Source organism: Bos indicus x Bos taurus, chromosome 20, assembly GCF_003369695.1.
Source record: "Bos indicus x Bos taurus breed Angus x Brahman F1 hybrid chromosome 20, Bos_hybrid_MaternalHap_v2.0, whole genome shotgun sequence".
NCBI classification, from domain to species: Eukaryota; Metazoa; Chordata; class Mammalia; order Artiodactyla; family Bovidae; genus Bos; species Bos indicus x Bos taurus.
The window spans coordinates 54,959,306-55,021,065 of NC_040095.1; the positions used below are offsets into that span (position 1 = coordinate 54,959,306).

Consider the following 61,760-nt stretch of genomic DNA (forward strand, 5'->3'; position numbering starts at 1 on the left):
AAAGAGCCTCTTGATGAAAGTGAAAGAGGAGAGTGAAAAAGCTGGCTTAAAGCTCAACATTCAGAAAACTAAGATCATGGCATCTGGTCCCATCACTTCATGGCAAATAAATGGGGAAACAATGGAAACAGTGACGGACTTTATTTTGGGGGGCTCCAAAATCACTGCAGATGGTGACTGCAGCCATAAAATTAAGAGACACTTGCTCCTTGGAAGAAAAGCTGTGACCTGCCAACAGGTCACAGGTTGGTAATGTCTCTGCCAACAAAGTTGCGTCTAGTCAAAGCTATGTTTTTTCCAGTAGTCATGTATGGATGTGAGTTGGACTATAAAGAAAGCTGAGCACCAAAGAATTGATGTTTTTGAACTGTGGTGTTGGAGAAGACTCTTGAGAGTCCCTTGAACTGCAAGGAGATCAAACCAGTCAATCCTAAAGGAAATCAGTTCTGAATATTCATTGGAAGGACTGATGCTGAAGCTGAAACTCCAATACTTTGGCCACCTGATGTGATGAATTTATTCATTGGAAAAGACCCTGAAAGATTGGGAGGGAAAGACTGGGAAAGATCGAAGGCAGGAGGAGAAGGGGACGATAGAGGATGAGATGGTTGGAGGGCACCACTGAGTCGATGGACATGAGTAGGCTCCGGGAGTTGATGAGGGACAGGGAAGCCCAGTGTGCTGCAGTACATGGGGTTGCAAAGAATCAGACACAACTGAGCGACTGAACTGAACTAAACTTGAAAATGCAATGGTGGAAAAAGCCCCACCTGCAATCAACTATTTTTCTGAGTTTTTTTAAGCAGGTTATTCAGTTCAGTTCAGTTCAGTCGCTCAGTCGTGTGTCTGACATTTTGCAACCCCATGAATCGCACGCAGCACGCCAGGCCTCCCTGTCCATCACCAACTCCCGGAGTTTACCCAAACTCATGTCCATAGAATCGGTGATGCCATCCAACCATCTCATCCTCTGTCGTCCCCTTCTCTTCCTGCCCTCAATCTTTCCCAGCATCAGGGTCTTTTCCAGTGAGTCAGCTTTTCTCATCAGGTGGCCAAAGTACTGGAGTTTCAGCTTCAGCATCAGTCCTTCCAATGAACACCCAGGACTGGTCTCCTTGTAGTCCAAGGGACTCTCAAGAGTCTTCTCGAACACCACAGTTCAAAAGCATCAGTTCTTTGGCACTCAGCTTTATTCACAGTCCAACTCTCACATCCATACATGACCACTGGAAAAACCATAGCCTTGACTAGATGGACCTTTGTTGGCAAAGTAATGTCTCTGCTTTTTAATAAGCAGGTTATTGGTGTCTACTAAAACTTAGTCACAATCTGAAAGTAGAGTTATTTTATTTGGTGGGAATATTTAGGACTCTGAGCCTGGGAGGTAACATCTCAGTAGCTCTGAGAAAACTGCTCCAAGGAGGCTGGAGGGGGAGTCAGACTATATTTGAGTTTGCAACAAATGAAGAAGGCAGTCTGAACATCAAAATCATTACCACGTTAAAGAATTTAGCTTTCTGTGTATGGGAAGATGCAAACCTCTGGGCTCACTGAGCTATTCCTTTCATGTGCACCTAAGCTATTTTCTGTTCCCTTTTCCAACTTAAGGAGTGGCAGCTGGGGTAGAAGGCTTCCTTCCCTCCACTGCTGCCCTGGGCTTCTCAGCAGTCATCGTGGGGGTTGGTGGCATTTTCAGGATTGCAGTTTGGAGAGTCCTCATTCATATTTGCAGGCCAGAATCACTGATGGTTGTGACATTTCTTGTGTACTGATATGACAAGAGATCTTTTCATTTCACACTGGGATGTCTAGTTATATTATTTGTGTCTGATACTAGACCACATATTGGAGCTTCTCTTAGCTCTTAGCTTCATTTACTTTATAAGGAAAGTCAGAGTCAATTGTCTTAAAGCATCATCTGAAAAAGGAATACATATGTTCAACCACTCCAGTCTGTAACAAGGGCTCAGCTTCGGTATTGCATTAAAAGAAATAGAGGTTTATTTCTCACTGATTTGTTGTTCTGAAAGTTCTTGCCACAAAAGTGAGTTCTCCTCGCATTCTAGTAAAATTGACTCTGGTAATGCTAGGCACTAATACATGTTACAGACAATATTGTGCACAAATAAGAAAATTATTTTCCTAGGAGAGTACTTGGGGTTCCCCAGTGGCTCAGTGGTAAAGAATCTGCCTGCAATGCAGGAGATGCACACAGGAGATGCTAGTTCAGTCCCTGGGCCAGGAAGATCCCCTGGAGGAGGGCATGAAATCCAATCCAGTATTTTTGCCTGGAGAATCCCATGGACAGAGAAGCCTGGTGGGTTTCAGAGCATAGGGTCTCAAAGAGTCAGACATGACTGAAGCAACTGAGCATGCAAAAGAGTACTTAGAGGAATGATGTTTATTCTTTAGCTTATTTCTAAGGAAGGATGATCGCATAAAGAAATCTCTCTATATTTTTTCACTTGCAAATGTCCTAATTTGAAAAATCTCTAAGAGCATGGATAGCAGTTGGCATACATATTTTCAGGTCCTCTCTGTAACAAAGAATATAGTCAATCTTGGACAGTAGAACAAATTAAGTTCTCCAACAATCTCTTCAAGTCTTCCATGCTTTGGCTCAGAGTAAGCAATATAGAAACATCCTTTTAAAATCTGAAAATTCTCTTCCTTCAGAAAGAAGAGGAAGGACAATATGAACTAAAGATTTCCTTTCTCTCAAGTGGAATGTCATACTATTGGTTTGGATCATCCATTTGCAGAGCAGGAGTAGAGATGCAAACATAGAGAATGTACTTGTGGACACGGAGGAGGGCAGGAAAGAATGGGGCAAATTGGGAGAGTAGCACTGACATATATACACTGTCACATGTAAAACAGGTAGTGGGAAGCTGCTGTATAGCACAGGGAACTCAGCTTGATGTTCTGTGATGACCTAGAGGGGTGGGGAGAGGAGAGAGGATCAAGGGGGAGGCCATATATATAATTATGGCTGATTCGCTTTATTATATGTCAGAAACCAACACAACATTGTCAAGCAATTATGCTGTGTGGTGCTGTGTTCAGTCGTGTCCAATTCTCCACGACCCCCTGGCCGGCAGCCCGCCAGACTACCCTGCCCATGGGATTCTCCAGGCAAAAACACAGGAGCAGGTTGCCATTTCATACTCCTGAAGCAATTATATTCCAATTTGAAAAATCCTTTAAAATCATTTTTTTTGCAGCAGCAGCAGCCTTTCAAACTCTTTTTCACCCCAAGTAATTTTTAAAATGTCAGATCACTTTAAAATATAGTGTTTCTAAAACAATTTTATAGATACATACCATGATATTATTTGGTTTGCAGTCCAACTTTTTATATTATAGAAGGAATAATCTGACTATGAATTAGTTTATCTCAGTCCTTGGAAGCTTTCTGGAGACTCCTCTCCCATCTCGGTGAACTTTTCACTCCTAAATTGTCACCATAAACTGTAATGATTCTAACCCCTTCCAGGGAATGAATCCTGACAGTCTGCCCCGGGCGGAGACTGTAAACACTATTAGTCAATATTTCATTTGAAATGTTCTGTTATGCTATGCATTCACCAAAAAAAAAAAAAAAGTGTCATTTGGGAAAGACAATAAAAAAAGTAATCATTATTGTAAATTATATAACCAAAATAGTTGTTTGAAAAATAATTGTTTTTAAACTTTGCATACACTTGGTTTGTTTTTTATTACATACTCTAGCCTCTTTGCATGGTTACAGATATAGTCTTGTAAATTATACTATAAACTCAGAGAGTCACCTTGACAGAGTTGAGCATTTAGCTTTGATGTAATTCAATGAAACATTTTGATATGAGAATTTCTGATTTAATTATAAGCCCTATTCTTTGCTTACCTGTCTGCAAGCAATAGAGTTCTCTGAACTTTATTTTCTTTATTCATGAAACATACCTCATAATGTATCCACAAAAATAGAAATAAATACTTTTAAGTATCCCTGTGTCTTTTCTACGTTTGACTTCACTTAACAATTAGTTTTCCCTTTTTTTTCCTTTCCTTATACATTTAAGAATTGACTAAATAAAGTTCATTATTTAAGGCAAAGTAAGAGAAAATGAAGCATAATTTTTTTCTTTGCTCCTTTGGGCCTCTTCCTTCCCCTGCAGGGTGCATTGTACATCTGCATTATGTATTAACCAAATCCCTCAATGGCCTGCTCAACCAGAAAGATCAATTTTTCTTCCTCTGACATCAGCATGTAACTCCTTAAAAGATAACATTCCTTTCTCAATCTTGTAAGGGGTCATGATGACCCACCACTCACCTTCTACATGCAGACATCTTTGGTGAACTTTATGTACAATGCCAATAAATCCTTTCCCTTAAAGACAGTGATTAGTATGCAGCAGATTAGCTTAAATATTTACTTATGATCTTATCAATGTCACTAGCTGTATTACTTGTAATCTGCCTGTTTTACATGATTATTGTTTCTTGCATTACTACATGTGTGACTGGGCCTCCAATAAAAATAATTATGTCGTAGCAACTTGAAACAATTGACCACGTGAAATATGATTGAAATATTAACAGTGTAACCCTAGAAATGGGAAGAAGCAATAAGAGGGAATCATTTCCCGCACCATAACTGACTAGTAAAACAGGTGGTCCAGTGGTTACTGTTAACAGGACCTAGTCCAGTAATGATCCACTGTAGTGTCTGTCCATCAACAAAATCTGCCTGACCTGGGGAATGAGCATTTCTAGGGCCATGGGTCAAATGCGTCACAAAATGCCTCCCAAATTTTGGTCAAGATTAAAACCAAAAGAGAGGTGACTGTGAAATAAAGTGTCTCCCGCCATCCAGTTGTATAAGAATCAAGTCAATAGGCACTGCAGTTTCCGACCTACAATACACGCTGAGAGAAATTCAGCATGAAGATCAAGGCGAGGCACTTGGTTCTCTGGGAAAACTGACAGAACTGACCTTCAGATAGTTAGATCTTTTCAGGAGAAAATTTTATGAGCCCAGTTTCTTACAGTTTCCTATAGCTAGAAGAGCACCAAAGCCATTAAATAAGATATACCCCTTGAAAATAGCCATAAACATCTACCAGGATATGTGCTCAATCTTTGTGTACCCCTTTGTTAAAATGACACATGCGCTGGCCTCCCCTTCCTTCTGTGAGATAGTCCCCCAGATTTTCTAAGAGACTGTCTCCTGGGTTATAATCCTCAGATTTGTTCAAATAAAATTTTCCGCTTTTTTCTTAAATCGACAATTGGTTAAATTCTTCATAGGCAAAAACATCCTGTCAATCTACACACACACACACACAAAGTAATCTTGAGTGGTTGCAAGTTCAATTGGGTTGAACCAATAGATCAGTCCAGTTTCTAAAAATTGACATTTAACAGTTTTGAGCTTCCATATTAAACCTTTCCAGCTTAGTGTGGTACCTCGCCATTTATTGTTTCTTCTCTGATTTATTTCAACTTTGTTTTATTATTTTCATCATGTATACACATTTTGTATATACTTTGGAAGATTTCTTTCCTTTTCATGTATTCATACTTTTGGCAATTGCTCTTTTTAATTTCTAAGTATTCATTGCTAGCATATCAAAGGGGACCTGCCTCAGCCCTCCCTGCCACCCCTGCAGCACGCTGGTTTGAGCTCCAACACTGGGCCATCCTCACTGCAGGTGGGGCGAGCCATAGAGCTCAGTGTGCACCTTCCCCTCCTTCTTAGCTTCTTAGGTCACCCCACCACCATGAGCCCAGACAGGGTGTTCTGGGCTCCATGTGCTTGCTTCCTAGGGGCTTCCCTGGTGGCTCAGTCAGTAAAGAATCCACCTGCAATTCAAGAGACATGGGTTTGATCCCTGGGTCTGAAAGATCGATCCCCTGAAAGGAAATGGCAACCCACTCAAGTGTTCTTGCCTGGGAAATTCCATGGACAGAGGAGCCTGGCAGGCTACAGTACATGGAGTAGCAAAAGCCAGACACAACTTAGCAAATAAACCACCACCAGCAGCATATAAAAATATAATTGGCTTTAAATATTAACTTGTAACTGGACTTCTTGCTAAGGTCACTTTATAGTTTTAGTATCTTTTGGTATATTTTTAGGATTATCTGTATAGACTTCTTAAAAGTCTCAGCAGTTATCCCTGTCTTTCTAAGTTTCCAATGGCAAATATTTTAGGTGATTTAATTTTGTACCACATTTATTCAATGTTCTTTTTTGTTTGTTTTTAACAATGTTCTATATGTGTTTCAGTTTGTATAATTTCAAGCTGACCCGTTTTCAGGTTCACTGATATTTCCTCTGGTACGTCAAATCTACTCATTAGACTGTCAAAGTTATTTTTCATCTTTGTAAATGTGTTTTTACATTTGATTCTTTCTTACAGTTTCTGTGTATCTGCTGAAGTTAACCAGTGGCATGCATATGAAAAGTCTCTTTTGCTCAAGAGACTTTCTTCTCTTTTGCTCAAGAGAATTGTTTTAAGATTCATATCTAATGTTATATCTGTCCCTATTTTTTGCTGGTTTCTTGAAATGTGCTGCTTTTGCTTAATTTTTTCTATCTCAGAAGTTTCTGGTGGAAAGTAGGTACATTGTCTTGAGCAGTAGATACTGAAGCAAATTAATTGTTATGACTACAATGTGTATAGCTACACTTTCCTCCTGCTGCAATTTTAATGTGGAAGATTGAGTCAGTGAAGTCAGAAGTTAAGGTGGGTTTCTGATTTCATCTTGTTGTGACACCCTCTGGAACCAAATGTCTCAAATTCCTCTGATACTACCTTATCTTTAGAGGCGAGGCTGGTTGGAGGATTCCTCCCTTACAAGGTCCATTCCGCACTTGATTTAGGTCTTCTCTGCACCCTAACCCTCGGAGTGTCCTTCTCCGTGCACTTTCCCTTCTGCAAGCAATGTTACTACTTCGCTCTAGTTGATAGTGATGTTTGTTACACTGGAGGTGGTTTTGAAGGAGAAGGAAAAGAAGTACTTCCCATTATTTTGCTTACTCTTCGGTCTTAGGCAGACACTGAGTCCCTGGGTCATATGAGACTGTCATCTACAAATTGGCACTTGTCATGGGCACTTGCCATCTACCTATCTACCTCTATGAGGATTAAATCATGTGCTGCTGCAGCTGCTGACCTTCAACACCCCCTGAAAGGAGTTCAGGGTGGAGAGCAGAAATGAGGCGCTCTGTGCTCAGGGAAAAGCTGGCAGGACAGATCTTCAGATGGTTAGATATTTTCAGGAGCCAATTTTATGAGCCCAATTCTGGTATCTTCTCATATGTAGAAAAGCAGTAAAATCCTTCATGGCGATGACTGTTCTTCATGACTAGCAAAGCTTCAGGAGACTAGTAGAAAGCTTCTAGGAAAAATATAGGGTTGATTGCATATATACTCCCTTCTCCAAAATCACATATACACTGTTTCCCCCTGCCTCTCTGGAGCAGTTTCTCAGACCTACATGAGGTGCCATCTCCCAGGCTGCAACCCTCATTTTGCCTCCAATAAAACTTAACTCCAACTCTCATATTGTGTTTTTTTTTTGTTTTTTTTTTTTTGAGTGTGAAGACCTTCCCAATTATCAGACCCAGCCCTTGGTGTTCCTCTGAGCCAATCCCTTTGCCTGCTCCTTCCCACTGAATGGGCTTTTTTTTTTTTTTTTTTAATTTCCCAAGATGCAATTGATATTCACCTGTGCTGTAAAAGCACTAGGTTCTATTTTTCTTCCCAAAATGCTTTAGAACTCTATTCTGTAAAAGAGAGAGAAGGACCCAAACAATGCTCCATGCTTTTCCAAGAGTTACAAGTATTCTCCTCCCTCATCCTTTACTGATAGGAAAGGGATTCTTTTAGAGGACCCTCATACTGCCCCCAATCTTATTAAGAAGAACCTACAGTTAATAATTAATTCATTTTGTTTCTCTGGACCACATGTGGTTCTATATCTTCTTACTACTGTTAGTCATTCAGTTGTATCTGACTCTTTGCAATCCCATGGACTTTAGCCCACCAGACTCCTCTGTTCATGGAATTCTCCAAAGCAAGAATACTGTAGTAGGTAGCCATTCCCTTCTCCGGGGGATCTTTCTGACCCAGGGATCAGATCTGGGTCTCCTGCATTGCAGGCAGATTCTTTAACATCTGAGGTACCAGGGAAGCCCATTTTCTTACTATATCACACTCAATTCTTTGAAATTAATTAAAAAGTCTTGTTGAATTTTTCTTATCGGTGTGTGGTAGCATCTTCCCCAAGTAAGCAAATGCTCACATCAACTCTCTTCTTGTAGGTGACTGTCTCCCTTTAGGTTTTGGGCTAATTGGTGGCTCAGTATCCTCAACTCTCTGAGAGGTTCAAGAAAAAGTTGGTTTTGTGAATCTACTGACTGTCCATATTGAGCTTGTTGTGTTGTTGTTAGGCTGGTAGTATTGTTTTCTTCAGCTTTCTACTCCTTAAATTAAAGCTGGAAGTCACCTTGAACTGGAGTATTGCCACCCTTAAGCAAGTTCACTCCAAAAACCTAACAAAATAAGCAAAAAAAAAAAAAAAAAGTGAACAGTGTATTTTTTATCTAATAATCCTCCAAGATGCAGGTTCATTTCTTTCCTCTCCTTTACAGCCAAGTATTTTACGAGAGTTAACTATGCTCATTGCCTCCATATCATGTCACAGACAGACATCAATACAATTTCATTTGTTATCTGTGCAGTTTTGTCATTTAAATAATTGACACTGTTGCTATTAAATTCACTACATTCTGTGAACATTTTTTGTTCTCATTTTACTTGATGTCTTAGCAACATATGACACTTTTTAATGAGTTTCTTCTTTATAAAACTCTTTTTCCCCTTAGCTCCATGACCCTAGTCTCCAGCTTTTTCACCTAGGTGTCTGCTTGCTATTTCTGAGTCTCTTTTGCAAGCTAATCTTCCTCTCTAAGACATTCAACTTTGAAGTCCCCCAAGACTGGAATCAAAGTCCTGTTATTCTCATTCATTTACTCCTATAGATTCAATTACTCTCTGTACACAAAAGGATTTCCAAATTTACATATTCAATATAGGCTTCTATTTATAACTCTGATTCAGTTTCTCCCCATCTCTATTGAGGTATAATTGACAAAATTGTGAGTTGTTATATATTTGAAATTTATGCCATAATAATTTATGTGCACCTTGTGAAAGGATCCCCCCCATGAATTTAAATTAACATCCTTCACCTTACACGTTGTTGTTGTTGTTTTTGGTAAGAATATTTAAATCCTACTCTCATAGCAAATTTCAACTATATAATACAGTGTTACCAACTATAATCACTATATTATACATTAGAGCCTCAGATCTTACCTGTCTTATAACGGAAAGTTTGCTTTCTTTTGCCAGCCTCTCCCTGTCTTCTCCACCACAGCCATCTCCCCTCACTGCAGCCCCTGTAACAAGTTTTCTATTGTCTGTTCTTTTGTAACTCTCATTCTCAATGTATTTACAGTATTTGCAACTTGAAGCGTTCTTAACTGAACTCATGCTTCTGTATCCTCGTTCACTAATGAGTCCCTACTGAGCTGTCTCTCCAATCTAATCTCCTTGAGGTTACCCTTAGCACATTGATGGATGATCAGATAGAGTTCTGGGCCACCTATCTGATAGTTTACTCATGCTTCTGGTCCTGCTTATGCTCAGCCCCAAATGTGGTGCTTTCACTTGCAGTGATCTTTTGGTAGGGCTACCCATGTTGAGAATTTAGTGGGTCTGACAGAATCTATCTTTGGCCACAAAATCACCTGCTATCACATAGTCGAATAAGCCATCTCTACTCCACCCACTAAGACACCAAGAGCTACTTTACAGATAGCGTGTTTTTTATATGTTGCTGATTATATGATTTGTTTGAGAATCCTAGGCATTCTATGTTGTGATCCTCTTTTGGGTGGGGCTGGCTTAAAATTCACACAAGCATCTTTATCCACCATGGCTATCTCTAATACTAGAATGTCCTCCTGATTTCATGGCTCAAGCAGCCGTTCTTACTGTTCCCATAGCCTGGAAATGCTGCAGAATTATTTCCCTACCTGGATCCAATTCACAGCTGGCAGACTTTTATGTTAAGAAGGCAATGGCACCCCACTCCAGTACTCTTGCTTGGAAAATCCCATGGATGGAGAAGCCTGGTAGTCTGCAGTCCATGGCATTGCTAGGAGTTGGACACGACTAAGCAACTTCACTTTGACTTTTCACTTACATGCATTGGAGAAGGAAATGGCAACCCACTCCAGTGTTCTTGCCTGGAGAATCCCAGGGACAGGGGAGCCTAGTGGCCTGCCGTCTCTGGAGTCTCACAGAGTCAGACACAACTGAAGCGACTTAGCAGCGGCAGCAGCAGCAGCAGACTTTTATTCACGCAGTGACTGGGCTGAAGGAGTGTAGAGTATGATGCCTCCTGCAGGCCTGCTTACCAAGTATCAATCTTTTTCCTTGGTAGTAAGAGGGTTGTAATACAATGACGTGTCCTTTATTAGGAGAGGATGTCCCATCATACCTCAGCCCACTGGACCCCAGGCTTCTTATATGGTAGGCTATAAATCTTGCTATGATTTACTTCTCACCTTCTCAAATGTCTTCACTGAGGATTCTTGTACATTGGTCACATCTTGCTCATTTGGTGCAATTCACATGATGAAAGCAGTAGAGGGGATCAATGTGTTGTTCTGCAGAATAACCAGATGGTTCAGGTCCCTTTGAACTACAATATGACAGAGGGCAGGAGAGTAACATAGTCCGTGTGTGTGTGTGTGTGTGTGTTGAGTTACTTCACTTGTGTCTGACTCTTTATGATCCTATGGATTGCAGCCTGCCAGGCTCCTCTGTCCATGGGATTCTCCAGACAAGAATACTAAAGTGGGTTGCTGTGCCCTCCTCCAGGGGATCTTCCTGAGCCAGGGATCAAACCCATGTCTCTTATGACACATCTCCTGCATTGGCAGGCAGGTTCTTACTGCTAGCACCACCTGGGAAGCCCAACATAGTCCATAGTCCATGCCAATTCAGAACCAGTGTTTAGTAGTTCTTTCCTTGAGAAATTTTTTCTCCAATGCATAATTACATGACTAAAAGGCAATAGAATCCTTGAGGGCTGGACTGGGGAAGATCACTCCATAGAATGTCACATTGAAAGATCCTTTCTCATAGACTTTCAGCCTCTTCTTCAATAAGTGGGTGAGTTCTGAGTCTGAAAACTTATTTAGAATCATGTATGAAAAGCTGATTTTTGGCTTGACTGTATATGTTACCTGTAAAAGGAATGTCTTCTGAATCTGCTCTGGGAACAAGGTCAACTGGTGAATCTTCCATCTCTGCATAGGATATACATTCTGGCATGCCCATTTTGACCCATTTCTCTATGATATGGCACTTATACTTAGTATGAGCAATTGCTTTTGCTAAATTTCAAAGAGACATCCAAATAGCACAGCAACGTGTGGTTGAACCACACCAACTTCATTTTGTCATCTCCTGTAAGACCCATAGTCATACTCCCTCCTCTCTCTGCATGATCAAGCTTCAGCCTACTCACAAAGAAGGCACCCAAGTCAGATAAGCTATCAAGTTTAACCCTTGCCTTCATCAGATAAGAAAACTATAAGAATGCCTTTTCGTGATACAGATGGTTAATGGTTATGAAACTGCTGGGAGAGGAAATAGTCCCAGTTCCAGTCTGTGCAGACATGCAACTCACGTGGTAGTCAGATTCTATTTTTAACTTTGACCCCTTAAATTCCCCCCTGTACTCCTTTCAGTGGTGTGAGTGCAGCTGTGAATGCCTCTGGATCATCCATCTGCCTGACCCTTTCTTCCTGTATGTAAGTTACTCACAATAAGCTTCACAATGGCACTTGATTGAGTTGCCCATTTCATTTATTGGTCTCAAAGTTCTTTATCAGTTTGAAGGATATTATTCAACAGCACTGCTTCCCAATATAGCATCACTGGGGTCTTTTCCACAGTGTTAAATCTTGTACTGCAAGATTACTCCAATGTCTATAAACTATCTCTAATCTAACTTAATATTCTGCATCCCTTTGAAAACACCTCAGGATTTCTTCCCATGTCCACTGTCCTAGATCTTACTGACACATATTAGAAATTCTGCAGCTCCTTGCATGGATTATATTTTTCTTCCCTTAGGAAGCTCAGCATCTTATCATTCATACTGTCTTGAGATCCAACTTCTGTTAATGGTCAGGATGACAGAAGAGAGGTGTGAACTTTGTCTTGAAAGAAACTTGCCTGATGTAAGTATTTTTCATAAACTTCAAACATGAAGGAAGGGCCAAGATTAGGGGGAGACAAGTGAGGTGCCTAGAAAAGCTTGGGGCCTGAGAAGACCCTGAATTTTCACAACCTTGAGAGTGAGAGCCCCTTCAAATGTTGCTCTCTGTGTGCTTCACTTGTCTCATCCCCGACCCAGTCCCGTGGGAGGAGAGGTACTATCTAATCAACGTGTGTGTGTTTCACTTCTGTAAGCCTAGTGGATTCAGTGGAAACTTATTGGATCAAGAATCTCAAGCTCATCTACCCAAATATCTCCATCTCAAGCTTCATGGACACATTCAATTCCTGTTAAGTCTCAGACTTTCGGGTAAGAGGAAGGTGGGGCTGATAGCTCAACCTTCTGTGAAGCTCTGCTATTTTATGATTAACTTTTGAGCCAAATCTTTCATTTTGTTTGTCCTCCAGCTGCAAGAAATTAAGGTTTCCTTAAATATTTCCAGAAAAACTTTCTGCTTTCAGTTTCTCTTGAAATGGTGATTTATCACCCACAGCCTGCCATTTTCTCTCGTTAATGATTCAGTGGTACTCGGCAAGAGTCACCAAATGCCATTGTTTATAAGCACAGTTTCTCTCATATTTCTCAAATTCCAGAAATATTGTATCAACAAATGAGATTCTTTCCATTTGCATACCATCTAAATTTACCATCAAAATATAGCTCAATGATTGTACTGCTTTAGTATGCCAGGTGCTATCCATATCCACTTACTATCAGCAACAGAGTACTCAGTGCCAACCAAAGGGTGAATAAAGCAGCTGGAAGGTTTCACTCTCTGTGTCCCCTCTTCATAGCAACTATTTTCGTTCAAGTTCCCCAGAAACAGAGAGTAAAGTGAATAATGTCATGCAAGAGTTATCCTAGAGTGCTCTTGGTAGATACACCATTTAAGAAAGGGAAGAAATTGAGATTGGACACAAGGAGACACTGATAGGCACAAATTGCTACTTGTAGGGATGAAACTTAAGCAAGGCAATTTCCTAAGGCGGAAGGTAATGTGCAGTGGGAAACAAGAGACGTGAACCATCAAAAGTGATACACCTAGCAGCGTCTGAGAACGACTGCACCGGTCATGAAGAAGGGATTGGGACAGGCCACTCCAGTTTCCACGAAAGAACAGTCAAAGTAGTGGAAGTACACTTTTAGAATAAAAATAATCCTTTTATTAAAGATGACACAAAATCCAGAATGGAGGAAAGTGAAAGTCGCTCAGTTGTATCCGGTTCTTTGCAACTCCATGGAGTATACAGTCTATGGAATTCTCTAGGCCAAAATACTGGAGTGGGTAGCCTTTCCCTTCTCCAGGGGATCTCCCCAACCCAAGGATCGAACCCAGGTCTCCCACATCGTGGGAGGATCATTTACCAACTGAGCCACAAGGAAGCCCAAGAATATTGGAGTGGGTGGGTAGCCTATCTGTTCTCCAGCAGATCTTCCCAGCCCAGAATCAAACTGAGTATCCTGCATTGCAGGCGGATTCTTTACCAACTGAGCTAATCCAGAATGGAGAACAACAAAATCACACTTTAAATGTTTTTATGTCTTCTGGATAAAAGGAGGGCTTATATTCAAAGGCAACTGCTGAAAACCTCTATGCATTTTGAAACAAAAAGATATGGGCAATAGGAAAGCATGTTCAAGCACCAAGTGACACCGTTTTTGGCCTCACAAGATGAGTTTGGGTACAAGGTGGTGGTTGTATTTGTAGCTTTGAGTAGATAGATTCTGAACTTGGAAATTATTTTAAATGATCATGGCACACTGTGTTCTCACCTATTAAAATACATGCAAGAAATGTGAAGCAACAACTCAGTGGTGGTCTTCCTCTAATGTGACAAGTTTGCATGTTAGATGGATAGTTGGATAGATAGATAGTATGGTACTGGTAATGGTTTAGTCCCCAAGTCATATCTAACTCTTGCGATCCCATGGACTGTAGGCTGCCAGACTCCTCTGTCTGGGGGATTTCCCAGGCAAGAATACTGGACGGGTTGCCATTTCCTTCTCTAGGGGATCTTCCCAACCCAGGAAGTGAACCCTCATCACCTGCATTGCAGGCTGCTGCTACTGCTGCTAAGTCACTTCAGTTGTGTCTGACTCTGTGCGACCCCATAGACAGAAGCCCACCAGGCTCTCCCATCCCTGGGATTCGCCAGGCAAGAACACTGGAGTGGGTTGCCATTTCCTTCTCCAATGCATGAAAGTGAAAAGTGAAAGTGAAGTCGCTCAGTAGTGTCCAACTCTCAGTGACCCCATGGACTGCAGTCCACCAGGCTCCTATATCCATGGGATTTTCCAGGCAAGAGTACTGGAGTGGGGTGCCATTGCCTTCATTGAAGGCAGATTCATTACCTCTAACTAATTTCTAGTTTTGCTGAAACATTTCTTTCAATATACAAGAGAGATTGCACTAAGCACATAAGGTGACAGTTTGTTCTGTCTATGATTACACTTCTGTCAGAATAGAGATCACTTTGTGAGAATAGAGATCATCAGATCAGATCAGATCAGATCAGTCACTCAGTCGTGTCCGACTCTTTGCGATCCCATGAATCGCAGCACACCAGGCCTCCCTGTCCATCACCAACTCCCGGAGTTCACTCAGACTCACGTCCATCGAGTCAGTGATGCCATCCAGCCATCTCATCCTCTGTCGTCCCCTTCTCCTCCCGTCCCCAATCCCTCCCAGCATCAGAGTCTTTTCCAATGAGTCAACTCTTCTCATGAGGTGGCCAAAGTACTGGAGTTTCAGCTTTAGCATCATTCCTTCCAAAGAAATCCCAGGGCTCATCTCCTTCAGAATGGACTGGTTGGATCTCCTTGCAGTCCAAGGGACTCTCAAGAATCTTCTCCAACACCACAGTTCAAAAGCATCAATTCTTCTGTGCTCAGCCTTCTTCACAGTCCAACTCTCACATCCATACATGACCACTGGAAAAACCATAGCCTTGACTAGACGGACATTTGTTGGCAAAGTAATGTCTCTGCTTTTGAATAAGCCATCTAGGTTGGTCATAACTTTCCTTCTAAGGAGTAAGCGTCTTTTAATTTCATGGCTGCAATCACCATCTGCAGTGATTTTGGAGCCCAGAAAAATAAAGTCTGACACTGTTTCCACTGCTTTCCCATCTATTTCCCATGAAGTGATGGGACCGGATGCTATGATATTCGTTTTCTGAATGTTGAGCTTTAAGCCAACTTTTTCACTCTCCACTTTCACCTTCATCAAGAGGCTTTTGAGTTCCTCTTCACTTTCTGCCATAAGGGTGGTGTCATCTGCATATCTGAAGTTATTGATATTTCTCCCGGCAATCTTGATTCCAGCTTGTGTTTCTTCCAGTCCAGCGTTTCTCATGATGTACTCTGCATATAAGTTAAATAAACAGGGTGAAAATAGAGGTCATAGTATTGGATAAAGTTAAAGCATCCTGTCTTGAGTTTTCCACCCCCAAATCCAAGGATCACTATCACCATTATATCAAACTTTTAAAAAAGATAGATCATAGTTACTTAAAATGATATGTTGCCCATGATTAACAACAACAACAAAAATCTTTGGGTTCCTTGATTTTTTGGAAGCCTCTTTTAACCACTTATTTATGAGAAAGAATGCTTAAATAATCCTAGTGCTAAAGTTGGAACTCTTGTCTGTGAAATCCATCCCGCACCCAGATTAAAAGGAGTAACATCAAACTGAATGCTGATATACAGTTCCTGGGCTTCCCTGGTGGCTCAGAAGGTAAAGAATCCACCTGCACTACAGGAGACCAGGAGTCAATCCCTGGGTTGGGAAGAGTATGACTACCCACTCCAGTATTCTTTGCTGGAGAATCCCCATGGACAGAGAAGTCTGACAGGCACAGTCCATGGGGTCACAAAGAATTGGACACGACTGATCGACTAACACTTTCACTTCACATACAGTTCCTAGCATGTATGAAGGGATTAATACATAGAGGAAGCCCTTCCTAATAAATATTTGCTGTCTCAGTGATGTGTTGACTAATGGGTAGTTCCTGCCAGTTATTCCAAATTAGGATGAAAACTTCTGAGGCTCAATCACAACCCATCTTTTCCTGAATTGAAAATCAATAAAAGCAAATTGGAAAGAGGCATCCTATGGGGACCTCAGCTTTCCTGAGAGACTGATGACTTAGGGGTGCAGCTTCAACCAATGCCCAGATCCCTTCCTGAGACTCCACCCTTGGTTTGGATTCATGCTCTTCTGAGTTTCAAGGAAGAGAGGCCTCACTCTTATCACCTGATAGCAGCAGGGTAGACCCATTCTGGAGGGAGGAAAACACAAGGGAGGGAAACCACAGGTAATGTGGGCTCAGCACACATCACACCTTCTTCTTGCTGAAAAGGAACTGTACCAATAAAATACTGGACACCTACCAGCATGACAATCAAATTAATGATTTGATTTCCTTACAGGGAAGAAGAAAGTATATATAAATTTAAAATGGCAAAATGTTAGTCTTGAGTCTCCTCCTGAAAGAGAATAGTTTGTTCATGAAAACAAAAAGAGAGTCATTAAGGTTTTTGTTTAAAAATTGTTTAGAAAATGGGGCTGGTCTTTGCATCTGATATTGAAACATGATGTCTCTGAACAGCCATGCAGTAGTATTTCAGAGGTATCCCAATATAGATAATAAATAGCAAGTGGAAGAGAGATAAAATTTAAAACAGGAAAACTAAAGATCTGTGGAATTCTAACTGCTATATTATCTGTGTATTTTTAACATGAATGGTATTTTTAAAAATACTTCCAAGAAAATAACTGATCCACATTTAACATTAACTGAAAGTTGAAGGTGCATACTTAAATACTATCCTGTTGGGAAAACAACAATTTATTAAAAAGCCCAACTTACAGAGCTCATGATAGCAAATTATATTCTTGACACATTGTAAGTTAGAAAATTCCATAGCTTATTGAAAAAAAAGTAACAATATATTTGAATGGACAGATATAAGAGTAAAACTATGAATCATGGTGTGAATTAGATAAAAATTGAATAATTTTAAATAATAAAATACTTGTTTCAAGTGCTCTTTAAAAATCAAATATTTCATGATAAAAATAACTTGGAAGCTACTTTACAGATGTAGTTAAGTGAGTTTTAGCCAAATTTACAATGGGACACTAGAAGGAAAAGATATCAACAAGGACCGAATGTGGGGGGGAAAAAAGTGCATTGCTCTTGAGGAGGTCAGCATTTCAATGTGATTTTGGAAGACAAGTTAAAGAAAGTATCATAATTCCCGAGGCAGAAAGATCAAATTTACTCCCCAAAATGAAAGACAAGGTGGATTGTGACAGTTAAGTTGATTCTAACTTAGGACATCCATCCTCTAAATAATTTTCATCTGTAGCTATGCAGACAATTGGCTCCTTATTTATTAAATGTTGGTTTACTAAATTAGAATTCCAAATGGAAAATGCAGCCTTGAGACAGAAACACTCATTCATTGCTGGTAGGAATATAAGGGAGGCACAACCACCTAGGAACAGTTTGGCACTTTCTTACAAAGCTAAGCATATCCGCACCACACTCTCCAGCAATCACACCACCAGGTAGTTATCCAAATGAGTTAAAAACTTATGTCTACACAGAAACTTGCGCACGTATGTTTATAACAGCTTTATTCATAATTGCCCTAAAGTGAAAGCAACCAACATGTCCTTTGGTAGGTGAATGGATAAACTGCGGCAAACACATACAATGGAACACTATTCAGCTATAAAAATAAATGACCTACCAAGTCATGAAAATACATGAATAACCTTAAATATATATTTGAAATGAAAAAAGTCAGTCTGTAAAGTCGATGCAGAATATGGTTCTAACTATATGACATTCTCAAATAGGCAACAACTAAGAATTCAGTAAAAAGGTCAGTAAAAAGGTTTGGGAATTTGGGGGAAGGAAGGAAGAGATAAGTAGGAGGAGCACAAGATTTTTAAGGCAATGAAACTATTCTGTACTATATTGTAATAATGGATACATGTCATTGTATGTTTGACAAAACCCATAGAATGAACACCACAAAGAGTGAACCCTAATGTCAACTATGTGCTCCTGCTCAGTCGCTCAGTCATATCCAACAACTTTTTGTGACTCTATGGACTGTAGCCCACCAGGCTCCTCCATCCATGGGATTTCCCAGCAAGAATACTTCAGTGGGTTTCCATGACCTCCTCGAGGGGATCTTCCTGACTCAGGGATTGAACCCACCTCTGCTGCACTGAAGGCAGATTCTTTACCACTGAGTCACTGGTTCTCCAATGTTAACTATCAGATCAGATCAGTTGCTCAGTCGTGTCTGACTCTTTGCGACCCCATGAATCGCAGCACACCAGGCCTCCCTGTCCATCACCAACTCCCGGAGTTCACTCAGACTCACGTCCATCGAGTCAGTGATGCCATCCAGCCATCTCATCCTCTGTCGTCCCCTTCTCCTCCTGCCCCCAATCCCTCTCAGCATCAGAGTCTTTTCCAATGAGTCAACTCTTCTCATGAGGTGGCCAAAGTACTGGAGTTTCAGCTTTAGCATCATTCCTTCCAAAGAAATCCCAGGGCTCATCTCCTTCAGAATGGACTTGTTGGATCTCCTTGCAGTCCAAAGGACTCTCAAGAGTCTTCTCCAACACTACAGTTCAAAAGCATCAATTCTTCTGTGCTCAGCCTTCTTCACAGTCCAACTCTCACATCCATACATGACCATAGGGAAAGCCATAGCCTTGACTAGACAAACCTTTGTTGGTAAAGTAATGTCTCTGCTTTTGAATATGCTATCTAGGTTGGTCATAACCTTCCTTCCAAGGAGTAAGCGTCTTTTAATTTCATGGCTGCAGTCACCATCTGCAGTGATTTTGGAGCCCAGAAAAATAAAGTCTGACACTTTTCCACTGTTTCCCCATCTATTTCCCATGAAGTGGTGGGACCGGATGCCATGATCTTTGTTTTCTGAATGTCGAGCTATAAGCCAACTTTTTCAGTCTCCTCTTTCACTTTCATCAAGAGGCTTTTGAGTTCCTCTTCACTTTCTGCCATAAGGGTGGTGTCATCTGCATATCTGAGGTTATTGATATTTCTCCCAGCAATCTTGATTCCAGCTTGTGTTTCTTCCAGTCCAGCGTTTCTCATGATGTATTCTGCATATATGTTAAATAAACAGGGTGACAATATACAGCCTTGACAAACTCCTTTTCCTATTTGGAACCAGTCTGTTGTTCCATGTCCAGTTCTAACTGTTGCTTCCTGACCTGCATACAGATTTCTCAAGAGGCAGATCAGGTGGGCTGGTATTCCCATCTCTTGAAGAATTTTCCAGAGTTTATTGTGATCCACACAGTCAAAGGCTTTGGCATAGTCAATAAAGCAGAAATAGATGCTTCTGTGGACCTCTCTTGCTTCTTCCATGATCCAGCGGATGTTTGCAATTTGATCTCTGGTTCCTCTGCCTTTTCTAAAACCAGCTTGAATATCAAGAAGTTCACAGTTCACATATTGCTGAAGCCTGGCTTGGAGAATTTTGAGCATTACTTTACTAGCATGTGAGATGAGTGCAATTGTGCGGTAGTTTGAGCATTCTTTGGCATTGCCTTTCTTTCGGATTGGAATGAAAACTGACCTTTTCCAGTCCTGTGGCCATTGCTGAGTTTTCCAAATTTGCAGGCATATTGAGTGCAGCACTTTTACGGCATCATCTTTCAGGATTTGGAATAGTTCAACTGGAATTCCATCACCTCCACTAGCTTTGTTCGTAGTGATGCTTTCTAAGGCCCACTTGACTTCACATTCTAGGATGTCTGGCTCTAGGTCAGTGATCACATCATTGTGATTATCTGCATCGTGAAGATCTTTTTTGTACAGTTCTTCTGTGTATTCTTGCCATCTCTTCTAAATATCTTCTGCTCCTGTTAGGTCCATACCATTTCTGTCCTTTATCGAGTCCATCTTTGCATGAAATGTTCTTTTGGTATCTCTGATTTTCTTGAAGAGATCCCTAGTCTTTCCCATTCTGTTGTTTTCCTCTATGTCTTTGCATTGATCACTGAAGAAGCCTTTCTTATCTCTTCTAGCTATTCTTTGGAATTCTGCATTCAGATGTTTATATCTTTCCTTTTCTCCTTTGCTTTTCACTTGTCTTCTTTTCACAGCTATTTGTAAGACCTCCCCAGACAGCCATTTTGCTTTTCTAATGTTAACTGTGGACTATAGTTAATAATAAACTATCAATATTGGCTCATCAATTGTAACAAATGTGTTTCACTAATGGAGGATGTTAGTAATACAAAAAAATGTGTGTGGCAGAGAGTGAGGGAAGTCTCTGTACAATTCTATTTCTATTCCGTACTGAACACTAGTCAAAAGAATAAAAATATATTTTCAAAAAAAGTGAACGTATTTCATGACAGTGCTTTCTCTGATCAAAGAATCAGCAATAACCTTTCACATGTCTTACACATACTACCAAGAACTTCCAGATGTTCAAGTTGGATATAAAAACGGCAAAGGAACCAGATACCAAGTTGCCAACATCCGTTGGATTATTGAAAAAGCACAACAAACTGTGGAAAATTCTTAAAGAGTTGGGAATACCAGACACCAGACCACCTTTCTTGCCTCCTGAGAAATCTGTATGCAGGAAAAGAAGCAGCAGTTAGAACTGAACATGGAACAATGGACTGGTTCCAAATTGGAAAAGGAGTAAGTCAAGGCTGTATATGGTCACCCTGCTTATTTAACTTCTATGCAGAGTACATCATGTGAAATGACAGGCTGGATGAAGCACAAGCTGGAATCAAAATTGCAGGGAGAAATATCAATAACCTCAGATATGCAGATGACACTACTCTTATGGCTGAAAGCGCAGAATTAAAGAGCCTCTTGATGAAAGTGAAAGAGGAGAGTGAAAAATCTGGCTTAAAACTCAACATTCAAAAAACTAAAATCATGGCATGTGGTCCCATCACTCCATGACAAATAGATGGGGAAACAATGGAAGTGGTGACAGACTTTATTTTGGGGGGCTCCAAAATCACTGCAGATGGTGACTGCAGCCATGAAATTAAAAAGTGATTGTTCCTTGGGAGAAAAGCTATGATCAACCTAGACAGCATATTCAAAAGCAGAGACATTACTTTGCCAACAAATGTCCATCTAGCCAAAGCTATGGTTTTTCCAGTAGTCATGTATGGATATGCGAGTTGGACCATACAGAAAGCTGAATGCTAAAGAATTGATGTTTTTGAACTGTGGTGTTGGAGAAGACTCTTGCAAGTCCTTTGGACTGCAAGGAGTGAAACCAGTCAATCCTAAAGGAAATCAGTTCTGAAAATTCTGAATATTCATTGGAAGGAGTGATGCTGGAGCTGAAGCTCCAAAACTTTTGCCACCTGATGTAAAGAACTTACTCATCAGAAAAGACCCTGATGCTAGGAAAGACTGAAGGCAGGAGGAGAAGGGGACGACAGAAGAAAAAATGGTTGGATTGCATCACCAACTCAGCAAAGTAATGTCTCATCATGGACTCTATGGAGATGGTTTGAGCAACTCCGGGAGCTGGTGATGGACAGGGAAGCCTGGCATACTGCAGTCCTTGGGGTTGCAAAGAGTCGGACATGACTGAGCGACTGAACTGACTGATCTTGTTCAAACATTATCAGTTTATTAAATTCAAGTTATGTTTCTTGCTTTCACATGGATAAGCATAAATAAAACAAGAATATTAAGGTGTGCAATGAGAAAACAATCTGTTATTTGTCTCCAGTGAAAAGCTATACAGAGTGAAGTAAGCCAGAAAGAAAAACACCAATACAGTATACTAATGCATATATATGGAATTTAGAAAGATGGTAATAGTAACCCTGTATACGAGACAGAAAAAGAGACACTGATGTATAGAACAGTCTTTTGGACTCTGTGGGAGAGGGAGAGGGTGGGATGATTTGGGAGAATGGCATTGAAACATGTATAATATCATACATGAAATGAGTCGCCAGTCCAGGTTCAATGCATGATACTGTATGCTTGGGGCTGGTGCACTGGGATGACCCAGAGGGATGGTACGGGGAGGGAGGTGGGAGGAGGGTTCAGGATGGGGAACACATGTATACCTGTGGTGGATTCATGTTGATATATGGCAAAACCAATACAATATTGTAAAGTTAAAAATAGAACAAAAGCTTTTAGTTGCTGTCTGTGAAGATAAAGGAGATATCCTGTGCTGTTCTTGAGTAACATTTTAATTCAGCAGATAAAATATGTACAGTGGTCATTTGGGAAGCTCAGTATAGCTATTATATGAAGTACTTTGCAGAGGGCATGGGACAATTTACATATGGGAGCTGTGATTGCAGTAGGCATCCCAATGCTTTTCCTCAAAGATTCACAATTGTGAAAATCAAAGTGAAGGGAAGGTGACTTCTTCCCTGAAGGCCTGTGAAAAGGAGGGCAAGGAGGCCTCTGGAACAATGTCCACAGCATGGTCCAAAAGTATGGTAGTCTGGAATGAATCCCAGCATTCAACAAGAAGGCAATAAGGGAGGCAGAGATCCCAGTTCATGATGTGCTTGATGCTGGAACTGGGCCTTTTATAACCTTGGAATTGCTTCTGTGTGGGACTTAAAAAGCTAATTAATAAAACTGTCATATCTCATTATCAAGCCAACTAGGGCATCGATTCCTATAAACTAAATATTACATGGTGATTGTTCTCAGTTGATCCACCCCCACAGCTGGAAGACAGAACAGCTAAACAATGGTCTTTCCTCACCGTAGCCAGAATCCCTGTCCCCAAAGCCCATCAGGAGACGGATGTTCAACAAACACTGTCAAGACCTGCTACTAAGTGTGGTTTGCTGAAATACAGGCACTGACCTTGAGAGCGCTCACCAATTTAGCATGAAGTTCATTTTTCTTTGGGACACCAAACTGAAAAATTAATACCTCTGGAAAAGGACTGGGAATGTAGCAGTGTTTTTCACGGAAACCACAGTATTGTCTAGAATACGAAGTTCATCTAAAGCTTCAAATCGAAGTTCACTGAGAACTACTACTCAGCAAATAATATCCCCCAGGTGTCATGGGAGTAGGACCCAACTGGACTGGACTCCACCCCTCTTCAAAGGCTAGAAGCCAAAGATCCGAGCCTTTAAGAGGAGGACACTTGGGGCTTTGAAAGTCTTCTCAATGGACTGTTGAGTCCCACAGCTGGTAGAAACTCAAGAATTGACCTGGATTGGATCAGATAATGTTATTACCCACCAACACACTCTTAAAAAAAAAAAAAAAAAGATGACAGTCATGTACCTGAATGGAAATATGTTCAGGGAATAGAACTGGCACAAATTTAAGACAAAAATCCATGTATCAAACTAATTTTCTATTTTTGATCACTAATTATGCAGAATATTAAATCAGGGACAGTATTTTAAGTATGTTTTAGTTTAAAATTTTCTATTATCTATGATTACCTCTTTTCCTCAGTCCATACAGAAGACAAATATACCCAGATAGATTGAATAAATTCAAGATGCCTCCAAAATTTAGATCCAGGTTAAAATACATATATGAATGCCAGTAACGAAGAAATGAGATCAGAAGTCCTGTGTCAGAGAGTTCTCTGGTGGTCTAGTTTAGAATTAATCACTTTTTCTGCTGTGGCACAGGTTTAGTCCATAGTTGGGGAACTGAGATACAGTAAGCTGCATGGTGCAGGCAAAAAAAAAAAAGTCCTTGGTGACCTGAAGGCACAAAGCAAAAATGTGGAGACAAATGCCTGTGAACAAAGCTTGATGCAGACACCTGTGCTGAGAAGTGCTCCAAAGAAATGAAGTTGATTAAAGTAAATTTTTAATATTTCACTTTCACTCTAAAGACAATTAGCCACATTCATCCACAATTATTCATGGGACTCCAAAACAATTAAAAATCATAAGCTATAGGCTCTCATTAGCATGCTATTTAAAATAATCTAAATAAAGACAGGATGGTACTGTAAAAGGTGAAAGATAAACATCTATATAAACCTAATTTTTCACTTGTGACCACTCACGTCCCCATCTGAACAGCCCCTAAGGCTGCCAGCAGCGTCACACTAGGCATTAACACCACAGGTCTTCTTTAACTTTAAACCAGGACATCAATGGATCCGGGTGTTTGGGAAAGCAGGGGTGCTTACAAATCTATTCATTTGGGTCCTAGAGATAGAACAAAGCAGAACTATGCCTGGCTAGCTGGGAAAACTTAAGCATGATACTAATTCTCTCTGTGCTTCAGGTTCCTCATCTATTAAATGAAAGGATTGAATTGGATAATGATTTGTAAGATAATTTCCAGTTTTAGCATTCTATATTTTGAATATAATTCATGCCTTTGATTCTGCCAGGAGCCAATTTTTTTTTTTTTAACTTTAAAATGAAGCCAGATTTATCGTTCCTCTCTTTCCCACTCTGCTCCCAAAGCACTTTGTTTTTCTTTGTGGGCTGAGCTACTAAGGAGATACAGCATAAGCCCAATTTGGTTTTGGAGATAATTACTCATATTTTCCGATTCAAATCTCATATTTCAATATTTTAAAAGTATTGAGAAACAACATTCCAGATACTAATGGAAAGCTGAGAGACTGTGGACACAGAAATTTAAAGGATTACAAAGAAAATGTTATTTAACCTATTTTAGAGAAAACAATTCTGTTATATATTTAGATTCAAAGACGTCATATATTACCCCAAAATGTGAATGTTAGTCATGATTATTATTTAATGGACATAAAGAAAACATAAATTATGTTGAAGTCCAATGCTTACTCTAATATAAAACACAAAAAGCTGTCACCAAAAAAAAAGAAGAATATTCAAATATTCAGATTGTTATTAACTACACATTAAATATCTGGGATTTTTCAGTATAAAATATGTTTATCTAATTTTGAGCAATTGATTAATTAAGAATTAGAGTATAGTGTTCCTTCTGATAGATTCAGTGATTAGCAGAACTAAAACCCCTCTCTGAGCTCGATTCAACAATGAAGAACACAATTTTTATTTTAATCCTCAATAAAAAAATTTGCTATCTATCACTTGGGGTCTTGTTTCCATAGAGAATATGATGCAATTTCCATATAACTACTTCTTCAAGATACCCAGATCAAGTTTGCTTTCCCTAGTTTACATATGTGTGTTTTACCTTGGTTTGGAAAGATTTCAAACCTTGGGCCAGGTTCTGTCGTCATGATTTAGAGATGAGTTGTTAACTAAAACTTAATATTGCTGCTTATAAAACATAATTTATAAAACCTCATGAATTTATTAAACTATGCACCCATATACTGGATTGAATAGTATCCCTCCAAAATTCATGTGACCCAGAACCTCAGAATGTGACCTTATTTGGAAATAGTGTCTTTGCAGATGTAATAAATTAAGCTGAGGCCATACTGGGGACTTCCCTGGTGTCCAGTCATTGAGACTTCGCCTTCCAGTGCAGGGGCTGAGGGTTGCGTCCCTGGCAGGGGCAGGAAGATCCCACAGCCTCACAGCCAAAACACCAGAACATAAACAACAGAAGAAATATTGTAACAAATTCAATACAGACTTAAAATAATGGTCCACATCAAAAAAAAAAAAAAAATCTTAAGAAAAAAAATGAGATCCTACTGGATTAGAAGGGACCCTAAATCTAATACAACTGCTGTTCTCATAAGAAGACGAGACTTTGGACCGAGAAACAGACACAGAAGGAAGACAGCCACGTGAAGACACAGGCCGTGATGCAGCTGCAAGCCGTGAATGCCAAGGATTGCTGGCAACCCGCAGAAGCCAGGAAAAGCCAAGAAAAAATGTCTCCCCTACAGCCTTCTGGAAGAGCATGGGCCTGCCCACACCTTGATTTTGGATTTCTAACCTCCAGAATTGTGAGTGAGCAATTTTCTCTTGTTTTAACCCCTACAGTTTTTAGCAATTTTTAAAAGCAGTCCCAGGAAACCAATATACCTCCCCAACCAGTAAATTAGCAAATTCCCGATTATCCAATTGAGAATAATTTTCTCTACTTAAAAACTTATAAACTCTTCACAAAGAAAGCAATACACAAAACAAATCAAATATAAAACATATATGAAGCAAAACTGATATGGACAAAAAATATAAAGTGAATACAAAAGAAATCACCTCCAAGATGTACATGAAAATAGAATATTGCCTGCATTGTGCAAATTTCTCAAAAGTTTCTTCGAAGTCACTCCTCTTTCCTCTCCATGTATAACCACTTTCCAGAGTCTGATTTCAATAATTTCTTTGGTATTCTTGTGGCATTCTTAGTATGGTCCCTATGAAGCATGCTTTTGTTTTGACTTCTTTTTGACATCATATAATTGAAATTATGACATATATGCATACATAAATATGATATTTTTGTTTGTATGCTGCTGCTGCTAAGTCTCTTCAGTCGTGTCTGACTCTGTGCGACCCCATAGACGACAGCCCACCAGGCTCCTCCATCCATGGGATTTTCCAGGCAAGAGTACTGGAGTGGGGTGCCATTGCCTTCTCCTTTGTTTGTATTGTTGGGTTCAATCCCTGGGTCAGAAAGATCCCCTGGAGAAGGAAATGGCTACCCACTCCAGTATCCTTCCCTGGAGAAGTTCATGAACAGAGGAGCTTGGTGGTTTACAGTCCATGGGGTCGAAAAGAGCGGCTGAGTGGCTAACACTTTCAACTTTCAACACTGTAGTTCTTATCTGTTCTACTGTTGATGAACGCTTGGTTTGTTTCCAGAGTAGAGCTATTCTGGGTAATACTTCAGTTGAACTTTCTTGTAATTATATCCTTATAATTTGCTGTTGTTCAGTCACTAAGTGGTGTCTGAATCTTTATGACCCCGTGAGCTCTAATCCTCCAGGCTCCTCGGTCCATGCGATTTCCCAGGCAAGAATACTAAAGTAGTTGTCATTGCCTTTTCCAGGGATCTTCCCAATCCGAGGATCAAACCTGCATCTTCTGCATTGGCAGGCAGATTCTTTACCACTCCGCCACTTGGGAAGCCCGTATCTTCATATATGTAGTAGCAATATTCTACTCCCTACTGTTATACCTAAAGCTGAACTGCTTAGAGTGTGTTCAAAACTTCATTTGTCAATACTCATACCAATTTCATTTCTACAACAGTGGATACATTTCTATTGCTGCACAACCTTTCAGACACTTCATATTCCAAGTTAATTTTGTCCAATCTAGTACTTATATAATGATATTTCCTATCATTTAATGATAATGGCTTTCATTTTTATCACTGTGATTATTAATTATAAAATAGTAACCATGTATATCATTTCATTTCTTTTTGAACTTTTTTGTTTATAATTTGCCTATGCAAGATTTTTGCTCATGTTTTTCTATCGCGTTGTCTGTGTTGCCCTTAATAACACTAGAGTTATCCCAGTGCACCAGCCCCAAGCTTCCTGTGGCAGATGCATGTTGAGGTATGGCAAAACCAATACAATATTGTAAAGTAAAAAATAAATAAATAAGTAAATTAATTAATTAAAAAAAATAACACTAGAGTTGTTTCCATAGTCTAAATGTTTGTTCTTTGTCAATTATGCATACAGTAACTACCCTCTCCCACAATATCATCACCCCATGTATATTGTGGTGCCAAGCATCCGGACAGGCAGCCAAGGAGACAATGAGAGCTGACACACAATTTGTGCTTCACTTACAGAATCATGTTCTTTATCTGGCTATAGCATTCGAGAAAGCTATTTTTTCTAATATAGAGTTCCCTTACCTTGTGGCTTCTCCTTTCTCCCTTAGGTGCTTTAATGAACAAAGGTGCTTAATATAACATAGCAAATTTTATCAGTATTTTTCTGTATCTCTCTCTCTCTTGAGTCACTAAGTCATGTCCAATCCTTGCAACCCCATGGACTGTGGCCTTCCAGGCTTCCCTGTCCATGGGATTCTCCAGGCAAGAATATTGGAATGGGTTGCCATTTCCTGCTCCAGGGGAATCTTCCCAACCCAGGAATTGAACCTGGGTCTCCTGCATTGCAGGCAAATTCTTTACCAACTGAACTATGAGGGAAGCCCTCTTTCTGTATGTTTCAGTAGAGTCGCTCAGTCATGTCCGACTCTTTGCAACCCCATGAATCACAGCACGCCAGGCCTCCCTGTCCATTACCAACTCCCGGAGTTCACTCAGACTCACGTCCATCGCGTCAGTGATGCCATCCAGCTATCTCATCCTTTGTCGTCCCCTTCTCTTCCTGCCCCCAAACCCTCCCAGCATCAGGGTCTTTTCCAATGAGTCAGCTCTTCACATGAGGTGGCCAAAGTATTGGAGTTTCAGCTTTAGCATCAGTCCTTCCAATGAACACTCAGGACTGATCTCCTTTAGAATGGACTGGATGGATCTCCTTGCAGTCCAAAGGACTCTCAAGAGTCTTCTCCAACACCACAGTTCAAAAGCATCAATTCTTCAGCGCTCAGCTTTCTTCACAGTCCAACTCTCACATCCATACATGACCACTGGAAAAACCATAGCCTTGACTAGACGGACCTTTGTTGGCAAAGTAATGTCTCTGCTTTTTATGCTATCTAGGTTGGTCATAACTTTCCTTCCAAGGGGTAAGTGTCTTTTAATTTCATGGCTGCAGTCACCATCTGCAGTGATACTGGAGCCCAAAAAAACAAGTCTGACACTATTTATAATTCAAGTTGTTCTTTCATGACTTAAGCACTCACATGACTTCTAGATTATCTAACCTTTTTAAATTTTAATTTTAGGCCTTTGGTGCTCTGAAAGTTTACTGAATACTCAATTTTCCTAGAACCATTTAATGTGCAAAAATTAAAAAACAAAACTTTGGTTTTTTCATCATTCATGACATATTTGCCATAGTCAAAAATATGATACTTTCTGTACTTTCTATTCCTAACCGTGGATCTGTTTGCTTCTGAACCAATTCCAAACCAGCTTTATTATTATTGCTTTACAATATGTTTTGACATTTCAAAAGTTCTTCCAAGAGTGTTATGAGCATATTCAATCCTATATGTGTATATATATATATATGTATAAATATATATGATTATTATATATATAGTTGTATATCTATGATTGTTTATATATACATATATGTATGATTGATATATATATATATATATATATATATATATATATATATTATGATTGTTAAGTTATACAAACACAGCCATACACACACACATCCACAAACCACACTGAATGTTGATTGGTGTGGTATTAAATACACCCATCAATTTGGAGAAAATTGAGATAATTTAAATTATACTTTTTCCACTTTATGAACTTAGGATTCAGTTCAGTTCAGTTCAGTCGCTCAGTCATATCTGACTCTTTGTGACCCCATGAATTGCAGCACGCCAGGCCTGATGTCCTTTTCATTATAGGGGACTGGAATGCAAAAGTAGGAAGTCAAGAAACACCTGGAGTAACAGGCAAATTTGGCCTTGGAATATGGAATGAAGCAGGGCAAAGGCTAATAGAGTTTTGCCAAGAGAACACACTGGTCATAGCAAACACCCTCTTCCAACAACACAAGAGAAGACTCTACATATGGACATCACCAAATGGTCAACACCAAAATCAGATTGATTATATTCTTTGCAGCCAAAGATGGAGAAGCTCTATACAGTCAGCAAAAACAAGACAGGGAGCTGACTGTCATGAGCTCCTTATTGCCAAATTCAGACTTAAATTGAAGAAAGTAGGGAAAACCACTAGACCATTCATGCTAAGTTGCTTCAGTCGTGTCCGACTCTGTGCAACCCCATAGACGGCAGCCCCCCAGGCTTCCCCATCCCTGGGATTCTCCAGGCAAGAACACTGGAGTGGGTTGCCATTTCCTTCTCCAATAGACCATTCAGGTATGACCTAAATCAAATCCCTTATGATTATACAGTGAAAGTGAGAAATAGATTTAAGGGACTAGATCTGATAGATAGAGTGCCTGATGAACTATGGATGGAGGTTTGTGACATTGCACAGGAGACAGGAATTAAGACCATCCCCATGGAAAAGAAATAAACTTAGGATACTTTTTCATTTATGTGAATGATTTTATGACCCTTTTTCCAGAACCGTGAACTTAGAGAAATAGGAGGAGAGGAGGGTTTCCTTCTCGTTCATGCTTACTCTAAAGAGATCTTTAACTTTCAAGTAAATGTGGGGAGGATTTCTTATGAGATTCCACACCTTGATAGTCCTGGTTCTAGATTAGTCTCTAGCTCTTCATTAGCTAAAACCAGTTACAAGGTGTCAGATGATGCTTTTAGAACAAAAGCAGATTTGGTGCTCTCATATTCTTTCCAGATGTCTAGGTTCATAACTGTCTACTAAAATTATCTTCACTATCTCTACTATTTTCAAACTCTTCAACCTCATTAAGGAAATTAAATAAAATACACTGAGCATTTATAAGGAAGGAAAATTGATTCTAAAATAATTAGCTCACTTTTTCAGGAAATAGAAGTATACATTTTATAAAAGGCATGTGCTAGACATTTATTTCAAAATGATAGCATATAGAAAGCATGTGATATAACTGGAAAATTCATAAGAAATTTCAATTAAATATATTCATATTTTAATATTATTTTATCTTCATATTATGTCAATACATTAATAAATTAATGATAGAAAGCCTGAGACTCAAAAATAAACTGTTAATCTGTCAAAATATGTTTCAGACGTTATGCTTTGGGTTCCTTAATTTCTTTAAAGATACGTCAAATGTTGCTATGTAGGAACAGAGGAAGAGCAAATAAGTTAGTTCGACCAAAGGCATTCAAAATTTCCTTTAACAAGAATAATTCTTTTTCCTTATTAAATTATAATTCTTCACACATATTTATTTGAAAGAATAATTTCCACAAATAAATATTTGAAAACCACTGGCTTTCAAAAAGAAATGAGATTTTCAAATATACTGATCAAACAGTGTCCAGCCTATTGTATTAAGATCTGAACATTATACTTCATGAAATATTTTCAGTGAAAAATTATTTTAGTTAATTCTAAAGAAATATAAACTACATTACATAAAATACTATTATTCAAAAAGTATTTACTGGGTTTTGACTAATCCAATGGGCATTCTTGTTGGAAGAGTGAGAAAAAGAGAATCAATCCCATGATTGATGAAACTGACATTTCAGTGAGTGAGACAGAAAAATATATGTAATAAAATAATGGTAAATATCTATATAATAATTATGAGCTGATGAGTTAACAAAATGTCAAAAGGGGATAAAACTTCTAAACTATAAATGCAGTATAACTGTAAATAGATGTAAAGAACACAGATCAGTCAATTCTTACCTTAATTTACTAAGTACACAAAATTTACTCCGGAAATTATGTTTAACTTTGCAATCAATCAGAAGTTAATATTGGTAACTGGTAATGGAAGAGATTTTTCATCTCTATATTCCTTCTTTACCTTTATATTCACACATCTTTTTAAAAGTCTTTCCTTCTTCTTTTTCTACTCCTCTTACTTTGGGATTGTTTACATTTTTCTCTCTATAATGCCATTAAATTTTAGAAAGAAAAAGAAGAAAAAATGAGAAGTAGATGTCATAGGACTCAATGAAATAAGCCTCTCTTTCTCTTTAATTTATTTAATTGGAGGATAATACAATATTGTGATGTTTTTGCCATACACCAATATGAATCAGCCATGGCTATATGTCCCCTCCATCCTGAACGCCGTCCTCCCTCCCTCCCCATCCTACCCCTCCAGATTGTCACATTACTGGCTTTGGGTGCCCTGCTTCACACATCAAACTCACACTGGTTATTATCTATTTTACATATGGTAATGTGTATCTTTCAATGTTATTCTCTTAAATCATCCCACCCCCCTCTTCCTCCACTGAGTCCATTTTTTCAATTTGCACAGCATAAAGACATCCTTTGTGAAATATAATACTTCTGTCTCAATCCTCAATCAGCTTATTAGATCTTGCCTCTAGACAGCAACAGGTGACACCAGAGAAACTCTAAAAGACCTCTCCACGACAAAGTCAATGAACTCATTCCCAGGCTGGGCATGGCATGTCAGGACAAGCTGGCGGTGGCATCTGTTACTCTATTGATCGTTTCTTCAAAAGCTTTGGCCAGTTGAGTGGGTGTCTCCTTTCTCTTCACCTATCTACATGTGTTCCCCTAAGGCTACAGTCCAGCTGAAGACACAGGAGGTTTGAAATTGAAGGAGTAGCATTCTTCAATGCCAGGACATTATAAGCAAACTTTCTATCATTACTGCTGGAAGAACCAAACAGAGGTCAGTTTAGTGAGGCTAGGAGGGACTTCTGTCCAGAAGGAAAAAATATCAGTTAGTAAATGCACTAAAGGAAGAAGACTTTAAAAAAAAGAAAGAAAGAAACACCAGCTCCCTTTAATTTAAACTTGAGGGACTATTTTGCTTTCTCATGCCAATTTTTATGACAAATAAATGAGTGGAAATAGATCATATTTCCCCTCTTTATCTTTCTTACTCTTTTATATATCATTTTATGTCAGAGATTAAAAGTATGAGATTGTAAAAACTTAGCATCTGTGTATGAAATACCACAGACATTAGAGTATTAAAAAATAAATTGTGACTAAAAAAGTTATGATTAGATGTAACAATGTTAACTCCATAAGTGAATATTTGAAATATAATAGGTACATGCACAAATATAATCCATATAATCTGAGCTATTGTATTTTCCCACAATCACCTGCATTTTTCTATTTATAAAAGCATACTTTTGTATAGCATCTGGGATATTTATTACCCCAAATTTTAATTTTCTTACTTAAATGCAGCTACCTTTAGGTTAAGTTTTTTTAACCTTAAAAGTTATTCCATATCCTATAGGGTTTCCCAGGTAGTGCAGTAATAAAGAACCCCCCTGGCAATTCAGGAAATGCAAGCAATGTGAGTTCAATCCCTGGTCAGGAAGATCCCCTGCAGTAGGAAATGGCAATCTACTCCAATATTCTTGCCCATGTGGTCAGAAAGAGTTGGACATGACTGAGCAACTGAGGACACACACATACAAACATATTTGAAGTAGTATTTTTAAGTCTTACAATGTGCTTTTTTTTAAAGTTTTGACCATGAATTGTGCTATTGAATAACTCATATTTTTAATATATTTATTTTTTAATGTATTATAAGATAAACAGTTCCTAAAGACAGTAGTAAAAAAAAATATTCTGATGAATCATTTAATGCTATATGACTATTTTTTATTAATTATGTCATAGTAAGTATGATACTGATGAAACCTTACTTCATTACATACATTTACACATATACATAGGCATATATATATATGTCTATGTCTCTATGTATCCATTTGTAGATGGAAAACTAAGACTCAGGAAAGGTATGCAGCTAACTCATGGCTAAGACTGGAAATCAAATCTCCAGATACCCAGAACTGCATGTTATCGCACTGTGCCTTAAGGACTGGTCCAGTATACTTGACAATTGAAATGGCTTCTTCACTACCTTATAAGTAAGAAAGAATTCTTATAAGTAAGAATTAAATTTGGCTCACTTTCCTTGGCCAGTTGTTTCAGATTTATAGCATTCTTCTGGTACCTAATCTTTGTAAATTACTTCAGCTTATATTTTTGAGCCCATCTAATACACCTAAGGCTTCTCAGGTGGCCCTAGTGGTAAAGAACCTGTCTGCTAATGCAGGACACATAAAAGACACAGGTTCAATCCCTGGGTGGGGAAGATCCCCTGGAGGAGGTCATGGCAACCCACTCCACTATTCTTGCCTGGATAATCCAACGGACAGAGGAGCCTGATGGGCTACAGCCCATAGGGTCATGAAGAACTGGACATGACTGAAGTGATTTAGCACACAGCATGCCATATGGCTAAATCGATGTGTTTGGCATGATGAAATATGGGAGAACTGTTGAAAAACTCTTTTCATAAAGCATATACTTTACTGTGAGAGAAATAAAATTAATAAACTGGTAATAACAAAAAGTTAAATTCCAAATATAAAGTCCACCACTGAATCTCTTCAGTCTGGTCTGACTCTTTGCAACTCTGTGGATGGTAGCCCACCAGCCTCCTCTGTCCATGGGATTCTCCAGGCAGGAATACTGGAGTGGGTTTCCATCCCTGCCTCCAGGGAATCTTCCCAACCTAGGGATTGAACCCATGTCTCTTAGGTCTTCTGCATTGCCAGGTGGGTTCTTTACCACAAGTGCCACCTTATAGTCTTTACCCTGAAAAATAGATATCCTTTATTGTGATTATTTTTCCTAAGATTTATCTTAGTTTTAAAAAAATCGAGCAGCACAGAAAGTTTTATAATAAAAAGACAAAATCTCTGTCCTAATCTTCACTACAAAATTACTCTCTTCAGAGACTTCTTCTCGTAGCTTCTACTTATAGTTTTTCTGTAGTTGCTATCTTTATTCTAAATACCTCAAATATTATATGTGACTAAGGTTGTGAAAAGACAGGCGGCATCATACACTGATGATGCATACCAATTGTAATTATCACAGAATTCTTGGAAGGCAATTTGACATTTTCAAATGACATACTCCTTGATTCCTTTTTTACATATTTATTCCATGTATTTTCACAAATTCAAACACATATCTATATTTGCACACCAATTATAGAAGTATTTTCATTATCAAGATAAAGCTAAAATTATTTCTAAAAATTATCTAAAAGGGATCAAATTAAAGAAAATATATACAAACAATGGAATAATTTAGAGCCATTAGGAAAAACATAGCTTAACTATGCTTAATGTAAAAACTTAATAAAAACACGATTACAACACAAATTCATAAACATGTTCCATGTTTTATGAAGGATAAAGTGAAGTGAAGTGAAAGTCACTTAGTCGTGTCCAACTCTTTGTGACCCCAAGGACTATACAGTCCATGGATTTCTTTAGGCCAGAATACTAGAGTGGGTTGCTGTTTCCTTCTCCAGGGGATCTTCCCAACCCAGAATTCGAACCAGGGTCTCCTGCATTTCAGAATGATTCTTTACCAGCTGAGCTACCAGGGAAGCCCTATTTAAGAAGGATACTAGTGCATATGTAAACACACACACACACACACATACATATGACAAATACAGATATCAATTTTCAATTTGTATGTATAGAAAATATACAAAATTGAAACTGTTAATAGTGACTTCTTTTAGATATGAGATTACATAGAAAAAAATTGTGTAACATTTCATATTCAATGAATGATTTTGACTGATTCATGTATCATTTATGAAATTAAAAATAGAATACATTTTAAAATGGAAAAAAGACTTTGTAGTAGGTCAGGAGACGAGATAGAATGATAAATATGGACTCTGCTCTGGAAGCAGAGAAAAAAAACATTCGACCTGGAGGAGTTCATTATGGAAGGCTTCCTGCAGGAAAGGCCATTTGAATTGGTTTTAAGGTCAAAAGTACTTGTTCATGTAAAGACACACTATCCTAATCAGATTTGCACTTTAAACAATGGCTCTGACTGAATGTGAACACTAAGTTAGATTAGAGAGGTTTTTCAGTGGTCATCTATGATAATAAAGTCCAAAATCGCTCACTCGTGACTCTGTGACCCCAAGGACGGTAGCCTGCCAAGCTCCTCTGTCCATGGAATTCTCCAGGCCAGAACACTGGAGTGGGTAGCTGTTCCCTTCTTCAGGGATTGTCCCAATTCATGGATCAAACCCAGCTCTCCCACATTGCAGGCAGATTCTCTACTATCTGAGCCACCAGGGAAACTCAAGTAATTTATTACCTAAGATTTATGACAATGGGAATAGAAAAGATCCGTTACTTGAACCAATTCCTTGAAGGAAATTGTGTTAGTTTTCCATTGTTACTGTAACACATAAGCATGAATTCAGCGGCTTACACCACACTGTGCATTATCTCATAGTTCTGTAGATCTGAAATCCAGGTGCAGCTTGGCTCAGATAGGTCTCCTGCTTAGTCTCAAACAACCAAAATCAGTGTTAGAATTCCCTTCAGAGGTTCTGGGCTTGAATTTGCTTCCAAGCTCAGTTGTTGACAGAATTTATTTCCTTGCAGCTGGAGAAATGAAGTCCCAGTTTCCTTGCCAGCCGTCAGCCAGGGACGAGTCTCTGACCCTAGAGGCTGTCTGCATTCCTTCCCGTGTTTTCTCTGTGTCTCTCCTCTCACCTCAGTGGGTCTAGTTCTTCCCTTCCTTAGCATCTCTCCAATTTTTCCTTCTGCCTCATATTTTTGATTCTAGCCAGAGTTCATGTGATTAGATTTTCCCTATAAAATAATTCATAATTATTTATCTATTTGAAGGTCCAAACTTTATTATATCTGCAAAGTCTCCTTCACTACACAATACATGTGATGAAACATGATATATTCACAAGATATACGCATAATATGGAGACATTTTGAGGTAGCCATTACTCAGGGGCTTTCCTGGTGGCTCAGATTGTGGCTCAGACAGGTAAGAATCTGTCCACAATGCAGGAGACCTGGGGTTTGATCCCTGGGTCTGGAAGATCCCCTAAAGAAGGGAACAGCTACACACACTAGCATTCTTGCCTGGAGAATTCCATGAACAAAGGAACCTGTCAGGCAATAGTTCATGGGATCAAAAAGAGAAGGACACAGCTGAGTAACTCACACTTTCATTACTCAGCCTGCCACAGATGGAATGTTCTTGGCACATAGTAAATAACTGATAAATCTATGGCAAAGCCAATCACTTCTCACTGTCTCCACTGCTACCATTCTGATCTAAATCACCGTCATCTTTTACCTAGATTAATTCAAATACCTCTAAACTGATTTCTGTTTCCATCCTTAATTAGAATAAAGTTTAAACATATTGTTACCATGGAAGTGATCTGACCACTTTTGTCTGAGGTTCTACCTTTGCCTCCTGCTCAGTCACTAATCATAGGAGTTTTCTTTTTACTTTTTAAATCACAGATATTAAAGAATTTTAATTGTTTCATCATTTTACTTAGAATGCTTCCCTGTTAGAACTTTCTTCATTTAGGTTTCAGTTTAAATATTCCCTTCTAACAAAGCCTTCTGCAGTCTTATTTTCTAAGCAAGGAAGCCTTCATCTCATTTCTACTAAGTCACTCTGTGTCCTATTTCCTGCCACATTTTTCTCATAATACTTACTATCAAAAATTCCCCCACTCATCTACTTATTTATATGTTCACTCCAGATGCCCATAATTAGAATATTAACTCTGAAGGAGCAAGGTCCTGGTCTATCTTCTCCACAACTTTACCATCAGCATCTAAAATAGTACCTGACACTAATTAGATGCTAGATAAATATGTGTTCTATAAGTGAATAAATAGATGGATGAATTATTCTTTAAATTCCTCTTCTACTCTAAAGAAGAAATAAGAAATGGAAGTGACTTAGGGATTTAGGGGCTGCTGTGCATTGAATGATGTCCTCACAAAATATACATTCAAGTGCTAAGCCTTGGTACCTATGAATGTGATCTTATTCGAAAACAGGGACTGGACTTTGCAGGTATGATCAAGTTAATGTGAATTCACACTGGAGTAGAGTGGCCCCTTAAGCCAAATGGCTGATGTTCTTTTAAAAAGAGGAGGAGACACGTAGAGGTGGAGACACACAAGAAGAACGCCGGGTAATAGCAGAAGCAGAGATAAGTGATGCATCTGTAAGCCAAGGGAGACTAAGAATTGCTGGTGACACCAGAAACTAACAATAAGGTATAGAAGAGATTTCATCTGAGAGCCCTCAGAGAGAGCATGGTCCTGTCCACAGCTTAATATGGGACTTCGGGCTTCCAGAACTTTCAAAGAAAAAATTTCTATTGTATGAAACCACCTAGTTTGTGATATTTTGTTATGGCAGCCCTAAGAAATGAATACAAGGGCTATTGATCAAGATGCAGGTTTACAGATCTGAAATTGTTTCAGTTGGAATGTGTTAGCTTTCAGATATTTGCAGGACCACCTGAAATACTGTAAAATGTTCCTTATCAAATCAGACTCATAGAAAGCATAGCTGTCACTCAATGCTAAATTTTACTAATGATTCACAGTGAATATAAGCAAAATCCAAGCATGTATGCAACATTTCTTTTGGAGGAATCCTGAATCTGTCAGATTCAGGTCCCTAATGTCCTTTGCTTACTTTGGTGTTGGAGTAATAGAACTAATGGTAGAGAACTGACAATATATCCGTGAATTACATGCTGGCCCAAAAAACACTGTTTGGATCCAGGGTTTCTTTTTTTGTTTGTTTGTTTTATTTTTTTTAACTTTACAATATTGTATTGATTTTGCCATATATCAAATGAATCCACCACAGGTATACATGTGTTCCCCATCCTGAACACTCCTCCCTCCTCCCTCCCCATACCATCCCTCTGGGTCATCCCAGTGCACCAGCCCCAAGCATCCAGTATTGTGCAACGAACCTGGACTGGCGACTCGTTTCATATATGATACTATACATGTTTCAATGCCATTCTCCCAAATCATCCCACCCTCTCCCTCTCCCACAGAGTCCAAAAGACTGTTCTATACATCAGTGTCTCTTTTGCTGTCTTGTATACACGGTTATTGTTACCATCTTTCTAAATTCCATATATATGCGTTAGTATACTGTACTGGTGTTCTTCTTTCTGGCTTACTTCACTCTGTATAATAGGCTCCAGTTTCATCCACCTCATTAGAACTGATTCAAATGTATTCTTTTTAATGGCTGAGTAATTCACTTACTAGGGCTGCCATAACAAAGTACCACAGACTGGGGGACTTTAAAAGAAGTGAGAACTTATTTCTATTCTATGAGCTGCAGCTGCTGCTAAGTCACTTCAGTCGTGTCCGACTCAGTGTGACCCCATAGACGGCAGCCCACTAGGCTCCTCCATCCCTGGGATTCTCCAGGCAAGAGTACTGGAGTGGGTTGCCATTGCCCTCTCCGATTCTATGAGCTATGAATATGAATATTCATATTCTCATAGTTTTGAAGGTTGGAGTCCAAGATCAAGGTGTTGGCAGGTTTGGCTTCTCCATTGGCCTCTCTCCTGGGCACTGTCCTCATGCGTCTTCACACGGACTTTCCTGCGTCTGCCTCTCTGGTGTCTTGTCCTCTTCTGAGGACACAGTCCTACTGGATTAAGGCTTCACCCTTATGAACTCATTTAACTTTAACTGCCTCTCTAAAGGCCTTGTTTTCCAATGCAGTCACAGTGGCTGGTGGTTAAACCTTGAACATATTAATTTTGAGAAGACTCAATTATATGTATCTGTATATATATAATGCTAATGTATTTATGTATATTAAAATACATATTATTCATTTAATCATTTTTAAGGAAAGTTTAGTAGTTGCTTTCAATTTTTTTTCAGAATGTCATTTAATTGAGCCAATATATTATTTTTTAAACTTTATTGAAATATAATTGACAAATAGAATTGTGATATATTTAAAAATATATATCGTAGTGATGGTTTGCTATAAATGTATATTATGAAAAAATTTTCTCCTTTGATTTCATTAATAAATCTATCACTTCACCTATTTTCTTTTCTGTTTTCTTTTTTGATGAGAACATTTAAGTGCTACTCTCTTAGGAGATTTCAGACATGCAATACAGAGTTATAAATTATCATCATCATATTATTCATTAAAACCTCAGACTTTATTCATCTTATAACTGAAAGTCTATATCCTTTTGCCAACTTCACCTTATTCTTCCATCCTCTTCCAGCTCCTGGTGACCACTTTTCTGCTCCCTGTTTCTATATATATATTACTTTAAAAAATTCCTGTATAAGGGATACCATACAGCTTTTGTCTCTCGGACATATTTCATTCATTGCACAATGTCCTCCATGTCCATCCACATTGTCACAAATAATAGAATTATCTTCTCATTGAGTGCAGTATACTACTGTATTATATAAAGTTACACAATTTCTTTTTACTGTTTTATTTTTTAATTGGATGGAAATTGTTTTGCAATGTTGTATTGGTTTCTGCCATACAGCGATGTAAATCAGTCATAATTATACACGTATACCCTCCTTCTTGAGCCTCCCGCCCCTTCCCCCATCCCATTACTCTGTATCATTACAGAGCACCAGGCTAGGCTCCTTGTCTTATACAGCAGCTTCCCCCTAGCTATCTTTTTTACACATGGTATTGTATATATAGATCTATGCTACTTTCTCCATTCATCCCACTTTCTCCTTCCCCCACTGTGTACACAAGTCTATTCTCTACATCTGTGTCTCCATTCCTTCCCTGCAAATAGGCTCATCGATACCATTTTTTCAGATTCCATATATATGTGTTAATATACAATATTTGTTCTTCTCTTTCTGACTTACTTCATTCTGTATAACAGGCTCTAGGTTCATCCACCTCCCTAGAACTGACTCAAAGTTATTCTTTTTACTGCTGAGTAATAATATTCAGTTGTATATATTTACCACATTTTCTTTGTCCATTCATCTGTGAATGGACATCTAGTTTACTTCCATGTCCTGGCTATTGTAAATGTACACATTTTCTTGATCCAGTCATCCATTGATGGACACAAATGTGTCAATAACTAATGAGGAAAGACATTTCCTATGTATTAGTACATACAGCAAAAAGTTAGACAAGCCTTTTTTTTTCCCCAAGGATTCAGGCTGTGAGATGAAAGAAATCATATAATAACTAACTCAGTAAACATGCCATAAAGGTATAAAGCAATGTGTAAAGTGAAAGAGGAGGGTGAAAGAGTTGGTTTAAAGCTCAACATTCAGAAAACTAAGACATGGCATCTGGTCCCATCACTTCATGGGAAATAGATGGGGAAACAGTGTCAGACTTTTTTTTCTGGGGCTCCAAAATCACTGCAGATAGTGACTGCAGCCATGAAATTAAAAGACGCTTACTCCTTGGAAGGAAAGTTATGACCAACCTAGACAGCATATTTAAAAGCAGAGATATTACTTTGCCAAAAAAGGTCTGTCTAGTCAAGGTTATGGTTTTTCCAGTGGTCATGTATGGATGTGAGAGTTGGACTGTGAAGAAAGCTGAGCACTGAAGAATTGATGCTTTTGAACTGTGGTATTGAAGAAGACTCTTGAGAGTCCCTTGGACTGCAAGGAGATCCAACCAGTCCATCCTAAAGGAGACCAGTCCTGGGTGTTCATTGGAAGGACTGATGTTGAAGCTGAAACTCCAATACTTTGGCCACCTCATGTGAAGAGTTGACTCATTGGAAACAACTGTGATGCTGGGAGGGATTGGGGGCAGGAGGAGAAGGGGATGACAGAGAATGAGATGGCTGGATGGCATCACCGACTCGACGCAGATGAGTTTGGGTGAACTCCGGGAGTTAGAGATGGACAGGGAGGCCTGGCATGCCACGATTCATGAGGTTGCAAAGAGCCAGACACGACTGAGTGACTGAACTGAAATGAATGTGTAAATTCCAAAAAACAATCAAAAAATGTCCATCCAGCTGTTTGGAATCAGCCAGAGGTTTAGTAGAGGATCAGGAGAAGTCTTGGAATCAGGGAAGACACAGGTATTACTGGTGGAATGAGTGACTGTGTGAAGGTCTTCAGTCAGAATTAAGGTCATTTACATTCTTACAAAATAGAATTTTAGACTACTCTATTACTAATAAATCTCACAAATGTTTTAGACCACTATAGCTTAAACTTCATATTTTTAAACAAAAACATAAAATGGTTTCAGGGTCTTATTTTTTTTTCAATTCTTATAGTGTGATAAGCACCATCAGGGCAATTTGTAAAGGAAATATCTAATTTTGTGAAGGCATAAATTGAAGTGTTCATTACAGTCTCCTCAGGTTCCAAAATTTATTGAATGCTTAGGGAAGTAGAAGGACAAAGAATTGTCTTTATACACAACTAATTCTAATAAAAAGTTCAATTTTTCTAGGCTAAACTATATGAAATTATCACTATCTGGATATTTTTTGACCTATCAAACCCAATCCCATATGGTTCAACTTAATAAATAGAATTCCATTTATAAATTATGGTTCTGCCTTCCAAATACTGCAATCAAGATAAGTTCCATATGCACTTAACCTTGTCATCCAAATCAATAACAGAGCAATTATAACTTAAAAACAAAGTTTTATAAGTCTAATATGCTGAGGTTAAAGTCATGTGGAAAATAATATGCTATGCATTTAATGCAAGGTAATATCAACTTAGGTTTTGCTGTATTCTTCTAAAGGACAGAATTTAACAGGAAAAAAAGAGAAAAGTAACATTTTGGATAAATCATATGCTGGCCCCAAATTTTCATAAAAATAACTTTCTACCACTTTTTGTTATAATTTTTAGCTAGCTTACATAGTAACTGATTACATCTCAATAAAAATACCCAATATGGCACTCAAAGAACATTAGTGTTCTGTTATACTACTAGTCTCTTTCCTGGGTGCACATTAGATTTTCAGGATCATGCAGCTGGCAGAGAAAAAGATGCTATTATGAAACAGCTATTTAAGTGTGAATTGTTCCTCAAGCTGCCACGGGTAATAGAGGACTTACAAGAAATTTTCTCCATTTCAGTAAATTAACAGTCTGGGGAGAAATATTTTTAGAGTCACTTAAGATGTAGGGTACTTTCCTTTAGTTTATAAAAATTACCACACCTCCCAAAGCACACCAATCCAGGGAGGAATCCTTGAGCCTTTATATTCTCATAAACTTTATCAAAGTCATTGACTTCAAGATCTCTCAAACTTTAAATCTTACATTTAATCTTTTTTTTTTTTTTTTGGACTCAGTGGAAGAAGGCGAGGGTGGGATGATTTGAGAGAAGCGTGCTGAAATATGTACATTGCTGTATGTAAAATAGATGACAAGTGCATGTTCAATGAATGAAGCAGGGCACCCAAAACCTGTGCTCTGGGACAACCTAGAGGGATAGAGTGGGGAGGGAGGTGGGAGAGGGGCTCAGGAAGGGGGGGGACATGTATACCTGTGGCTGACTTATGTTGATGCATGGCAAACACCATCATGATATTATAAAGTAATTATCTTTCAATTAAAATAAATTAATTAATTTAAATCTTACATTCAATTTCTAAACCTTAAAAAAAGGCATTTTTTTCCTTCCTTTTCACACCTAAACCTTTTACTGTGTTTGAGTAATCTCTTCTTTATTAGTCTGGGCAAGAGAGCAAATATGGAAATACCACCTTTCTTGTAAGTGTTGAAAATTTTAGGTACTTGGTGTCCAACCTTCTCTGTACTTGAATTTGTGAACAAGTGACTTAGGCCTCTTCAAGCAGATGTAAATTGCCTGACTTTGTGTCAGAGCTAATGACAAACATGGAAGGTGCTACTGCAGCATCAGATTACCAATCTTTCTCTCTATGTGTGTGTGTATGTGTGTGTGTGTGTGTGTGTGTGTGTGTGTGTATCCATCGGGTCACAAAGAGTCAGACACAACTGAGCGACTAAGCATAGCACATGTGCAGACTTGCTAAGTCACTTCAGTCGTGTCCAACTCTTTTGTGACCATATAGACTGTAGCCCACCAGGCTCCTCTGCCCATGGGATTCTCCAGGAAAGAACACTGGAGTGGGTTGCCATGCCCTCCTTCAGGGGACTTCCTGTCCCAGATATCAAACCGGAGTCTCTTGTATCTCCTGCATTGGCAGGCTGATTCTTTACCACTAGCACCACCTGGGAAGCCCAATATATACACATATATTGATATATATCAATATAGCTATAGGTACCTACTCGGAGAAGGCGATGGCACCCCACTCCAGTACTCTTGCTTGGAAAATCCCATGGATGGAGGAGCCTGGTAGGCTGCAGTCCATGGGGTCACAAAGAGTCAGACACAACTACGTGACTTCACTTTCACCTTTCACTTTCATGCATTGGAGGAGGAAATGGCAACCCACTCCAGTGTTCTTGCCTGGAGAATCCCAGGGACGGCGGGGCCTGGTGGGCTGCCATCTATGGGGTCGCACAGAGTCGGACACAACTGACTCGACTTAGCAGCAGCAGCAGCAGCATAGGTACCTACTATCTATCTAAATACATATTTCCATCTCCTAAAGACATCAGGTTTTCCTGGAGCAAAAGAAGCATCTTAGGATTTGCACACAGCCACAGTATAAGCGAGTTCAAAGTGCATAAGAACTAGTTTTGTTTTTTTCTGGTTAGGTTAGTTTCTTTGTTTCCATAGTTGATTCTCTGTTTTCTTATTTTGTGGAATGTACAATTGTGGACATTTCTCAAAATATTTTCTTCTGCTCTTTTGTTATTAAATGGTCATTTTAGCTGACAGGAGAAATCTATGCCCATTTTTCCCACTCAAAACTTGGGAATATCTAATATCTGGAGCCTGGTAGGCTGCAGGCCATGGGGTCGCCAAGAGTCGGGCACGACTGAGCGACTTCACTTTCACTTTTCACTTTCATGCATTGAAGAAGGAAATGGCAACCCACTCCAGTATTCTTGCCTGGAGAATCCCAGGGACAGAGGAGCCGAGTGGGCTGCCATCTATGGGGTCGCACAGAGTCAGACACGACTGAAGCGACTTAGCAGCAGCTGCAGCAGCAGCAGAGCTAATAAAAAATAATTGTTTATCAGTGATCCTTTTGATAGGTTACTTCTCTATGAAAGGTGTTAGAATCTTCTCTTGTGCCATCATGCTCTGAAATCTTACAAAAATATGTCTAATTGACCGTATTTTTATTCCATTTTGTTTTTATTTTTTATGCCCTTTCAACTTAAAAGCATTTGTCTTATTTCAGCTATCAAAGTTGTCCTCCATTTATGTTATCTTTGTCTGATTTTGATATCAGGGTGATGGTGGCTTCATAGAATGAGTTTGGAAGTGTTCCTTCCCCTGAAATTTTTTGAAAGAGTTTTAGAGGATAAGCATTAGCTCTTCTCTAAATGTATGATAGAATTCTCCTGTGAAGCTATCTGGTCCTGGGCTTTTGTTTTTTGGGAGATTGTTGATCATAGCGTCCATTTCAACACTTGTAGTTGGGTTGTTAATAATTTCTATTCCTTTCTGTTCAGTCTTGGAAGATTGAACTTTTCTAAGAATCTGTCCATTTCTTCCAGGTTATCCACTTTATTGCCACATAGTTGTTCATAATAGTCTTTTATAATCCTTTGCATTTCTGCATTGTCTGTTGTAACCTCTCCTTTTTCATTTCTAATTTTGTTGATTTGATTCTTCTTTTTTTCTTGCTGAGTTTGGCTACAGGTTTGTCAATTTTGTTCATCTTCTCAAAGAACCAGCTTTTAGTTTCATTAATCTTTACTTATGACCAACCTAGATAACATTTTGAAAAGCAGAGACATTACTTTGCCAACAAAGGTTCGTCTAGTCAAGGCTATGGTTTTTCCAGCAGTCATGTATGGATGTGAGAGTTGGACTGTGAAGAAAGCTGAGCACCAAATAATTGATGCTTTTGAACTGTGGTGTTATAGAAGACTCTTGAGAGTCCCTTGGACTGCAAGGAGATCCAACCAGTCCATTCTGAAGGAGATCAGCCCTCGGTGTTCTTTGGAAGGAATGATGCTAAAGCTGAAATTCCAATACTTTTGCCACCTCATGCAGAGTTGACTCATTGGAAAAGACTCTGATGCTGGGAGGGATTGGGGGAAGGAGGACAAGGGGAACACAGAGGATGAGATGGCTGGATGGCATCACCGACTCGATGGACGTGAGTTTGAGTGAACTCGGGGAGTTGGTGGTGGACAGGGAAGCCTGGCATGCTGTGATTCATGGGGTCGCAGAGTCGGACATGACTGACTGAACTGAACTGAACTGAACTGAATCATTACTATTATTTCTTTCATTTATTTCTGCTCAGATATTTATGATTTCTTTCCTTCTACTAATTTTGGGCAATTTTTGTTTTTATTTTTCCAGTTGTTTTAGGTGTAAAGTTAGGTTGTCTATTCAATGTTTTTCTTGTTTCTTGAGGTAGGATTGTATTGCTATAAACTTCCCTCTTAGAACTGCTTTTCTGCATCTCATAGGTTTTGAGCAGTCATGTTTTCATTTACATTTGTTTCTAGAAATTTTTTTATTTCCCTTTTGATTTCTTCAGTAACCTGTTGCTTATTTAAAAACGTGTCGTTTAATATTCACGTGTTTGTGTTTCTCACAGTTTTTTCATGTAATTGATATCTAGTCTCACAGCATTGTGGTCAGAGAAGATTCTTGATAGGATTTCAATTTTCTTAAATTTACTGATATTTGATTTGTGACCCAAGATATGGTCTATCCGGAGAATGTACACTTGAGAAGAAGGTGTATTCTTCTACATTTGGATGGAATATCAAGAAGGTATCAATGAGATCCATCTCATCTAATGTATCATTTAATGTGTTTCCTTATTAATTTTCTGTTTTGATGATCTGTCCGTTGGTGTGAGTCAGGTGTTAAAGTCCCCTACTATTATTGTGATACTGTCAAATTTTCCTTTTATGTCTGTTAGTGTTTGTCTTATGTATTGCTGCTGCTGCTGCTAAGTCGCTTCAGTCATGTACGACTCTGTGCGACTCCGTAGAGCGCAGCCCACCAGGCTGCCCCATCCCTGAGGTTCTCCAGGCAAGAATACTGGAGTGGGTTGCCATTTCCTTCTCCAGTGCATGAAAGTGAAAAGTGAAAGTGAAGTCGCTCAGTCGTGTCCGAATCTTGGCGACCCCATGGACTGCAGCCTACCAGGCACCTCCATCCATGGGATTTTCCAGGCAAGACTACTGGAGTGAGGTGCCATTGCTTTCTCCACTTATGTATTGAGGTGCTTCTATGTTGGGTGCATAGATATTTACATTTGAGCGAGACAAATGTCTTCCTCTTGGATTGATCCCTTGATCATTATGCAGTGTCCTTCCTTATCTCTTGTAATCTTCTTTATTTTAAGATCTATTTTGTCTGTTTTGAGGATTGCTACTCCAGCTTTCTTTTGATTCCTATTTTCATGAAATATATTTTCCCATCCTCTCACTTTCAGTCTATATATGTTTTGAGGTCTGAAGTGAGTTTCTTGTAGACAGCATATATATGGGCCTTGTTTTTATATCCATTCAGCCAGTTCTGCTTTATTGACTATGCCAAAGCCTTTGACTGTGTGGATCACAATAAACTGTGGAAAATTCTTCAAGAGATGGGAATACCAGACCACCTGATCTGCCTCTTGAGAAATTTGTATGCAGGTCAGGAAGCAACAGTTAGAACTGGACATGGAACAACAGACTGGTTCCAAATAGGAAAAGGAGTTTGTCAAGGCTGTATATTGTCACCCTGTTTATTTAACTTATATGTAGAGTGCATCATGAGAAACGCTGGACTGGAAGAAACATGAGCTGGAATCAAGATTGCTGGGAGAAATATCAATAACCTCAGATATGCAGATAACACCACCCTTACACCAGAAAGTGAAGAGGAACTCAAAAGCCTCTTGATGAAAGTGAAAGTGGAAAGTGAAAAAGTTGGCTTAAAGCTCAACATTCAGAAAATGAAGATCATGGCATACGGTCCCACCACTTCATGGGAAATAGATGGGGAAACAGTGGAAACACTGTCAGACTTTATTTTTCTGGGCTCCAAAATCACTGCAGATGGTGACTGCAGCCATGAAATTAAAAGACGCTTCCTCCTTGGAAGGAAAGTTATGACCAACCTAGATAGCATAGTCAAAAGCTGAGACATTACTTTGCCAACAAAGGTCTGTCTAGTCAAGACTATGGTTTTTCCTGTGGTCATGTATGGATGTGAGAGCTGGACTGTGAAGAAGGCTTAGCACTGAAGAATTGATGCTTTTGAACTGTGGTGTTGGAGAAGACTCTTGAGAGTCCCTTGGACTGCAAGGAGATCCAACCAGTCCATTCTGAAGGAGATCGGCCCTGGGATTTCTTTGGAGGGAATGATGCTGAAGCTGAAACTCCAGTACTTTGGCCACCTCATGTGAAGGGTTGACTCATTGGAAAAGACTCTGATGCTGGGGGCGATTGCGGGTAGGAGGAGAAGGGGACGACAGAGGATGAGATGGCTGGATGGCATCACTGACTCGATGGACATGAGTCTGAGTGAACTCCAGGAGTTGGTGGTGGACAGGGAGGCCTGGCATGCTGTGATTCATGGGGTCGCAAAGAGTTGGACACGACTGAGCGACTGATTTGATCTAAGTCGCTTCAGTCGTGTCGGACTCTGTGCGACCCCATAGACGGCAGCCCACTGGGATCCCCCATCCCTGGGATTCTCCAGGCAAGAACACTGGAGTGGGTTGCCATTTCTTTCTCCAATGTATGAAAGTGAAAAGTGAAAGTGAAGTCGCTGAGTCGTGTCCAACTCTTTGTGACCCCATGGACTGCATCCCACCAGGCTCCTCCATCCATGGGATTTTCCAGACAAGAGTAATGAAGTGGGGTGCCATCGTCTTGCTGCTGCTAAGTCGCTTCAGTTGTGTCCGACTCTGTGCGACCCCATAGATGGCAGCCCACCAGGCTCCCCGGTCCCTGGGATTCTCCAGGCAAGAACACTGGGGTGAGTTGCCACTGCCTTCTCCAATGCAGGAAAGTAAAAAGTGAAAGTAAAGTCGCTCAGTCGTGTCTGACTCCTAGCGACCTCATGGACTGCAGCCCACCAGGATCCTCCGTCCATGGGATTTGCCAGGCAAGAGTACTGGAGTGGGGTGCCATTGCCTTAAGTCATGATAAAAACTGAGTTTCCAGAGGTAACCGGTACTTTGAAAAAGCAAGACTCCTTTGTGCCACAGAAAGAAGAATGAGTTGTATTAGAGTGGAACCTTGAGCTTATGGAATCCAAATCTTTTGCAACAGATTGCAAGAAATGGTTGGGCATTACCTTAGAGGGATATATTATCTTTCTTACATCAGATAGTAAAGAAACTTGCTCTCTGCTTCTAAGGTAGACTCTATCTTCCAAAGCTGTTTTCATCACACCAGCATCTTTGAAGAGATGGTCCAGAATAAAGGCCCTCACGCCTCTGCTCTCAAGGCACGCAGACACATAAAGCATACTGATTCCCAGCAGTGTTTTGACCTAAACAATAGAATAGTTTCCTGCTGAAACAGATTGAAAACAAGTACCCATTGGGCCCCTTACAGCAAGAAGGCCTGGACTTAAAATTAATACAGACTTAGCAATCCATCTGGACCCTTGCCCCAGACCAAGGCTTTGACAGTTTTGCTATACCACTTCAAAAAGATAAAAAGTCATGTTAAAATATAAACCTTTCATGAAAATAACAGAAGAACCAAGACATTTGCCCTAAAAGGCTTATTTACACCCTCATATTAATGTTCTACCATCTTGAGCTTTAACCATACCTATGAACAATTGTCTTCATGGAATCCATTAAAGTGTGACAAGAAGAAAGGATTCCTCCAGAAGCTAGCTTTTTTGCTCTGGCTTTCAAGAGTACTTCAGTTTTGTCTTTGTACCATCAGTACAGTCCAGTTGCTCAGCCATGTCTGACTCTGCCACTCCATGGACTGCAGCATGCCAGGCCTCCCTGTCCATCACAAACTCCCGGACCCATGTCCCGGACCCTCAAACCCATGTCCATTGAATTGGTGATGCCATCCAACCATCTCATCCTCCGTCGTCCCCTTCTCCTCCTGCCCTCAATCTTTCCCAGCATCAGGGTCTTTCCAAACGAGTCAGCTCTTCCCATCAGGTGGCCAAAGTACTGGAGTTTCAGCTTCAGCATCATTCCTTCCAATGAACACCCAGTACTGATCTCCTTTAGGATGAACTGGTTGGATCTCCTTGCAGTCCAAGGGACTCTCAAGAGTCTTCTCCAACACCACAGTTCAAAAGCATCAGTTCCTCAGTGCTCAGCTTTCTTTATAGTCCAACTCTCACATCCATACATGACTAAAGGAAAAACCATAGCTTTGACTAGATGGACCTTTGTTGGCAAACTAATGTCTCTACTTTTTAATATGCTCTCTAGGTTGGTCACAACTTTCCTTCCAAGGTGTAAGGGTCTTAAGTTCATGGCTGCAGTCACCATCTGCAGTGATTTTGGAGCCCAGAAAAACAGAGTCTGACACTGTTTCCACTTTTTCCCCGTCTATTTCCCATGAACTGATGGGACTGGATGCCATGATCTTTGTTTTCTGAATGTTGAGCTTTAAGCCAGGCTTTTCACTCTCCTCTTTCATTTTCTTCAAAGTCTCTTTAGTTCTTCTTCAATTTCTGCCATAAGGGTGGTGTCATTGCATATCTGAGGTTATTGATATTTCTCCCGGCAATCTTTGTACCATATATCTGGACAAATGCATTATATCCTCTGATTTCTTAGTGTCTTAAAAATAGGAATTCTCTCGGCCACAACGTTCTTAATCACTCAATCATGTCCAACTCTTTGCTACCCAATGGACTGTAGCCTGCCAGGCTCCTCTGTTCCTGGGATTTGATTTTTTCAGTCAAGAATACTGGAGTGGGTTGCCATTTCCTCCTCCAGGGAATCTTCCCAACCCAGGGATGGAACCTGCGTCTCCTGTGTCTCCTGCATTAGTAGATGAATTATTTACCACAGAGCCACTTGTGAAGCCTCTATCCGTCAGAAATGTGTGCTAAAAGCCTGTTTAGAAATAATTTATTAAAATTAAAGAAAAAATGCATTTCAGAACAATAAGTGATCTGTAATGAAAGACATGTTTTTAAAACTTGTACTGGAAATAAAATTACATTCACTTTCAATATATCACAATATGAAAAATTACATTAAAATAACATTTTATCCTGCTTATATAACATTTCATTCCACTGAGATAAACACATTGTTGTTGAAGTTCCACTCTCTTTTAACCACACAGAAAGTAAAATTTTATGGGAATTCCATAAACTCGGCTGCATCTCAGAATGGAATATTGATTTCATATCAGTATATGGCTAAGATTAAATATATTATGCTTTAGTGAATCATATTGCAAACTTTGAAAAGAACAATAAAACCTAATTTAGTTTTCTGAACAAAATATACAATAAATTCAATGATATGATTTGATGTTTATGCACAAAAAGAACTTACAACATTCATGGTTTTGCATTGTTTTTTTTTTTTTTTCAAAAATAAAACTGTAAACCAACCTACAAAGAGAATTACAGGATTTCAGAAAAGAGGAAGCACTTCAGTTTTCCTAATTCAGCCACACTGCTTTGTAACAAGGACCAGAAAAGCCAAGACTGGGCCATGGTCACCAGACAGGGATATGGTAAAATTAAGACAATAATCCATTTTCTTTTAACTCCTAATGAATTCTCTTTCCACTGCACCAAGAAGTTTGTTTCATAACTAGTGAATTTAAACGGTTTTGGCTCCACTTTCAAAAAAAGGAAGGGTAAAGGGAAAGGTTTTCTAAGTTACAAATATGGTGAGGTGAAACAGTAGAAAGAAAGAAAGTGAAGTTGCTCAGTCGTGTCCGACTCTTTGTGACCCCGTGGACTGTAGCCCACCGGGCTCCTCTGTCCATGGGATTCTCCAGGCAAGAATACTGGAGTGGGTTTCCATTTCCTTCTCCAGGGGATCTTCTGGACCCAGGGATAGAACATAGGTCTCCCGCATTGCAGGCAGACGCTTTAACCTCTGATCCACCAGAACAGACCCCCAAAAAGAGAGCCGTGGATATCCGGAGTGGATATCTTCCCAACACAGGGATCGAATCCAAGTCTCCCGCATTGCGGGTGGTGGTTTCTTCACCAGCTGAGCCACAACAGAAAGCCATAAACTCAACCAGACGACGAGGATGGGATTCAAGCCCACACGTGCAGGAGCACAATGGATTAGCAGTCCATCACCTTAACCACTCAGCCACCTCATTGCACAGTAGAGTAGCTATCAAAAGTGAAAACATAAACAAAGAACAAAATAATGCCATTTGCAGCGACATGGATGGGCCTAGAGATTGTCGTACTGAGTGAAGTCAGTCAGAGAAAGACAAATTTCATGATATCGCTTATATGTGGAATATAAGAAAAGGGCACAGATGAACTCATTTTAAAAAAAGGTAGAGTCACAAATGTAGAAAACAAACTTATGGTTACTATGGAGTTAGAGGAGGTGGAATAAATTGGGAGATTGAGACCGACCTATACACACTACTGTGTATAAATTGATAACTCGTAAGAACCTGCTCCATAATACAGGAAACTCTACTCACTAATCTGTAATAGCCTATATAGGAAAAGAATTTTTAATAAAAGAGTGGATATATGTACATGTATAACTGATTTACTTTGCTGTACACCTGAAACTAACACAATGTTGCAAATCAATTATAATCTAAAGGAAGTAGGAACATAGGACACCACATGCTTCCTGAAACAGCAGACTAGGGTCTAAGGCAAACAATACGGGGTTTCACAGTGCATCTATTTTAAAACAAAACATAAGAATTGTCAATAGACATCCTCTTGCTACATTATTTATACAGGTCTTCTAATGTAAAGAGTGCTTCTCTTTAATACAAGCAGGAGAAGTAGTGTTCCCCATATTAAAAATTAAGATGAGATTCAAAGAGGTGAAAGACATACCAACACAACCAGAGTTAGTATATGCATGGAAGATCTAGATTTCAGGTCACCTTGTGTATAGGATTCTGGTCCTTCTTTTGCATTCAGTTCAGTTCAGTTCAGTCACTCAGTCATGTCTGACTGTTTGTGACCCCATGAATTGCAGCATGCCAGGCCTCCCTGTCCATCACTAACTCTCGGAGTCCACCCAAACCCATGTCCATCGAATTGGTGATGCCATCCAGCATATCATCCTCTGTCGTCCCCTTCTCCTCCTGCCCTCAATCTTTCCCAGCATCAAGGTCTTTTCAAATGAGTCAGCTCTTCGCATCAGGTGGCCAAAGTGTTGGAGTTTCAGCTTCAACGTCAGTCCTTCCAGTGAACACGAAGGACTGATATCCTTTAGGATAGTCTGGTTGGATCTCCTTGCAGTCCAGGGACTCTCGAGAGTCTTCTCCAACACCACAGTTCAAAAGCATCAATTCTTCAGCGCTCAGCTTTCTTTATAGTCCAACTCTCACATCCATACATGACCACTGGAAAAACCATAGTCTTGACTAGACGGACCTTTTTTGACAAAGTAATGTCTCTGCTTTTCAATATGCTGTCTAGGTTGGTGATAACTTTCCTTTCAAGGAGTAAGCGTCTTTTAATTTCATGGCTGCAATCACCATCTGCAGTGATTTTGGAGCCCAGAAAAATGCTGCCTCAAATGGAAAGCCATTCTCCCAAATAAAATCATTAAAATAATAACCAAAATAGTTTGTTCTAAGAAAACACAACCATTCTTAAAATTTATACTATAAAAAAATTTTTGAGCAAAAATAAATGATAATCAAAATAGATTCCTTTTTATTTTACTATATGTATATATCAATGGCTATTTAAATATCTATGATGTTACCTTATAAAAACTGTTGAGTTTGCTTTTATGTTACTATACGCCCTCTCTTATATTTGGAACTTGCTTAGATTTTCTTCATTTACCTTGTTCCAATCACAAGCCCATGGAGAAGGCAATGGCACCGCATTCTAGTACTCTTGCCTGGAAAATCCCATGGACGGAAGAGCCTGGTAGGCTGCAGTTCATGGAGTCGCTAAGAGTTGAATACAACTGAGCTACTTCACTTTCACTTTCATTTTCACTTCACTTTCATGCATTGGAGAAGGAAACGGCAACCCACTCCAGTATTCATGCCTGGGAAATCCCATGGACAGAGGAGCCTGGTAGGCTATAGTCCATGGGATCGCAAAGAGTCAGACATGACTTAGATACTGAGGTACTGAGCAATAGTTAGATTGAACGATAAGAAAGCAATGGCATTTGACTATATTTAACCACAAAAAAAATGGCAGTTTAATGTACAACCTAATAATTTCCTACTGATAGCACAGTATCTCATACCACTGTCATTTTCACTTACTTGACTTCTGATGGTTTTTCTTAATTGTATTTGTCAAAATCCTATGAAAATCCCACAAAGAAATGGAACTTTAAACACAGAGAGAAAAGTATTTATTGTAAATTTTTTAAAAAAAATTTCTATTGATGTGTGGCAGAACCAATATTGCAATTAGCCTCCAATTAAAATAAATAAATTTAAATTAAAAAAATTTCTATGCATAAATATTTACAATATTAAAGTAATATATTTAAAGGAGTAAATCTAAGGTAGTGTTCCTTAGGGATAAAGCCTCAGCTTATTTTTGTTATATGATAGTGACATAGCCTCAGAACACGTGTCACATTTTTCTATGACTACATGAATTTCTCAAATTAAATGGCTATAATAGCCAAGTCACAGCTTTTGGGTAATTAGAAGAAAAAGTGACTTTCTTTGGAGGACATAACTTTACAAGGGCAAATGGCTTGAAGAGCAAATCCCAAGATGACTATCAGTCCCCGTACGGCTTCTTGTCCAAGTACACGTGTGCAGTGAACAACCTACACACCCATACATGGGGAACCTGTACATATTATTTGTCTAAATAAAAGATGATTTATTCTCCTTAGCTGTTATAAATTCAGTGCCTAACTATAAGGAATGAGGCAGATATTACAGGGTAAGAATATACCTAAAAATCAGTCAAAAGTTTGCTAGTCATTTATTATATAAAATTATACTAAATAACATTCAGATAGTAAGACAATGAACTTAGTTGAAAAAAATTGATTTTTTGTCATCTGTCCAGCATGTCTAGAAACAGATCTCACTTTTTGGTGTGTATGGTGTGGCTAAGCAGAAGGGCTTTACCTAAAACTTGGACTCAACTTCAAAGATCCCCTTTATAATGTCCTTTAGAGAAAATTTTAATTGGCAATAATGAGATTCAATAACCACCTCATTTGAAGCCAATTAAATAGGCAAGTCCCTACATTCAATTTAGCAGAAATATTGGGAAAAAAAAAAAAAACTCCAGGCAGTTGTTTTTTTACCAGAGAAGACTCAACAGAAATTCCATGGGAACTGCATAAAATCTATCTTTTTGAGAGTGGGGTAGAGAGATTTTAGTTTTGAATGCATGAGGGCAATAGTGAATAGGTACAGCTTCTTACTCCCAAGTTTTTCCAAAGAGAAAAGAAATAACTAAGTAAATAAATAGTTAAATAAGTAATTGTATAAGTATGCAGGAGCCTCAGGCATAAAAAAAGAGGGCCTGGGAATCAGCTGAAACACCATAAAGCAAGGGTTCATATCCATGACCTTGAATGTTGAAAGACTTTTAATTTTGGAAGTCCTAATGTGTTTTAAAATTAATTATTTCAATTTTATTAAAAGCAATATATCATTCAGAAACTATAAACACTTGCCTCCTGATATCAGTGTTAATCTATTTTCTTAATGATACTTAATAGCCTAATATCTCATTCAACTAAATGAGCTCTATAAACTTTAATAGTTTTTTAAAAAAGGAATTATGCTATTTAAAGAAATACTAAATATCCAGAGGAAAAGCCACCATTCCAGAAACTTTCTGTGATTTTAATTATTATACTTTATGAGGATAATATTGTCATGCACATTTATAGCAGACAAACGAGTTTCTAAGGGAAAACTGCCTTATGTTTAATTTTAGGACTGACAGAAGGCATCTGCTTTTCTGCAAGGGAAAAACAATGCAGTCCTATCCTATGTTAATCCTGGAAGTGTTTCTATGTTTAAATTATCTTTTTATTACAAATCACAGCATTACAGAATGTTAAGTAGTAAATGAAAGTGAAAGTGTTAGGCGCTCAGTCATTTCCGACTCTTTGTGACCCCATGGACTCTAGCCCACCAGGCTCTTATATCCATGGGATTTTTCCAGACAGGAATACTGGACTGGACTGCCATTTCCTTCTCCAGGGGATCTTCCCGACCCAGAGATCGAACCCAGGTCTCTCGCATTGCAGGCAGACTCTTTATGATCTGAGCTACCAGATCCTTTGCAATAAAAAGTATATGTAGGGGAAAACTAATTTCAAATGACTTTGAGTAGGGATGTCTGGTTATTACGTTCTAGGCTTTCTAGAAGGATTACAGTCCACTTACTAATATTCTGATACAAAAGAACTGAATATTCAAACTAACTTTGTTCTTTCCTGAAACCATTTACTAAGGGACAAACTTTCAGTCCAGGAAAAATTTTAGGAAGCTAGGAAAAGGAAGATGGGTATAATAAATAGTGTTAGAAACATAACCATGCCTAAGAAATGATTTTACATTTTTAATAAATAAAGCAAAACAGTCTATGTAAATAAATGTTTGTGTTTCTAGATCAAGTTCATTAAAACAAGGAGGAAGCCTAAAATAATTCCAAATTACAAGTTTAAAAATATTTATAAAACTGCATGTGGAGAAGGTCAATCATTTGCTAGCAACCAATGTGGAGGTCCATTCTGGAGATCAGCCCTGGGATTTCTTTGGAAGGAATGATGCTAAAGCTGAAACTCCAGTACTTTGGCCACCCCATGCGAAGAGTTGACTCATTGGAAAAGATTCTGATGCTGGGAGGGATTGGGGGCAGGAGGAGAAGGGGACGACAGAGGATGAGATGGCTGGATGGCATCACTGACTCGATGGACGTGAGTCTGAGTGAACTCAGGGAGTTGGTGATGGACAGGGAGGCCTGGCCTGCTGCGATTCATGGGGTCGCAAAGAGTCGGACACAACTGAGCGACTGAACTGAACTGAATGTGGAGGTTGTACCACGGGCTCCAGCTCTCACATCCTTTCCCTCTAAGGACTGACAGGAAGGAAAACACCTACCCTAATCTCTATGGCCAGCAGATGGCTCAGCCTGGTCTGAACACCTGCCCCAGAGAGGTTCTCCGGAAGAAGCTTGTCATCCCATCTCTTCTGTCCCCTTGAGCCGCTCCAATGTCCAGCCCACAGTTGCTCCCTGGCCAGAAGGTGGTGGAGAATAGCCTGGGGACCCCCACTTCTCAACGTGTTTCTTCGCAATCCATGACTGAGACTGGACGTCCTCTGGGCAAAAGAAAGTTTGAAAATGTGTACCTGGCTCGGAAGAAGAGAAACCATTTCATCGTGACTCTCAAAGCCCTCTTCAAGTCTCAGGTAGAGAAGGAGGGTGAAGAGCACCAGCTGTGCGGGGAGATCAGCAGCCTCCCAACATCTTGCTTCTCAACAATTTCTCTAACCAGCGAAGGATCTATTTGATTCTGGGTTTGCCCCTCACCAGGTCGGGGAGGGAGGGGGAAGCTCAACAAGGAACTGCGGAAGGGCGGCACTTCTGTGGAGCAGCGAATAGCCAGGAGCTGGCAGATGCTCTGATGTACTGCTGCGGCAAACAGGTGATTCGCAGAGACTTAAAGCCGAGAATCTGCTCTTGCGGCTCCAAAGAGAGCTGATAAGCTGGTCGGTGTGATAGCTTATGGTGAACGGTGTCGGATTCTTTCGGACCAGGGACCAGGCTTGATCAGTCAAGAGCTTTTATGTAGCAGAGTTTTATTCAAGTAAGAAAAGACACAGAGAAAGCTTCTGACATAGACATCAGAAGGGGACGGAGTGCCCCCCTTGGTAGTGTTAGCAAGGGAGTTATATACTTTTTAAATTAGCTATTATAGTAAATCAAAATAATGTCTCAAGGTTGTCAAGATCTTATTAGACCCACTCCCATAATTTATATTTTAAGATAACAGGATTAGCCAGAAGGTTTTCAGGAAGGAGAAACTGTCCTCAAGCAGGAATCATTGTTTTTATATAATCCTTGAAAGTGAAAGAAAGTGAAGCTCCTCAGTCGTGTCTGACTCTTTGCAACCCCATGGACTGTAGCCTGCCAGGCTCCTCTGTCCATGGGATTTTCTAGGCAAGAGTACTGGAGTGGGTTGTCATTTCCCTAGTTCAGAGTTTAAACTGAGTTGTTTGTTGTGTAATCATCAGTTCCGGGCTTAAAGAACAAAACGTTTTATGTTTTATGTGACTAAGACTAAGGAAGGTAGAGGGGAAAAAAAGATGTTTGTCCTTCCCTCCTCCTTGAGAATTCCAGCCCCCTATCTCCTTGGGGACCCCTGGACTTCTTATCAACCTGCCTAGGAACTGACTCTTCAGGTGCATGCCCTCTCCTTGAGGAGGAAGACAATGTTTGGCACCTGGTCCCCCTTTCTGCAGAGATGATTGAGGGGCGCGCACACAGGCACACAGGGAGCAGGTAGATCTGGAGTTCATTGGAGTGCTCTCCTACCAGCTGATGGTGGACAACCTGATGTTCCTGAGTGCCTCCCACAAGGAACAAGATGTATCTGCGCATCGTCAAGGTGGTACTGAAGTTACCCGTTCTGTGCCCATGGGAGCCCAGGACCTCATCCCCAAGCTGCTCAAGCATAACCTCTCAGAACACCTGCCACTGACCCAGGTCTCTACCCACCCTTGCGTCCAGGACCATTCTCGAAGGGTGCTGTCTCTCTCTGCCCTTCAGTCTGTCCCCAGAATTGTCCCTGTCCTTTTCTCAGTCATGTCTGTATTTACGTCTGTATATTGTAATTAGGAGGAGGGGTCCCTGGCCTCTTCCACCATCTGTCTTCTACCTTTGCTTTATTTAATAAAAGCAGGTGCTTTTTGTACTGATGACAGTAGATATTTACAGGTGGAGACTGCTGTGGAGGAAGCCATGGGAGGAGTCGGAGGAGTTACCCACGCTGGGTGCCAGGGTGGGCACTGCATCACCATGCCTAGGAGCACCCAGCCCTCTCACCTCTAGCCCCCACCTGGTCAGCTCCCAGCCACCCGACCCTCTATGTCTTTTCCGTCCCCTGCTCTGACTCCCAGGCCTGGAGATGCTGGGGACCTCAGCTCCACTCTGCTATGCCTGCACACCAGCCATCTCTGCCCACCTGCTCTTAACTACTCGCTCTTAGTTGACCTCTTGTCTTTCTGTCTCCTGCTAAAGCCCTACTGACCCAGGAGCAATGAACACTGCTGTACCCAGAAGCTGTCTTTTTTGTTTGTTTTTCTATTCTGGTGAGGCTCTAACACAGGAGTGAATAGAAGCAGTACTGATGGTACCTTGTCCCTGACTTACGTTTTCACTGCCAACTATGACGCTTTGTGTAGGTTTGCTGTTTGGTTTGGTTTTGACCGTCTTGCGAAGCCTGCAGGATCTTAGTTAAAAGAACGGGTACACCCTGAAGTGGAAGTGCAGAGTCCTAACCATTGGACTGCCAAGGAATTACTTTGCTGTAGATACATCTCTTTTATCAGCTTAAGGAAGGCTGGGTCTCTTCCTAGCTTGTTAAGGATTTGGGGTTTTCTGAATCATGAATATATGTTGACTTTCACCTAATGCTTTTTTTCACTTGCTAATGATTTGTTCTTTTGAGCCATGTGATGAAAAATATCAATATATTCTTATTTTCATTTAAAAAAATGCTGCCTATTGAGAGAAGGAATATGATTTCCATAGAGGATCATGTATTGGAATTCTTCATGTATTGGCATTAGAATGTTTTTTCTTCAAAAGAAGAAAACATAATGTTCTCTCATGTTGCTGCTGCTGCTAACTCACTTCAGTCGTGTCCGACTCTGTGTGACCCCACAGACGGCAGCCCACCAGGCACCCCGTCCCTGGGATTCTCCAGGCAAGAACATTGGAGTGGGTTGCCATTTCCTTCCAATGCGTGAAAGTGAAAAGTGAAAGTGAAGTCGCTCAGATCAGATCAGATCAGTCACTCAGTCGTGTCCAACTCTTTGTGACCCCATGAATCGCAGCACGCCACGCCTCCCTGTCCATCACCAACTCCCAGAGTTCACTCAGATTCACGTCCATCGAGTCAGTGATGCCATCCAGCCATCTCATCCTCTGTCGTCCCCTTCTCCTCTTGCCCCCAATCCCTCCCAGCATCAGAATCTTTTCCAAGGAGTCAACTCTTTGCATGAGGTGGCCAAAGTACTGGAGTTTCAGCTTTAGCATCATTCCTTCCAAAGAAATCTCAGGGCCGATCTCCTTCAGAATGGAATGGTTGGATCTCCTTGCAGTCCAAGGGACTCTCAAGCGTCTTCTCCAACACCACAGTTCAAAAGCCTCAATTCTTCGGTGCTCAGCCTTCTTTACAGTCCAACTCTCACATCCATACATGACCACAGGAAAAACCATAGCCTTGACTAGACGAATCTTTGTTGGCAAAGTAATGTCTCTGCTTTTCAATATGCTATCTAGGTTGGTCATAACTTTCCTTCCAAGGAGTAAGCGTCTTTTAATTTCATGGCTGCAGTCACCATATGCAGTGATTTTGGAGCCCAGAAAAATAAAGTCTGACACTGTTTCCACTGTTTCCCCATCTATTTCCCATGAAATGATGGGACCGGATGCCATGATCTTTGTTTTCTGAATGTTGAGCTTTAAGCCAACTTTTTCACTCTCCATTTTAACCTTCATCAAGAGGCTTTTGAGTTCCTCTTCACTTTCTGCCATAAGGGTGGTGTCATCTGCATATCTGAGCTTATTGATATTTCTCCCGGCAATCTTGATTCCAGCTTATGTTTCTTCCAGTCCAACGTTTCTCATGATGTACTCTGCATATAAGTTAAATAAACAGGGTGACAATATACAGCCTTGACGTACTCCTTTTCCTATTTGGAACCAGTCTGTTGTTCCATGTCCAGTTCTAACTGTTGCTTCCTGACCTGCAATCAAATTTCTCAAGAGGCAGATGAGGTGGTCTGGTATTCCCGTCTCTTGAAGAATTTTCCACAGTTTATTGTGATCCACACAGTCAAAGGCTTTGGCATAGTCAATAAAGCAGAAATAGATGCTTTTGTGGACCTCTCTTGCTTCTTCCATGATCCAGTGGATGTTGGCAATTTGATCTCTGGTTCCTCTGCCTTTTCTAAAACCAGCTTGAACATCAGGAAGTTCATGGTTCACATATTGCTGAAGCCTGGCTTGGAGAATTTTGAGCATTACTTTACTAGCATGTGAGATGAGTGCAATTGTGCGGTAGTTTGAACGTTCTTTGGCATTGCCTTTCTTTGGGATTGGAATGAAAACTGACCTTTTCCAGTCCTGTGGCTTCTGCTGAGTTTTCCAAATTTGCTGGCATATTGAGTGCAGCACTTTCACAGCATCATCTTTCAGGATTTGGAATAGCTCAAACTGGAATTCCATCACCTCCACTAGCTTTGTTCGTAGTGATGCTTTCTAAGGCCCACTTGACTTCACATTCCAGGATCTGGCTCTAGGTCAGTGATCACACCATCGTGATTATCTGGGTCGTGAAGATCTTTTTTGTACAGTTCTTCTGTGTATTCTTGCCATCTCTTCTTAATATCTTCTGCTTCTGTTAGGTCCATACCA

At 39.7% G+C, this 61,760-nt stretch overlaps 1 pseudogene; it reads left to right on the top strand.

Annotated features, from left to right (window-relative positions):
- The first annotated feature begins 12,265 nt into the window (after positions 1-12,265).
- LOC113879044 lies at positions 12,266-58,955 on the top strand (annotated as a pseudogene).
- The last annotated feature ends 2,805 nt before the right edge of the window (positions 58,956-61,760 follow it).